The sequence below is a fragment of the Moschus berezovskii genome, chromosome 17, assembly GCF_049115385.1.
Source record: "Moschus berezovskii isolate FMDL1 chromosome 17, NW_MosBer_1.0, whole genome shotgun sequence".
Lineage (NCBI taxonomy): Eukaryota > Metazoa > Chordata > Mammalia > Artiodactyla > Moschidae > Moschus > Moschus berezovskii.
The window spans coordinates 79,719,025-79,791,113 of NC_142476.1; the positions used below are offsets into that span (position 1 = coordinate 79,719,025).

The window sequence follows — 72,089 nt, forward strand, 5'->3', positions numbered from 1 at the left end:
CATAGACCAAGGATGGAGAATGGTGCCTTAAAAATGGACACTGAATAAATACTTATCAAACAGATACATTATTGTATAGTTTAACAACGTATCTATAGAAAAAAGCCCTGCTGGAAAGTTGTGGAATGAATTAAGGAATGAATTACTAGTGAAATGATTTAGATCAAAGAGATAAGGAAGTGGGAGGCACTCCTTTTTGATATATTAAAGCAAAATTTGATAAAAAACTTAAGGACAAAACTTTTCCTAGTATTAAAAAATATTTTAAGCATTACATGGAAGATATTTGTTAAAGAAGAATATCTTTATCAACATGAGTTTTTTTTTACTTATTACATAACAATTTCTGCTGTAGTTTCATCAAACTTGAGAGTGTATTCTGCAGAGTATAGTTTATGTTGCATACACAAAATTCATTTTGCACAGACCTGATAAATACCTCAAAATGACAGAAAATTGAAAGGCAATCATCCGCCATTTAAAAATAACACTGAGGTTAGATTTTTCATCAAATAATGAGGGTAGCTGGGGTGGAATACCATGAAATACAGACCACATAGCATATATACAAATCACAATAGGGGTTACTGAAAACTTTGCAAAGAGATCATTCAGAGTAGCTGACCTGAAGCCACAAAGAGAGACTTTTGTGATTGATAGTTGTGATAGATGAAGTGGACAAATTCAGAAACTGTGGACAAAATAGGAAACAGTGGCTTCAAGTAGAAACTCCAAATCTGAAAGCATGGGGCAAATTCTCCTCATAGCATGCAGCAATGTTAATTGAACTTGTCTACACTGACAATCTATATGGAAGTCCACAAGTGAGCAGCACTAGGGATGTATGTAATGACAGCCACTGATGGCCTAGAGCATGAAAGAATAGATAACACTAAATAAGAAATGATTGTGTATTTAGATTTTCATAAAAATACTATTATTATATGCAGCAACATCACCCCTTAGGTATCAAGGCATCCTTCATGAAGTCAGTATACACTAGGTTGGAAATTGCCCACAGGGTCAGTGACGAGGAACAGGACTTGAGGCAAGAATAAGTTACAGTTGAGACAAGAGGGAGAAATAATATTATATCCAAAATGAAAATGAAGTGAAAACAATGCAACAACTTTCTTACAAACTAAACGATAGTTAAAAAGGCCCTGCTAGAGCTGTAAGATAAGATATAATGGCAGCCTGATCAGAAAGACTAAGAGAAACGCTTGGAAAAGTATCACAGTCCCTACTCTCCAGCAGAAGAGGTAAGGTATATAAATTCCACTACAGTTAGATAATAGACTATAATACAAATATTAAAAATGATATAAAACTATATTTATTGGCCTAAAAGAATGTCTCTGGTTCATTGTTAATAGAAAACATTTATAGAAATATATATTGTATACTTTCCTTTTTTAAATGATAGAGAAAAACATGGAGCATATTCCAATAGTAAAACCAGATAACTCAAAGTAGGAAAAATATGGATAATTTATTCACTGTTCATGTCCAAATTTTCTGTTTTGCTTTAGACTAAATATATTAATTATGTAATAAGAAGTAATCAACATACCAAGAATCACTAGTTTGTAATAAAATAACTCAAATGATCTATTCATATGATTTATGCACATGAAAAATACACATTGGGACACACCAGATAAGAGGGGCAATTCAAGATAAAGACTAATAACCTTCAATGCAGGCCATCAGGTACACTCTGATAGAAAAGAAATATCTGTGTGGCCAGTCTGAGCTATAAGAAAAAGGGATATTCATTTTGAAGCAAATCCTAGAAAGATATATTAGTATAATGACAAAAAGTAGACATTTTCATAAAGGCATTCAGCATTTAGTCATTTTTTAAAGTATTAAATCTCAAAATAAGTTTGATAGATCATAGTGTTTTAGTTCTTCCTACTACCAGTTCTGAGAATTTACTGACTGGGAGGTACATTTCATAGACATCCTGAAAATAAAAAAGGAGTATCTACTTAATCATTACTTGGAGGCAGAAGTGGTATATCCACCACTTTTTCAATATGTCTATTTACAGGGTACCTGGAATCTATACTATTATCAGAAGGAATAAGGCAACAAGCATATGAAACTTTATAGCCAGAACTGGTTCCCTGGGTGTGTGACTTATGTAGTCATACGGGGTCCAATGCTGAGAAAGTCCCCACACTTGGTTTAATGCTCTGATGTTTCCATCTTGAAATTCTTAATCATAACACAAAGCACTTAATTTTATTTTGTACTGGGCTCCACTAATTTTGTAGCTGATCTTGCTTACAGTATGCTATAAATTGGAATCTTCACTGTTCTGAGATAAGATGGAAAAAGTCACACCATCAATCCCAAAAGACTAAATCATTGGTGTCATATAGCACATGTTACAAACAGAGCCAAATATCTATTTGGGTATTGACTAAAGTGAGTAGGTTTGAAAGTGATTAGGAAGTTTAGTTTGAAAAAGACTAAGTTCAGTTGTCTAGGAAAGTAAATATTATTGCTTAAAATTTTTATACAGCCAAGTATCAAAGCTGTACACACATTTACGATTAACTTTGTTTTGAATTAGGTTTGTTTTGATTAACTCTGTTTTAATTTCTGCTATTAAAAACTCTTATAAAGGGTTTAAATAACAAAATCTGGAAATAAGTAGAATTTCTTGAATTGGATGGATATTTGAACATGACTTTCCCTGTCAGGATCTGTAACCATCAGAAGATGGCAATTAGAGACAGCCCTTGGATCCTGTGAGAGTGCTAAGAAACAAATACACTTGATTATTACATATAGGATTTATCCAAGTATCATTCTTGCTTTCTTCAGCACTTTCCATAGAAGTTTGTAAAGACAGGACATAAGCTGACAATGGTAGTCTTTAAAGAGATCTGCCTTTCTTTTTTTTAATGTGAGAAGAAGGTGAGAGGGAAGAAATTTTTGTTTTCCAAAAACAGCACAGCTTGGTGAATATGATACCTTCTCACAATCCATATAGAACTGAGAGTTTATGCAATTTTAAAATACCTCAGGAAATGTTCATGAATATCTTTTAATTCCAAGTCATTTAACTTGCATTTAAACATGCTAGACTAGCAAAAGCATATTGGCAATTTCATTGGTACAAATGAAATAGATCTGAATGGAGTGGGATTTGGGGAAAAGGAAGAAAATTAAAATTATTGCCTTTAGGAAAATAACACTTTTATAACATAAGAAAATTTTAATAACTTTAAGTTTATCTACCAAAAAATTTCTTTCTAAGAGTTCGAATTCAAGCAATTAGTTGAGCTGGAGGGACTGGTGTGGGAATTCTCACCCCTTTAGTGAGGAGCCTGTACAGGGTAGTTACATAACCTATCTCAGGCCACTGTTCATCTGCAAACTGGAGCTGACTGTAGTGCTTTTCTTTCAAATTTATTTGAAGATTAAATGTGAAAGTATATGCAAATGACTGGCATACCGTTGATGTACAAATGCAATGTCTCCTTTATCTCTATTTTTAATAATATCATAATACACACACACGCCATATGTATAAATGTTTGCCTGTCAGTTTTTTTTTTTTAATCTGTCTTTTCAATTGATGCAAAAGGGAACCAACAGTATGTGTCTCACTCCTTCAATTCTCCACTTTCTTCAGGATATCCTAAGCCTCTTAACTCCTCTAACCTTCCCCCATTATCTGACTTGTTCTGTTTCTCAGTCTGAAGCCTAGGTCAGTGTGCCCCATTATGTTCTGGAAGGGTGCATGTATGCATCCTCACTTGCGTCTGACTCTTTGTGACCCTATGGACTGTAGCTCGCCAGACTCCTCTGTCCATGAGACTTCTAGGCAAGAATACTGCAGTGGGTTGCCACTTCCTCTTCCAGGGGATCTCCCCGACCCTGGGATTGAACCTGCATCTCTTGTGTCTCCTGCATTGGCAGCTGGATTCTTTACCACTGAGCCAGCTAGGAAGCTCCCTCTGGAAGGGTACAAACAGCTTTAAAAATTCCAGGTGGGAGAGGAAGGAACAAAGATGATCTCTTCCCTTTGCAACCTTAGTATGTAACAACTATAAGGTAAACACATTTTACCGCAATCAAAATTGTCTATCATTTAGTGTTAACTTGGTATGTGTATATTCTACAAGACTCCCTGTTTTCCTTTTCCAACCATCCTAGGGGCTCCTCTCTGCTCTCCCAGATGGACTGAAGGTAACATGGTTGCATCCTGCTCTAAGAAAAAGATAATCCTGGGGTTCAGGAATTATAGAAAATCAATATACAGATAAAGGTGGATATATTGAACATATTTCATATAATCAGTTAGTAGATAGGTGAGATGTATCTTGAACACTTAATGAATAAAAGGACTTTTCTAAAGGGTAGGGATGGTTTTACTACAGGAAGATGAACAGAGCAGACCAAGCTCAGTAAATACTAATCTGAGTGAAAGTAGACACAGATTACACAGAAGTGAAATATTCATAGATTCCCAACTTCCCACTAAAAGTACGAATTACTTATATCAGACTAAAACCAGTAAAGCCTCTTACAAAAATAATTAAGAAACCTTGAATGAGTCAGAGAAAATGGAGTGGAATAGAGTCATAGGCTGTGCAGTAGTTATCATCTTTGAATCTAAGCACGTAGGTACTAAGGAATATATTACAGAAAAATTCCACTCCATATCAAGTTTTAACTTGTCCAACAATGACAAAGAAAAGACAAGCAGTTGTATTGTTTAAAATAATTACATGAACAATTTAAGGTAGCTTAGATGCTTATGTTTGTCATTAGGATAGCACAGTACAGATGATAAATCACATGCCTGGGAAACACTACAGCTTAGTGAGATTCCTTTTATTTTTTGTCCGCAACTCACTGCCACTGCAATCTGTGCTTGTATCCATGTGCTGTTTGTATAACAAAGGGCTTTACATTATTTTATATACATAAAGAAACTATACTTGAACTTGGCCTGTGCAATTAATTGCCCTGAGACTGCTGAAAGAAGAATCTTTATAAGGAAGTTTCTTTTCCTTCCCGTAAAAATGACATTAAGGACCGTACTAAGCTACCTGGGTCCTGACATTCTGGCAGTTCTCCATTCTACATGTCAGCAACGTGGAGTGTCTCTGGGTTGGCAGATTCAGCAGCTTCTTCGTCCATATCATGGGAATTTCGAAAATGTACATCTTTCCTGGACAAAGTATAACATTTAGTTGGCTCTCAACAATTAATCAGTGAAAATAGTACCTAGTTAGGATTTTTTAAACTGTGAGAAACAGCCAAAAAGTGAAGTATCTTTGGCTAAGTATCTCTATGTATCTCTCTGCAGATATACATATTAACAAATACTCCAAAAACAATACGTGTACATGTACTCCACATGCACATTTAAGTGGACTAACATTTTTTCTAGGAATTCAAGAGCTGCTATTTTAGACATTAAACTTAACGTAATCAAATATATATCCATTCTGATATAGCTAAATATATTGTGAAAGTCGTTTAGTCATGTCCTACTCTTTGCGACTCCATGGACTGTAGCCCGTGAAATTCTCCAGGCCAGAATACTGGAGCAGGTAGCTGTTCCCTTCTCCAGGGGATCTCCCCTACCCAGAGATTGAACCCAGGTCTCCCACATTACACGCAGATTCTTTACCAGCTCAGCCACCAGGGAAGCCCAAATGTTGGCCAGCTGATTGGGTGGGAGTTGAACCCAAGTCAAATGCTTGCAAGGCAGCTATGCTCACACTATACCATCAATGTGGTAAATTTAGCCTTATTCTACTGGATTTATGTGTGAAGTTGCCAGGAAAATTAACTCCATCTTACAAAATTATTCAATGTGGTTAATGTGCATGATTTTATTTTATTGGAGGCAAATTACCTTACATTAATATATTGGTTGGTTTTGCCATACATTGACATGAATCCTCCCCGGGTGTACATGTGTTCCCTTTCTTGAACCCCCCCTCCCACCTCCCTCTTCCCCATATCCTCCCTCCAGGTCATCACCATGCACCAGCCCCAAGCATCCTGTATCATGCGTTGAACCTGGACTGGTGATTCATTTCACATATGATAATATACATGCTACAATGCCATTCTCCCAAATCATCCCACCTTCACCCTCTCCCACAGAGTCCCAAAGACTGCTCTATACACCTATGTGAATGTTAAAAACTGCTGATGGGAAATACAGAGAGAGTGATCTCTGTCAAAGAATTTGCATTTAAAATCACAAAGCAATATTAGAACTTTCATGAAATAGTCACAATATAATATAAAAGGGATTATCAGTAGAAATTTGAAACAGTAAAGTAACTTGATCATACTCTGCAAATTATTCTTTTGTTTAACAATCACTGTGAATGCAATTATTCATTAGTTCTACAAAGTTGTTAACATAAGTCAATATTAAACTCTGTAACTGATGCTATACTACCCAGAAATAAGCAATTAAACCTCTATCACTCACTTCTTTGAGTATGCCCACTGAGTGGGGACAAATAGGAATATACCTAGCATGAATATTATACATCTCTTTGATCCTAAAACTTGTATCTAAAATAGCACATGGTTATGATCTAGTAATCCCACTTCTAGGTACAGAGCCAAAGAAAATGAAATCAGTATCTTGAAGTGATAGCGCCACTCTTATTTAATTAACATGTTGTAAATCTTACACAATATGTCAATTATATTTCAATAAAGCTGGAAAAAAATAAATTGGTATATGGTCATAATAAAACTTAAAAGGCAAATTGCTTGCATTCATCAGTTACTATGCATAACATTCTTTAATATGGTGGAGCATTTTTACATTCTGACCCAATACGTGACATCATGAGAGAGATTGATAGAATTCTGTAAATGTGTAAAAATACATAAATTTTACTCTATACTATTTAAAATACTGCAATTTACTTACTTTTTCACCAACTTAAAACATATTCAAATAATTTAATAGTTTTATAATTTAATTAGTTTGAATTAAATTATAATACAGAATCTAATTCTTTTTTTTTTTTCCGCTAAATCTCAAATCTCCACTCGTGGGCAAGACACATTTTAAACCATGTTCAACAAACAAGATACATTTATGTTATTTTCCAGTTTAGGATAATGTTTACAATCTAAGACAACAACCCAAAATGCAAATTGAAATACTTCACATTCTATGAAATCCATTTTAAAGAACTTAATAATAAAAGACAAATTGCCAGCATCACATGGTCTGTGAGATGCTCAATGATGCTCCTCTCCCTACTTAATCTTTATCTCAAGTCTCCTGTCAGCCTCTGCCTCACTCTTCTTACCAGGGGCCACAGAGGGCTGACGGCTCACCTGACTGTGTGCCCTCAGCTGGTCCCTCCTTCCTAACTTCTGAGTCTCCCCCTGAACTCACCTGCAGCTGCAGAAGACAGTTCTTGGTGTGCTGATACCATTCTACTCTAAACACTGCATCGCTCTCCTCTTCATGAGAGCTAAATCCAGCCCCACAAGAGCTTGCTGACTAAATGCTTCAAAATAAACCCTTCAGCTAATGGTGTATGTGCAGGGGTGAAAGTGGATAAATAAACACCCATCTCTCCATTTTCCCCTGGAATGATTCAGAAATATGTTCTACATGTCTTTTCAGAGGATCACCAATAGGATTGAGCCCTCAATTCCCAAAATGGAAACCCACTTATTAACACACACCTCATTTGCACTTCTTTCTGTTTCTTTTTCAGTACTTTTTCATTTGTGCTTCCTGGGATCATTTCTCAAGTAAAATACCTGTTCCCACGTCCTTCTTCCCAGGTATGCTTAAGATAAGTGGAAAGTACTGTGCTGGTCTGCAGGGCCTATGACCAATATAAAAACATTTGATTCCCTTTGAATAAACCAAGGCAGCGGCAGGGGGAGCGAGGGACATCCAGAGGTATAGATAGGCCCTGTGATTAAGCTTTCTTAAATAGAATTACTAGACGTTCACTGCATAATTTTATCCCACCCTTCTGTGTCTGCTTTCAAGCTATTTTCTACATGAAATGCCCTTCCCCAGCTCCTTCACTTGGACAATTTCTTAGTTTCAAGAAGCAGCTCAGATATTCTGCTTAAGAAACCCACAGTCAAGCTTATGCCATAGCAACTGGCATGGATCTCACACAGAATCTGAACATGTGACACGGAGCTGATCTGGGTAGCCCCTCCTCCCACCCTGCAGTGTGAGCTCTCAGAGAACAGGGCCCAGACTTCACTCCTCTTCCAGACTCCAGCGCAGTGCCCGGTGCATAATAATAAATATGTAAACACCTTTTTCAAAAACAGAAGATGTCAGGCAATGTTTTAAGTGCTTTATGCATATTAACCCATTTAATCCTCAAGACAACCTCTTGTAGTACGTGCTACTATTATCATCATTTATAAAATGAGCAAACTGAAGCAGAGTAAGGCAAAGCAACCTGAAGGTAACACAGCTCACAATGCGTGAGCCCAGGACGGATTGAAACTATACTATGTTCTTTTCAACTATCCATCATTGCTTCTTTAGAATTAAATATCAAATAGTCACATCTAACAACTAGAAAACACGATTTGTTGTTTTGTTAGAGACCTTGATATATAATCTAAACTAATCTATGCTCTTGTCTAAATCTAGCTTTCAAAGGAAGAACTTAAAAGTCTCTCTCAAACAGTAAATTTACAAAAGCAACAGCAATAAAATATTCCCATCACAGCATTCCTAAATATCATATGATTTCTAACTTACCAATGTAGATTTCCTTATGTGCCAGAAATTTACTTTAAAAATTTATTTAATACCTCATGGAAAAATAATATGTTCAGGCTAGGTATCACCAATTTTTATAGATTTATATTCTTAAGAAAAGATTCAATGGTTATTCATAAAACTTGAATGATAAATGATCAATTCTTAATACATTGTTTAGCTATGTAAATAAAACCAAAATACTTTGTGCAGGCTCCTACTTACACAGGCTGTTAACGAGAGTGGACTCAGTAAATTTCAGAGAACCAGCCTCAAGTGACTCTGCAAGTCATGTTTCACACTGTGTGCATCCTGTTTCCTGTCAACAGTGGCTATAATGGGCACATAAACTAAAATTTATGCCCCATTTAACGTGTAAATGTTCTGTGTCTTTAGCCCTTAGCAATGGAAATATGCCAATGTCTTTTACTGGCATATAATCCCTCCTCTCCATCAGATTTGAGAAAATTTTAACTATCATGGAATTATAAATTGTTAATGTCATTTCTGCATTGCTGGGTTCCTGATAATCTTAAATCTGGATCAAGAGTTATTTTAAGAGTAAATTTATACCACAGTCATCTGAACAGAAAAGCTTGCAGTAAACATCCAACATACATTCCATTAATAACAAGTTTAAATACATCATCTAAGTAAACCTGAGGAACTATTTAAAAATTTAGGAGTCCTTAACCAAATCTTAACTGAGAGATAAAGCTTCTAAAAACATTATCTAGTAAAATGAATGAGAAAAGGTGAAAAGATTTGTTAGCCAAACTATATAATTTTAAATTGACTTTTTCAATTTACTAAGCTAAATTTTCCACAATCTCATTTAAGCAATTATTTTAGGTACATGATCTATTTTCCACATTATTCTGTTTTAATAATTATCAATAAGCCAATAGGAAATTTTTTAATTTATTGTTTAAAGTTTTAATTATTTTTTCTAATAAATATTATAGTACATAGTATTTATGTATCTCATTAAATGTTTTCTTTTTATCTTTCTAAAAGTATTTTCAAATTATTGTTCCATAAAACACAGCGAGCTCTCTCAAGCACAGACAATCACTCAGTGAAACAATGTACTTCAGGTTTTCAGTTCAGTTCAGTTCAGTCGCTCAGTCGTGTCCGACTCTCTGCGACCCCATGAATCACAGCACTCCAGGCCTCCCTGTCCATCACCAACTCCCAGAGTTCACCCAAACCCATGTCCATCGAGTCGGTGATGCCATCCAGCCATCTCATTCTCTGTCGTCCCCATCTCCTCCCGCCCCCAACCTTTCCCAGCATTAGAGTCTTTTCCAGTGAGTCAACTCGTCGCATGAGGTGGCCAAAGTATTGGAGTTTCAGCTTTGGCACCAGTCCTTCCAGTGAACACCCAGGATTGATCTCCTTTAGAATGGACTGGTTGGAGGTAGAGAGTTTAATATTATTGCAAAGCCTACAAGATAGTCTTCACTTGTATGGAACTGGGGTTTATCATAAATAAGCATCCTGCTTCTTAAAGTCTTAAGTCAGAAGTTAAATTTGAATATGCATCTGGCTCAAGAGTTTTTAGAATTTGTTCTGAGAGACTGCAGGTTAAATTATCAAGTAGTATTTAATAAGCATATCTTAATTCTGTAAATTAAATGATTTTAAATTACATGTTTTATACTAGGCAACTACTAGAGATAGGGATGAAAAATCAATTTATTTGCACATTTCTATTTCAGAATTTCCAACACTTTTTCTTCGTAGATTCCAGGTTCTTCATTTTTTTTAACTGTCAAAAATGACAAAGTGAAGCAACTGTATTCTGCAGTACTCTAAAATAACTGAATTAAATTTTTTGCTGTTGATGAAGACTAAGAAGACAGATTTGAGAGGTTTTTGACTTTTAGTAAGCAGCTTGCCATCTGGGTTTAACCAGATTTCTGAATTGCAGAGTTATTATAAGGGGCCTGTGAACAGTGTATGGGGCTTCCCTGGTAGCTCAGACGGTAAAGAATCTGCCTGAAATGCAGATTCCGTGGGTCAGAAAGATCCCCTGGAGAAACGCACACCTACCCATTCCAGTATTCTTGCCTGGAGAAGTCCATGGACAGAGGAGCCTGGTGGGCTACAATGCATGGGGTCACAGTCAGACACAATTGAGTGACTAACACTTTGGGCTTCCCAGGTGGCGCTAGTGGTAAAGAACCAGTCTGCCAATGCCGGAGACATTTGAGACACAGGTTCAAAATACCTGGGTCGGGAAGATCCTCTGGAGAAGGGTGTAGCAACCTACTTCAGTATTCTTCCCTGGAGAATCCCGTGGATGGGGAGCCTGGTGGGCTAGAGTCCATAGGGTCACAAAGAGTCGGACACAAGTGAAGCAACTTAGCACACATGCATGAACAGTGTATATAAAATAAATACACAGAATATCATACACATATATGCTCCACTGTCAGTAAAATACGTGTGTCACCATAAATAATGTGCATACTTATCTTAAAACATTAGTAAAGCCATAATAGACTTTGTTATGGTATTTCTCAATCCACAACTGCTGAAAATATCACAACTGCCTTAGTGTAAAATTATACTGATATCACAAGAAAAAAAAAAAAAAAAACTTTGTGTTCAAAGTACTTGAAAAACACTGGAAGGTTTGCTACTAATGGGAAAAGTATTTATATTTCCAATTTCACAGTATTTATCATTCATTTGGACTGGGACTTAGAAAATACTATATCATTATTTTGAAAGAACCACCTTTGTACCAGAAGTGAGAAGGTGAAAGACATGAATGTATTGTGGAGTCCAAAGAATTTTCCTTTCCACATTTACATTTTCATTAGAGATATAAACTCTAAAATTTAGGTATCAGTTGGAGAGACCACAGAAGAAAACTATTTGAACAATTAAATATATGTGGACTCAAATAACATTTATCTTTAAAATTAAATATTGTCATCAAACCAAACTCTCAACTATCAGAATGATTGAATTTTACCCTTATTCTGTTTCCCAGTCTTTAGTTGTAATGAATATATGTGTGGTTAGCAGAATGACCTTTCAAAGATATCCAGGCCCTGTTCTCCAGAACTTGTGGATATATTATACAAAGCAAAGAGGAATTATAGCAGAAGGAATTAAAATTAAAAAGCAACTGACTTAAAATAGGGAGATTAATATGGATTATCCAGGTGGAACCAATGTAATCACAAGCTCCCTTAAACATGGAAGAGGGAAACAGAAGTATCAGTGTTAAAGTGATGCCAAAACAAGAGGGTGGTAGAGGATGAGATGGTTAGATAGCATCAACAACTCAACAGACATCAACATGAGCAAACTTCAGTGTGGGTAGTGAAGAACAGGAAAGCCTGCCATGCTGCAGTCCACAGAGTCACAAAGAGTCAGACACAACTTAGTGACAACAAAGTGATGCCATGGGAGAAAAACTCACCCAGACATTGCAGGCTTTGGAGGAGGTCATAAGCAGCTTCTCGAAGCTGGAAAAAGTAGGAAAATGAATTTACTCCTAGAGCTTCCAGAAAGGAACATGACCCTATTGACTAATTTTAGCCCAGTGAGACATATCTTGGACTTCCAACGTCCAGAACCATAAGATAATAAATTTGTGTTGTTTTAAGCCACTAAGTCTGTGGTAATTTGGTACAGAATCAACAGGAAACTGAGTTTGCTAAGGCATATGCACCTGGCAAATATGTAAATTTTCATGAACACAAGATTCAAGTGAAATAACAATGAATTAGGTTAACCCTTTCCCAATATAACTGCTGAAGCAAAATGACTTTTGTTGTGGAGCTAAACATGATATAATGGGAAGGGATTCCTGCTTTTCCTCAGAAAAGAACATTTGTGCCAATAGGAATGAGGCAGAAATCTCGACCAGCACATGAAGCTGACAAACAGTGGTGGGTTCAATCTAGGCCACTTAGGGACTACATGGTCTCTACTTTGCTCATCACTCTGTTGACTCTGCAGAGGTGGGCAGAGCAACTAATGAGACCACATGATTCATGGGCAAGTGTGAGTAACCCAAAGGAGATCTGGGGACTCTGTGGGTGAAGAAACTCCTGGGAGGGTGGAATAAAGTTAGAATGGAAATGAACAATTTATTCCAGAAAAGGCTGTGTAAGCTCTAAGCAACTATAATTCTGCTATTAAAAAGATCCAGCCATGGATATAGAAAACAAACTTATGGTTACCAGGGTATAAGCAGTGAAGGTATAAACTGGAAGACTGGGACTAATATATACACGTTGCTATATATAAAATAGATAACTTGTAAGATCGCGATGTATAGCACAGGGAACTCTATTCAATACTCCCTAATGGGCAAATGGAGAAAGAACCTAAAAAAAGAGTGGATATATATAGACGTACAACTCTTCCACTTTGCTGTACACCTGAAACAAATACAATATTGGAAATCAACTACGCTTCAATAATTTTTAAGATTAAAAAAAAATCCACAGACTCAAGGTTAGAAATGGCCAGTCATTTGATCTATATTTGAATTTATCTCTCAATGGATTAACCAACAAAGAAAAAACACAAAAGAACCCCCCTCTTTTGAAAAAAAGAAAGAACCAGCTCAGAGGGAGGTGAGTGGGTCACTCTGACAGAGCCTCTTAAGATGACAGGGTAACTTCAATCCCAGGTCCGACAGCCATTTTGTCAGGAGCCCAAGTCTGACAGTACAGTCCCAGTCAATTGGGCTCTAAAAGCTGGACTTCTACAATCAAACTTAAGAGACTGACAATAAACCAGGAGTCTAGTTGATGTGCTCAAAACCAGGGCACTTCCTCCCCGTGTCTTCCGTCAAGAACACATCTTTCTCAGCCTCAAGGCAAATAAGGTGCTTAAGAGCCCAAGTTTGCCTGATGCTTACAGAAAAAGTGCCAAAAGCATCAAGAGGGCCTGAGAGAATATTTCATACGGTCATAACAAAAGGCTGATGTACCATCCGTGTTCAAAAACCTAACTTTCCAGTGACCCAAACACTAAAGTCACTTGAAATACTATTTCTCAGTTTCTTGAACTTGGACAAAGTTGGAAAGAAAATGTTACATTTTGATATTTAAATCATGTTTATGAGCTTCACGTGAACCAGACTGAAACACATTATGAAAAAGTGATTTAAAATATAAGATACATAATTTACATGTTATACGGAGTTTTATTTCTGCCCTAAGGATAAAACCTAGTCACCGAGAATTTGAGGGTCTCCTGCTTTCATTAGGAACCCAATAAGCAATATCTTAACTAATTATTGACGCAGGGATTTTTCCACAAAGTAACACCTATGGCCAGTGATTTGTTATGTAGGTGATACTTAAATGTCTCTACTCAATAATGTTTGGGTAACAAAACACATACTAATACATCTCTGGTCAATAATGTGTTCAACTGGGTTTCTGAAGACAGTGTTTCTCTATCTCTCCCACCACCCTCCCCCATACAAAGGTAGGTATTTTGTTTATTATGAGTTGTCTTCAACTTTTCGACCAGGACTACCCATAACTCATTTAGCATTTATATTCTAGTATTTAACAAAATAAGTCAAGCAGACCACCTTTTTTGACCAATGCTCAGGAAATATGGGTGTGAATGCTGCCCGGTTCAACGAGCACAGTAAAACTATGACCAAAGAAAGCGTTCATTGAGGCTGTTTCTCAAAGGTCATTTCTTTCACACATTTCCTAAAAATGAGGAGATAGTTATCTGGAAGGAAACTCAGAGTCAGAGGTCGTTCACTGATAAACATCAGCTTGTTCAGACAAGACCACAGAGGAAATGTAAACACATCACCCAAACAGTGGCTGGCCCTACCTCCAGAAAAAGAGCACTTGTGTGGTGACTCGGGTCTGCAGCCTCGGCGCCCGGCGCTCCCACTCCTGACACAGAGCATCCACTGACACCGACGTCGACCCGGACGTACACTGACCCCACGTCAACCCAGACGCCGAACCCGACTCCTGGGCTCCGTGTCTCAGAGGGTGACCTACCGTACTCCACGAGGCGAGCCTGTGTGGCTTTTGGGTGGAATTACACTTCAACAATAGTGGGGACGCCTCTGTGTTCCAGAGTCGGTTTCTGTTTCTAATGGTGACTTGGAAGAAATACTGCTGGATGCCCAGCGTGAATCTGGACGGAGCAGCCCCAGGAGTTCTCGCTGTGACCACCCAACTCGCTCACAGACCGCCCCCACCATACCCACCCCCAAAGATAACACCGCAGCTTCCGAAATAGGCCCACAGAGTATTGACGAAAAAAAAAGCTTTCAGTCGGAGGAAGATTATAATGGAGAGAAGAAAAGGCACAGAAAGAATCTTGAAGAAAAAACTCATACCTGGTACGGGATTTGTCAAGTTGACCAGAAAACATCCCTTCCCCACTCTGCCCAGTTCCTTCTCAGACACCCGCAGCGCATGACCCCACTCAACAGGAGGCGTTTTCTCTGCAGTTTCTAGAAGTTTTTCTCCCGTCTTTTCTCTCTCTCTTGTGCTGGCAGTGGGGTGGGGGATCTCTATCTGAAGGCTCCTGACAACAGCTGCCAGCACCTTTTGATAAAAGAACCGGAATCCGGCTTTTTCAATTAGGGGGAATTTATACTGAGGTTTGCAAAACTGAAGAAGCTACCATCTTGGTCCTTGGGTGGCTGCACCATTTGTGTCTTTTTTTTTTTTTTGTAAATGCTGCATTCCTAATTCAGTAAAATAAAAGTAAGAAACACAAAGAAAGAGTGTTATGAGTGAATATGGACCATGCAGGGTTGGGAAGGAATTTCATTACAAAAACAGTAAAACACTCCAGGACTCAGCATGAAATGTTCATGAAAGTTAAAAACAAAATTATGTGGAAATTTCCAACAGAGATGCCTACAACTATAATATATACTTAATCATTACTGGCCGCCCTGATTTAGCCACTCATCTATAGAAAATGGAAACGATGTGAATTAGGAGAAATACAACGTTTGTGAGTTGATATTTTCAATAAAATAATAAATGTATTAAAAATCAAGATTTTAAGTCTCTGGATTTATTGTCAGTCCCATATATATTTCCATAATGTGAACACAAGCTTGTCTTGTTTACCCAGTTCTTCACTCTAAAAACCTTGCTAACAACCTATTCATTACCAATGCAGAACATGCCAAGATGGTGCAATGTGGTCCCTGCCCACCAAAAGCTTTTCTTCTGTATAGGAGAAAGTCTCATACAGGGAGACAATAGGATATTCTAATTGAAGTTTTTCCAATGTCCTTGTTTTGATCTCCTCCCTTGACTTCGGACTTCCCTAAGTATCCCTGTTCATAGAGTCTATATTTTATTTCTTTCTGTTATAATGCACTTTTATTCTACCCAAGCCGGGAGCTGTGTTGGTGTGGTGGTAAGTGGAGGAGGAGACATTCTATACTCTTCTAATTAAGTCTCAATCGTTTGATATGCCTGTGTCTTGGAGGTTGGACCTTCACAAGTGTTTTTCCAGTGTTCTTTGCATTCAGGCCCCTACACCTTTCCCTGGCTGCAGCATTACCAAATATACTTCCTTAAAGCCTTGTTCCTAGACACCTATGTTTTTCCACCCCTTAAGTGAGATAAGAAGGCTGAAGTGAGTTTTGTTCCTTCATCTGGATAAAGTTTAAGAATGGATTTGGCAAAATCTTTTCTACCAGAAATTAGGTCTTTGATATGGAAAAAGCACTGATCATGTTGGATAATGGTTAATGTTTTCTTCCCCCTGCCAAAGACAAGAGGGGGATTTTCTTGGACTTTCACCATAAAAACACAGTGGGGTTACTGGAAGGAAAGTCTATAAAATGTGGTGTCTCCCTAAGTTTGCAGTTCCCAGGAACTTTTTGCCGTCATGCTAGCCTCCACACAACTTCTGGGAATTCACCGAAATTAACGCTTGTGTTATTAGTTTTGACAAATGCACCAGGATTATATAAGAAGTTAATAGTGGCAGAAAATAAGGGAAGAATATATGGCAACTCCCTTATTATTTTTGTAACACTTCTATGAATCTATAATCCTTCCAAATTAAACAGCTTACTAAAAAAGTAAACTCCTGACCAAATTTTAAAACTTCAATATATTATTTGAGTCTTAGCAAAACTAGCAATTAAGCATTAGAAAAGAAGACTTTACAGGACAGCAGGTGGGGAAGGACATCATTGAACTGCACAATAATAAAGCAGAGAATTGTCCTGGGACTAGAGCCTGGAAGAGAGGCAGACTAATGGTAGCTTTTATTCACTTGAAGGTTAAAGCCTTTGTGGGAGAGGAAAAGGGACCTTGTAGGAGTCAAGTCACAACCAAAGAGAGGGATGCTATACATAGAACATGAGCAGAGCATTTTCCCAGCCCAAAGCTTTTAGCCACTTACAGATGAGCCTGGGGAAGGTCTGAGAGTTATAAAAACCAGATCTCAGTTTCAACTCTGCCAGTAATGTGCTGACAGTGAACAAGTCATGTTCACTCTCATTTTTCTCATTCTTGATTCTCTCAATTATGGGTTGCATTCATCCACAGCTTTGATTATATTAATTTATAAAGGCAAGTTCTTTAATCCTTTTGAATTTATTGAATTAAGCTTTATATTTGACAATGACATAAAATTAAAATACATTGCAATATGAAAGGGAAATAAAAATAACTTCAGTCAGCATATAAAACTCTAAATTCTCATTTTGGCAAGTCCTTGGATATAGTAGGAGGTAATTTAGCATACAATTATAATGTGTGTAGCTTTGACCATAGATATTGACAGTTATACCTTTAATTCCTGAAGTATTTATCATACTTGCAAGTATCATTCAGAAGCGGAGGAACTTGTTTCTTGCACTGCACCATGAATGTGCAGTCATCAAGGTCCAGATGATGGGAGAAACTGCATCCCAGTATTTTAATAGCTAAATTAAGGGAAGAAGAAGATTGGTGAGGGACATAGTAAAAGAGCCTTAAAACTCATATTAAACTTAAAAAGGGAAAAGACAAATATCAAAGTATGCTGGGTTATAAAACTAAAAAAAATGAAGTGATCAGTATGAAATTCAGGGTAATAGTTACTACTCATGGGGAGACAGAGAACTTGTAATCATGGTCAGACACATGGATGCAGCTTCCAGGTGGCTGGCAAAATATGATTTTTTCACCTGAGTAGTGGTTCCAAGAGTGTTAACATTTTAATAATTCTTTTCAATATACGTTTGCTTTGTGTCCTTTTCTCCCTTTTTTATTACAGTATGTAATAAAATCTCAATGTGTTGCTGGCAGAAAGCTGTGTGCTACATTTACAACAATGAATAAGAAAGTTTTCTTAGAATCAAGTAGAAAGAAAAAACAGGTGACAAAATGAGCAATGGAAAAAAAAAAATGAGCAATGGAATCTTGCAATTCTTATCATGAAATTATGTATTAGGTACAGAGAAGTCCAATGGATGGGGTGTTCAATTTTGCCCAGTTAAGTTGTCAGTGGTTTTGAAGGACCACTTATGTAGATACGTACTAATATTTGCTTTACATTTGTATGAGTCATGAGTTTACCTGTTAAAAATATCTTTTAATAAAATAACTGGCCCCTTCTTTCTAAATGGCTCCATCCTCTATTCCTTTCGAAAACTGTGGTTAATCTTTAAATATTAAGCTGAAATGTTGGATTTGCTGTCCTTCAAAACCACTGACAACTTAACTGGGCAAAATTGAACACCCCATCCATTGGACTTCTCTGTACCTAATACAATGGCAAGCCACTCCAGTACTCTTGCGTAGAAGATCCCATGGATGGAGAAGCCTGGTAGGCTGCAGTCCATGGGGTCACTACAAGTCAGACATGACTGAGCGACTTCACTTTCACTTTTCACTTTCACACATTGGAGAAGGAAATGGCAACACACTCCAGTGTCCTTGCCTGGAGAATCCCAGGGATGGGGGAGCCTGGTGGGCTGCCATCTATGGGGTCACACAGAGTCGGACACGACTGAAGTGACTTAGCAGCAGCAACATTTCATTTAACTCAGCAATTAGTGAAGGAATAAGGAAGATATTATTGGTGGCTCAAAAAAGAATTCAAGGCACACACATATTGGTTATCAGGAATGCTAAAATGATTTCCACACAGATACAAAATTCATCAATATCATAGGGCAGTAATGAAAGGCATCTCCACTGGGCTAACCTGCATTTATGTGAAACAGAAGCATGGGTGTTACTATCAGTGTTCAACAATTAATGGAACTGTCAAATACCTCAAAGATAATGAGAAGGGAAGATAATTCCAAAGGGGTAACTGGACAAGTTACTCAGTAATTCTTTTCCCCTTTTCAAAGTCTTTGAATATTTTTACTGACAGCAGAAAGACTAGGTTTTGGAAAATATCAGGATCCATTGTAAGAATGGCTAGAATGCTGTACAGCAGGGGGTTAAAAGAACAGAAGGTTGAAAGTGAGAAGAAAAGACTGAAAAGGTGGATAGGGTTCATATGAAGCTGAGTGAAGCCTTTTATTTTGTATGGAAGTGGGGGGCAAAGAACCCACCTGCTAATGCAGGAGATGCAAGAGATGGGGTTTGATGCCTGGGTGGGGAAGATCCCCTGGAACAGGAAATGGCAACCCATTCCAATATTCTTGCCTGGAAAATTCCATGGACAGAGGAGTCTGGTGGGCTATAGTCCATGGGGTTGCAAAGAGTCAGACTCAACTTAGTGACTAAACAGCAAGTATGTAAAGCTCTATTATGGGAACTCTTCAGGTTAAAAGGGAATAAGTAGAGACAATCCAGGATGGCCTCAGGGGTCATTTCCTCTTCTTCTTCTTCTAGCTCAGAAATAATTTAGCATAGCAGTTGTGAGTTAGCTCAGTGGAAGAGAAGTGAACTCTGGCATTTCCGCAACTAAGCTTTTCCCATTGACACACAGATGCCATCTATCCTCCTTTCCCTATACATATTTTGAGTGATTTAAGAGAGACTTCACTTTTAGAACACTTCTGTGAAATATCTAGTTTGTGTGTGTGTGTGTGTTTAGTCACTTGTTGTGTCCAACTCTTTGTGACCTCATGGACTATAGCCCACCAGGCTCCTCTGTCTTTGGGATTTCCTAGGCAGAAGTACTGGAGTAGGTTGCCATTTCCTTCTCCAGAGGATCTTCTAGACCCAGGAATCAAACGTGTCTCCTGTGGCTCCTGCACTGCAGGTGGAACCCCATGGCAGGCATCCTCTTATGTGGAATAACACAAATGTTGAAAATCCTGTGTGCTTTGCTGCGGTTCTGTGTTTACCCAATAAACCCAATGTAAGATTTTCACTGTGGATATGTTAGGAATGTTTGCAATTTTTCCCTTTTGCATTAGAGGCAGTCAAGGAATTTGTTTTCAGCTAATTTTGTTTTATGATTATAAGTAGCAGTAATAATATTTTGATTTTCAAATGAGGATAAAAAGATAGACTTGGGGAAGATCTAGTGTGAGCCAGTAGTCACACTGTGTTGCTGGGTTGAAAAATAACCCAGCTGCTCTGATTGAGAGTAGTTTGGGGAGAATTATGGAAAGGTAGACTTGATTAGTTCTGGGGAATGTAAGTTCTTTCAGAGTTCCCTTAACTCATGCTGTGATACAGTTTGCTCTTAAAATGGCTAGTAAAATACCAGTAGTATTTGATTTTGAGTACCTGATTGGTAGTGAAACATGGGTGTCTCCTTGATAACATCAAAAAGACTTTCAGGTAGAACTATCTGGGCAATTAGTCCTTTATTTGAGAAGACATATTCGGCTTTGTATTTTTCATTTGGTGTACGGTTGAATGAGATTGCATCCAAGTACTGCATTTCTGACTCTTTTGTTGACCATGATGGCTACTCCATTTCTTCTAAGGGATTCCTGCCCACAGTAGTAGATATAATGGTCTGCTGCTGCTGCTGCTGCTGCTGCTGCTGCTAAGTCACTTCAGTCGTGTCTGACTCTGTGTGACCCCATAGATGGAAGCCCACCAGGCTCCCCCGTCCCTGGGATTCTCCAGGCAAGAACACTGGAGTGGGTTGCCATTTCCTTCTCCAATTTGTGAAAGTGAAAAGTGAAAGTGAAGTCTCTCAGTCGTGTCCAACCCCTAGCGACCCCACGGACTGCAGCCTACCAGGCTCATCCATCCATGGGATTTTCTAGGCAAGAGTACTGGAGTGGCTTGCCATTGCCTTCTCCAGATATAATGGTCATCTGAGTTAAATTCACCCATTCCAGTCCATTTTAGTTCACTGATTCCTAGAATGTCTACGTTCACTCTTGCCATCTCCTGTTTGACCACTTCCAATTTGCCTTAATTCATGGACCTAACATTCCAGGTTCCTGTGCAAATTTGCTCTTTACAGTATCGGACCTTGCTTCTATTGCCAGCCACATCCACAACTGGGTATTGTTTCTGCTTTGGCTCCATCCCTTATTCTTTCTGGAGTAATTTCTCCACTGATCTCCAGTAGCATATTGGGCACCTACCGACCTGGGGAGTTCCTAATTCAGTATCCTATCATTTTGCCTTTTCATACTGTTCATGGGGTTCTCAAGGCAAGTACACTGAAGTGGTTTGCCATTCCCTTCTCCAGTGGACCACATTCTGTCAGACCTCTCCACCATGACCCGCCCATCTTGGGTGGCCTCACATGGCATGGCTTAGTTTCACTGAGTTAGACAAGGCTGTAGTCCATGTGATCAGATCGACTAGTTTTCTGTGATTGTGATTTCAGTGTGTCTGCCCTCAAATGCCCTCTCACAATACCTACCGTCTTATTTGGGTTTCTCTTACCTTGGACGAGAGGTATCTCCTCACCGCCGCCCCTCACGACCTTGAAGTGGAGCAGCTCCTGTCGGCCCTCCTGCTCCCGCATAACTGCCGCCACTTGGACGACAGAATGATCTCTGTTCATTTCCAAGGCAAACCATTCAATATTACAGTAATCCAGGCCTATGCCCCAACCAGTAACGCTGAAGAAGTTGACGTTGAACGGTTCTATGAAGACCTACAAGACCTTTTAGAACTAGCACCCTAAAAAGATGTCCTTTTCATTATAGGGGACTGGAATGCAAAAGTAGGAAGTCAAGAAACACCTGGAGTAACAGGCAAATTTGGCCTTGGAGCATGGAATGAAGCAGAGCAAAGGCTAACAGAGTTTTGCCAAGAGAACGCACTGGTCATAGCAAACACCCTCTTCCAACAACACAAGAGAAGACTCTACACAGGGACATCACCAGATGGTCAAACCGAAATCAGATTGATTACATTCTTTGCAGCCAAAGATGGAGAAGCTCTATACAGTTAACAAAAACAAGACCAGGAGCTGACTGTGGCTCAGATCATGAACTCCTTATTGCCAAATTCAGAATTAAAGTGAAGAAAGTAGGGCAAACCACTATACCATTCAGATATGACCTAAATCAAATCCCTTATGATTATACTGTGGAAGTAAGAAATAGATTTAAGGGACTAGATTTGATAGAGTGCCTGATGAACTCTGGACAGAGGTTCGTGACATTGTACAGGAGACAAGGACCAAGACCATCCCCATGGAAAAGAAATGCAGAAAAGCAAAAAGGCTGTCTGAGGAGGCCTTACAAATAGCTGTGAAAAGAAGAGAAGCAAAAAGCAAAGGAGAAAAGGAAGATATAAGGATCTGAATTCAGAGTTCCAAAGAATAGCAAGGAGAGATAAGAAAGCCTTCCTCAGTGATCAATGCAAAGAAATAGAGGAAAATAACAGAATAAGAAAGACAAGAGATCTCTTCAAGAAAATGAGAGATACCAAGGGACCATTTCATGCAAAGATGGGCTCGATAAAGGACAAAATGGTATGGACCTAACAGAAGCAGAAGATATTAAGAAGAGGTGGCAAGAATACACAGAAGAACTGTACAAAAAAGATCTTCATGACCAAGATAATCACGATGGTGTGATCACTCAACTAGAGCCAGACATCTTGGAATGTGAAGTCAAGTGGGCCTTAGAAAGCACCACTATGAACAAAGCTAGTGGAGGTGACAGAATGCCAGTTGAGCTGTTTCAAATCCTGAAAGATGATGCTGTGAAAGTGCTGCACTCAATATGCCAACAAATTTGGAAAATTCAGCAGTGGCCACAGAACTGGAAAAGGTCAGTCTTCATTCCAATCTCAAAGGCAATGTCAAAGAATGCTCAAACTACCACACAATTGCACTCATCTCACACGCTACTAAAGTCATGCTCAAAATTCTCCAAGCCAGGCTTTAGCAATACGTGAACCATGAACTTCCAGATGTTCAAGATGGTTTTAGAAAAGCTTGAAGAAGCAGAAATCAAATTGCCAACATCTGCTGGATCATGGAAAAAGCAAGAGAATTCCAGAAAAACATCTATTTCTGCTTCATTGACTATGCCAAAGCCTTTGACTGTGTGGATCAAAATCAACTGTGGAAAATTCTGAAAGAGATGGGATACCAGACCACCTGACCTACCTCTTGAGGAACCTATATGCAGGTCAGGAAGCAACAGTTAGAACTGGACATGGAACAACAGACTGGTTCCAAATAGGAAAAGGAGTACATCAAGGCTGTATATTGTCACCCTGTTTATTTAACTTATATGCAGAGTACATCATGAGGAATGCTGGGCTGGAAGAAGCACAAGCTGGAATCAAGATTGTTGGGAGAAATATCAATAACCTCAGATATGCAGATGACACCACCCTTATGGCAGAAAGTGAAGATGAACTCAAAAGCCTCTTGATGAAAGTGAAAGAGGAGAGTGAAAAAGTTAGCTTAAAGCTCAACATTCAGAAAACAAAGATCATGGCATCTGGTCTCATCACTTCATGGGAAATAGATGGGGAAACAGTGGAAACAGTGTCAGACTTTATTCTTTTGGGCTCCAAAATCACTGCAGACGGTGATTGCAGCCATGAAATTAAAAGAAGCTTACTTCTTGGAAAGCAAGTTATGACCAACCAAGACAGCATATTAAAAAGCAGAGACATTACTTTGCCAACCAAGGTTCATCTAGTCAAGGCTATGGTTTTTCCAATGGTCACGTATGGATGTGAGAGTTGGACTGTGAAGAAAGCTAATCGCCAAAGAATTGATGCTTTTGAACTGTGGTGCTGAAGAAGACTCTTGAGAGTCCCTTGGACTGCAAGGAGATCAGTCCTGTGTGTTCACTGGAAGGACTGATGCTAAAGCTGAAACTCCAATACATTGGCCACCTCATGCAACGAGTTGACTCACTGGAAAAGACTCTGATGCTGGGAGGGATTGGGGGTAGGAGGAGAAGGGGACGACAGAGAATGAGATGGCTGGATGGCATCACCGACTCGATGGAGGTGAGTTTGAGTGAACTCCGGGAGTTGGTGATGGATAGGGAGGCCTGGCGTGCTGTTATTCATGGGGTTGCAAAGAGGTGGAAATGACTGAGCGACTGAACTGAACGGTTGAATGAAAGAGACAGTCCTACCCACACCTCCACCCGCTTATTTCACATCCTTTCTTTTCCTTAGAGTTTAGCTCTCATGCCTGCAGGTTGGCAGCTGATTCCAGAGACTGGGTCAAACTCAGATTTGATCTCTACTTTAAGTAGAATATGTCACAACTATTGGAAGCACAGGATGTCTGCTTGTCTCCTTCTGAGATTGTAGCAACCATTGTAATTTAACACCTTATCTAATAATTTGTTGATGTTTTAAAAAACTTATATTTTAATGGTATTATTTCACTTTTACTTGTTTGTTAGAATTTTTAATAAAGAAATACTTCCTTTCACTGACTGTCTGATTACCCCTGGTAGAGTTAATAAGAAATGTAGGATAACTGCTTAACCTCTCCCATTATTAACCAGTTTTCAATTTCATGGGTTAATTTCTACAATCCTCTGAAAGTAGACAATTCTTTTAAAATATCATTATGCACCCATAGATATAAATAAGTTTGATCTATTTCATCCATTCTAGTTATTAATATTATTGAAATTGAAATGGTGTCATTTTGATTAGTAGAAGACTAGCAAAGTTGGCCCTTGAATAATTTTGACTGATACCACTAACCTTTGACAGCTAACTTTCTAGTTGATAATAACAAGATTTGCCAGTTTCAGCTTGTACATTTCCTGTCTCAGACCTCAGCAATGTTTCCACTAAACCTAGATTGCTTTTAGTGAGAAGTGACATTTCAAGACCACAATCTGATCTCTTTACTAAAGCATTAGTCATTGTATCTAGGGCATTACAGTGTAAAGAGGTAGGAAATATTTATAAGTAGGAAAAATATATATCCCAACTCCATGCAATGTAAAAGACTAGAAAGAATAACGAACCGAGTGTCAACTTCTTAAACTTATATGGATAAAATCAGACTTCAAGACTAATGAGATTTTAATTAAACTCTTCCTTATTGCATCTGTGTGTCCCTTATTCTGCACTAAAAATTCTTCTTCTCAAGGACACAAAGAATGGCAAATAAAAACATCAACTAATTATTCATTTTTAAAAGCAGTCTCAGAATGATAATACCAATATTACCATCATCATAATTATTGAAATTAGATAAGCAAAAGCTAAGTTTTCTTAGCTTTAGTTTCTAACAGTACAAGAAAACTAATTTCATGTGAAAATAAGCAAAGAAATGTATGAAGTTCCTTGCAAAGTTATACTAAGAAAAGATGAGAACAAGGACCATAATCATATAAATGCACATATTCACAAGAGATAGGTCTGAAACTGAGCCTCATTTTAGTGGGTCTCAATTTCTCCTTATGCCAAGGAAAAGAAGGCAATGATTCTAAATATCAACTTTCTATATTTAAGTTATAAAACAATAATATTAGGCCGGAAAATAAATGAGAGTATAACAGTTAGTAAAGGGTAATTGAAACTAGTATTTATGAAGAATCTGTTTATTGAGAGACTAAAGAAAACAAAGAAAAACTGTAAGTAATTCCATGAGCAATAGTAGCAATAATGGAATTCAGTAATGTAACAAGATATATGGGCTGCGCTGGTGAATCAGTGGTAAAGAATCTGCCTGCCAATGCAGAAGACGTGGGTTTGAATCCCGGGTCGGGAAGATCCCCTGGAGAAGGATATGGCAACCCACTCCAGTATTCTTGCCTGGGAAATCTCATGGACAGAGGAGCCTGGGGGGCTACAGTCCATGGGTTCCCAAAGAGTCAGACACAGCTTAGCAACTAAACAACAAGAAACAGACATACGTTTATCACAAAGATGGCCTTAATCATGATAGATTAACTGATGTCTTACCATAAACAACTTGAAAACTGGAAAAATATATAATACAACTGATTTCAGACACTGACAATAGGCAACATAGATATGTGATTTTTAACAGAAAACAGATGAAGTGGACCATACAACTTCAACTGCCTCCTTTAAAGACTTCAGTGCAGGGAAGAAATGTAAGTCTCATTTAGAGACCAAGTTTACAGGGGTACTCTTTAAATAGAGCAAAAAGTACTATTCCGAGTTGAGGAAATAGTGATCTACATTTCAGTGAGAGAAAGAGAGGCGAAATTTGCAAGACAAAGTACTAAAAAGATCTCAAGAAGTTTGTAGAAGTGTACCTTTGAGCCTTGCTGAACACCAAGCAGCTTATATGCAGGATAAAACACTATGGGTATTGACAAAGAATACCAATCATAAGATACAAGTTAATTTTCAGAGCTCACACAGGGCTAAGGGACATTCAAGTACTTAACATCCATAGAAAAGCTATAATGAACACCCTGAGAATTCATTTGAAATTTAAGAATCCTTGTATCTTAGTAATTAAGGCTATTCTAGGCTCACCATAACAAAGTTTAAATAAAAGTCTTCAAGGACAAACTTGATACTGAGGTAACTGCCAGACCAACACCAACTCTAACATCATTAAATAAAGACTAACAAAGTCCTGATACTTATCATAAAATTCAAAATGTTCAGCATCAATAAATAATTATTCAACATCTGAAAGAGTGGGAAAATGTGCTTTAGGAGAAAAATCAGTATAAAATCAGACCACAGAGACAAATTTTCAGAAAAGGACTTCAATACAGGTATATTTTAAATATGTTCAAGTACTTAGAAGAAAAAGAACATAATGAAGAGAAAAATGCAAACAAAAATGTAAAAAAATCAAATTCCTTGAACTGAGATTTTAAACATTACTGAATAAATCTAACAACACAGAAGGGCATTGAGAAAGAAACGATTGGTGAAAATTTCTATCAAGACCTAGCAACGAAAAAATATCTGAGGAACAGAAAGAAATGAGGCTGAAAAAACTGAAGAGTTCCAAAGTGACCAGGTGGACAATGTCAAGGGGTCAAGCACAGCTGCAATTAGGGTTTCTGAAAGTGGAAGAGAGAGAAAAAGAAGAATCAATGCCTAAAAGTTTCCAGTTTTGATGAAAAGTATAAACCCATACATCCAAGAAGCTAAATACATCCCAAATAGAATGAATGAACACCTTTCACATCTTAATCAAAATTTTAAAACTCAGAGATTTAAAAAAAAATCTGGAAATTAGAGAGAAAAAAGAAAAAGAGAAAAGAAAGTAAAAGAGAAAAAAGAGAGTAACAAATGTGATAGAAATTACTATCAACTTCTCATCAGGGATAATGGATCAGTTCAGTTCAGTTCAGTCACTCAGTCGTGTCTGACTCTTTTGCGACCCCATGAATCACAGCACGCCAGGCCTCCCTATCCATCACCAACTCCCGGAGTTCACCCAAACTCATGTCCATTGAGTCGGTGATGCCATCCAGCCATCTCATTCTCTGTCGTCCCCGTCTCCTCCCACCCCCAATCCTTCCTAGCATCAGACTCTTTTCCAGTGAGTCAACTCGTCGCAGGAAGTAGCCAAAGTATTGCAGTTTCAGCTTTAGCATCAGTCCTTCCAATGAACACCCAGGATTGATCTCCTTTAGAATGGATTGGTTGGATCTCCTTGCAGTCCAAGGGACTCTCAAGAGTCTTCTTCAGCACCACAGTTCAAAAGCATCAATTCTTCCGCGATCAGCTTTCTTCACAGTCCAACTCTCACATCCATACATGACCACGGGAAAAACCATAGCCTTGACTAGACGGACCTTGGTTGGCAAAGTAATGTCTCTGCTTTTTAATATGCATACCAGGGGACAAAAATGCAACATCTTAAAAGTGCTGAAATTTAACAAAATTAAAAAGAAAATCAACAGTTAACCTAGGAACCTACCTTTTGAAAATACTCTTCAAGCTAAAGGATAACTTCACCCCAAAGAATGATTATCAGCTTATCAGGTCATCATGTAGCATCCCCCCTTCTTTTCTTCTGCTTCCACCTGTCTGTATGCACCCAGGGGAAGTCCATACATCTCCCAATTCTCTTCAGATCTTTGGACAGGACTTTGATGTAATTAACTTGTGTCTGTTTTTTACAATCTCTATCTAAATAGTTCTATCAGCCCATGAAGAGCACATCTGACACACAACTTCAGCAGATCTTATGAAAATAGTAAATTCCTGTCTCTCACTCCTCTGGATATAGTAATTCAAATACAGTCTTAGGGACTCGAAGATATCCTTGCTCATCTGCCCTTGACCTCATTCACCTAGAGAATAGAAGACTTCATGATGACAATATACCTGCATTATCAATATCTGTTTCCAGCTAGACTTGCCATATAAAATTCCCTCGTGTATATTATTTTTAACACTCAATTTGCAGTCAACATGAACTTAAAAATATGCTCAAAGTAAAAGTTTTAGAATCAGGAATGTATATATAAATATATACTGAAAACTCTTTAATTTCAATTCTGCAAATGTTTTCAGTTCCTAGTTGGTATCCCTAAGAGGGATCCCTGAGAATCCCTAAGAATAATCCCTAATAATAACTATTTTCTTAAAATCAATCACTCAAAAGACTGGAAATAAATTTTCTTTAAGATTTTTAACTTTTTTTAATATATAGAATTTTAGAGGAATTAAAGCATTCACAACTGGAGATCAAAGATTTGGAAAGACTAAAACACAAGCTACTGGGGATCAAAGGCTCTGATAATTCCAGATCTCCTCTTCTACTAACCTCTGGGACTTTATAAGAATAAATCACTTACTATATTGCATCCCTGGTTTTTGTGTTTTTTTTTTAATGTGAGTTATGGTCTACATTAGCATTTCTTAGGTATTTGTGATTCGTGAAACCAAAGAAAATGGAGGCTGAGCAAACATACAATTGCCATTTCTTTTTTAGTAAGAACATAAACAATCGTACACAGTGCCATCTCTAGTTAAAATATTTCATTAAAGACATTTTAACAATAAAAAAGGGCAAATCCAAAATAAGTGCTTCACATTAAAAATATATATAGTTGAAAAAAATGGCATATTATCTTTTTTTCCCATTTTCATCATGGACTGGTAAAAATTTTATAAATGTCTAAAATCATTCCATGGACCTTTGTTTAAAAATCATTGAAATAAATGCTTCTTAACTGCCCTCTTCTAATATGAAACTCTATGATTTATATTCTTATTTTGATACGTTAAGTAAATGTGATTAATATTACATGACATGTCATTAAATGTAATTTACCTAATTCAATGTAATTAAATAAGGAAAAATACTTTTTTAAGAACAAGGGAAATATCTCCTAATGATTAGTGTAGGACTTTGCCCTGATACATTTTAACGCATACTACACACGTTAAAGCCCTTTTCAAAAAGTTCCTGTGGGAAATGACAGTGTCATTTTAGTCTATTAAAGCATCATCTGATTGCACAAACTAGAAAGAGAAGTGCCACTGTGGTAATACTAGTCTTTATCTTGGAGGCCAAGAGGGCTTTTGCAAATTTGTAGTATCATTTCCCTAAACAACTCTGGACTGAATTGTACTTTAGTTCCTCAGTTCTATATTTTTGCAGAGGCAGAAACATAAGCTCTTGTTTTTTTTAAACTGTTGCTGATAGAATCGAGATAACTTTTTACTCCACCATGTATAACGAGGGAGTAGCATTAACAAGTGAAAGATGTAATAAATTAGACTTCTCTTCATTTTAGAGAGAGAAGATGGAAACATCATTGGTTTTCTTTTCTCAATTAAGTATGTGCGAACCAAAAGAAAAGACTATTTTCAAGTTAATACACGGTTCAGGAAAAGAAGAAACAAGCAAAGAAGCCAAAATCAGGTAAAATCATAATTTTAAAAATCAGCATTTTACTTTTAAAAACATGATTGACAGTGAATATTTGTTAGCACTTGTTTTTAAAATATCTGGTTGAAAATAAATTGACTGTACTGTTACAACTGAAAAAAAGTATTTATTAGGAGTAAACAATTGTTAAATCTAAAGTGTTCTTTTTTTTAAGTCCAACAATTTTAACCACACAGAAGAACCAGTAATAATACTTATTGAAATATAATCTCAAATATTTTATAGTCACGGCGGGGGTCAGAAATAAGTATACTTCACATATGCTATCTTAATTCCTCCACAAACATAGCATTTAAATTAAACTCTCAAGAAGACCACTGTAAGTTTGTCAGGAGTGGAGGTGGGTGAGAAAGGGTGTTCGTGTGATTACCAGTCACAAATCTGTTTGACAGTCAGAAAGAGAGATTTTTAATTGTCATCCAAATTGTCCTGAAGCTAATGCCTTTTCATTACAGAGCTAAAGAAAAAAGAAATAGGCTAAGTCTTCTGGTGCAGAAACCTGTGTTTTACGATGATACTCCCTCCAGTAGATCTGGGCAATTGGCCAAAGAAACAAGGTGAATAACTTGTAATTATTTGTGGGGACATTTTGCTGATTCTATCATTAAAGATTTAAGAAAGAGGAAATTAGGGATTTCTATTTTATTGGAAATTATATAGTAATATAAGGAAGGTTAGAGATCTCATTTCAAAAAAAACTAGAAATATTTCATAAAATTAAACTATTTTAATAGCTTGAATTAAATAATCTCGTAAAAACTTAAAGATGCTCTTTTAAAATTATATGCCTGTCAATTTTAAATGATATATTTTACTCCTTATAAACTGATGAAATACTCATTAAGAGTGTGCACAATGTCATTGAAAAGTGCTATCCATCTCTTTCTTCAGCAGTTCGGAAAAAACGCCCTGCGTATAATATAAAGTAAAACACAGTAAGGAATGTCTTGTCATTTTTAGCCATTTCTTTAGTTCAAAAAGAAAATGGAATAAGCTTATATACTAGGATAATACAAATTCTTCCAAACAGAAAATATGACCAATAAAAGATACAAGACAAATATTTTCAACTCTCATCATTTCTAAAATATTTACTGCATGAAAAACATTTCATATTTCTTACACCTTTAAAGCTTCATTAGTCAAACTTCCTGTATCTTTTTTTTTTTTTAATTGCTGCATATTGTGGTAAAAGTTTCAAGGAAATTGCAGTTAAAAAAAAAGTTTGACTAAAAGATATGTCAGTTTAGGTTCTTCTATTTGCTGAATTAAGAATGATAACTGACCTGGTTTCTCTTTGTTTTTAACTGAAGACATGATTAGTTTTTCTTTTAGAAAATAAAATAATTCAAGAGAGGATAATGTTATTTTAACACCTCATCTGATAGGCAAAGTCAAAATGAAGTTTGACTAATACTTTTGATCTTTCATATAATAATCAAAGGAGAAATCCTGTGAAATATGACTGAAAAGAGCAGTATGATAACATATGTTGCAGCAGATATATAAATAGACTTCCTGCATGTTCCAGTATAAAACATTTTGTTTCTCAAACAGAGTCTCCCCTGAAGAAGCAATAAAATGGGGTGAATCATTTGACAAACTGCTTTCCCATAAAGGTTAGTGCTATTTTTCCCAAATACTTTATTCGTTAATGGAAAAGTATGTGAAATTTGTATGTATCGGTACAAAAACAGGCTGTCATAAAAATTTAGCCTGATCGAAAATTTACAGCAATCTGAGTTTCTGATCCACAAAAATAACTAAATAATAGACTAGTTGACAAATAAACAGTATTTTTTGTTTAAAAATAAAAAGTATTTTCAAATATTTTTATGCTATTAAAAACTACTTTTTGTGGATGAAATATTTCTTGGTGCTGGATGGATAGTTTCATCTAGTTTCATCCACTGGATGAATAAAAATTTTCAGTGTTTATAATTTGTGAATGAGAAACTTGGTTTTATTAAATGCCATATTATCTATGTTATTTTTATTGTTAAGTGATCAAAAAATATAAAGTAGTTCTCTTGATGGACATTTTAGAAACCTTCATGAGAAGAGATGTTGTTTAACTTTATAAATATCACTGGTTGAATCAGTCATCAGAATTTTGCAGAGGAGCTGAGGTTCTGGTGGGCATTGAAGGTGGAGCTTTGTAGATGAGATGGAAAGTAAGGATATATCCTGAGTTTCTTCAAGCAAGGGTTAAGAACAGGCTGCCAGAATTGCTACTTTTTAAGTCAACTTTTATAAGGCATCAGGTGAGTCAGCAATTTTTTTTTTGCCTTTATTCAGATTTCTTTCAGGTAGGAAAATTGACAGGTTGAGCTGAGTAGGCAATGAAGTAAAAAACCCACAGGGTTCATTGTTTCCCCACACTAAATCAAGCAGAGTCTGCTTAAAAAGCAACACTTTATCACTGCCAAATAGTCACAGGTTTCGTCCAGTCCACAACTTTTATTTGTATATCCAAGTCCTCTTTCTTACCTCATTCTTTGAATGAGCTCCGGCTGACTACTGTTGACAGCACTGTCAGTGGTTTCCACATCCGCGGTGTCTGCTGGAAGCAGGCGCTCCTGTTGCTGGGTCAGCTGGGAGCTCAGTACTTGGAATTCAGCCTCAAGTACTACGCACTGTTCGCTGAAACCAACTTGTCGAGTCCGTCTTCATGTCCTGCAGTATTCTCATCCCTAAGTGTTCACCCTCTATAAGGTTTTGGTGACTAGTTCACGTTCTCCTGAGTTTCCTGACAGAGAATCCTATTTCTGCAGACAATCCCCGAAGACTCTCCCACTTCGAGTGAAAATAGATTCTGCCTCTGAATTGTTATATTGACTCAGAGAAAGAAAAATATAGGTAGAGAAATCAAGGCTTGAGTTTAGGCCAGAATGTCATCAGTGAAGATGGAGAGCCGTGGTAAGAAAGGAAGTTTATGCTGAAAAAAGTTAATGTGTTACTCCACCCTCATTTCACTGTAATGCTCTATCACTCCCTATTTGGAGAGAAATGTGAACAGTTTTCTTCAACTACCCACTGTTCTTCATTTCCAGTATCCAGTCACGTCTTGTCTTTTGTTAAAATTCTTGCCAAATGTATGTCCAGCCTCTCTCCCATTCTCATCTCCACAGCGACTGAGTTCAGGTATTTATCTAATTGCAGCCTGTGTGAAACTTTCCTCTGTAATTCATGCCTCCCAAAACTTATTTCTTTTTTTAATCTCCTATTATTTCCAACACTTGGGCACTACTCAGCCCTTGAGCCTCTTCATTAGTCAGGGAAGGAAAAAAAAAAAAAGAAATGGAATTCACTTTTTTTTTTTTTCTAATTTGAATGTTTATTATAAGGAAACATGGCCTTTCATATGTGGATCTCCAAACCCAGCACATCACCTGGTAAATATTAAGTGTGTGAGTTATAGAACGAGATCTGTTGCTGGGAAAAATGTTAGTCCCAGGCTCCTTTAGAGTTCTGAGTTCTGGTTCTCTTAGTGGGCTTCCCTTGTGGTTCAGCTGGTAAAGAATCTGCCTGCAATGCAGGAGACCTGGATTTGATCCCTGGGTTGGGAAGATCCCCTGGAGAAGGGAAAGGCTACCCACTCCAGTATTCTGGCCTGGAGAATTCCATGGAGTGTCCATAGTCCATGGGGTCACAAACAGTCAGACATGACTGAGTGACTTTCACTTCACTTCACTTCTCTTCTGTAACACAATGGTTGTATAACCTTAGTTAAGCTTCCCAATCACTTTTACATACAGCTTCCTCAACTCTAAATGGAGATAGCAATGTCTTTAGTGCTAATATGAATAAATTTCTCTCAGGATTAAATGATACGTAAAAAGCCAATAGCTGTTTGACACTATTCAAATGTAAATGGTTTCTGTTATTATAAAAAATAATTATCTTTTTCTGTAATAATCTTTTTCTGTTTTGCAACGTACTCCAAGCTGTATCAGCATCACTTACAGGGTTAAATTTCAGTGGGAGGAACTATTATTGCTCATGATCAATGTGATAATTAAATTATATTGGACTTGCAAAAAATTATGTTAATGGTATTCTTTTTATCAATCCCCCAAATCCAGTTTTTCTAAATTGCAAATCTTATTGTAATATTAAACTATAAAACTTAAAATAGTCACCTAAAAAATCTCATGGTTGCAATGGTTAAATTCAGCTCATTTCTATTCACTTAACTATAGGCCAGAAAGGAAAAAAAAAAGGGAAATTTCCTATACTCATACGTACACACACACACACACGTCAAAACTTTGCTCTATCAGATTTTATAGGATTTCCCTTTAGTTAAATGTGTAATTTTCTCAAATTCTGTATGGAATTTGAGAAATGGAAATGGATTAAATTAGTCAAATAGGGAGTGAAGTGATAAGTCAAAACAAAATACATGAAAATTTTGAATATTTGACAAAAACGCCTGATCCTAAAACCAAAATAGAATAATTATTGGCATTTTAAGGAATGGAGCCATAGAGTAGATGGTTCTTATGTAAGATTTTAGGGGATTAATAAAAAATTCATTAGCTGGACAAAGAGAGAAAGAGATCATCCAAGCAGAAAGCCAACACAGGCACGGGGCATTAAACAGTTTTATTTAGTGAACTAGAGAGAACATAATTCTTTATTGAGAAATACAATTTGAAAAAGGGTGGCTGAGGATGACAGATAATAGACAGACAAGACTAAACAGAAAGAACATTGTTTTTGCTATGCTCCACAGAAACCAAAGAATCCATGCAATATTTTGATAATTCCACTATTACATTCAAATTTCATTCCTAAAATGTAACTAAACTCTCTTAAAATTGATAAAAAGCACAAAACATAAAATCCAAGGAAATATAATCAAAGTAGGAACTTTAGTTAATAATAGTGAATCAGTATTTGTTTATTAATTGTAACAAATGTACCTTACCAATATAAGATGTTAATAATAGGAGGGAATTGCAGGTGTGGTGTGAGGCAGCTCTGTCTGAGCTTCCTAACTTTTCTGTAAATGTTACCCTAAAAGCAAATGATCTTCTAAAAAAATGGACTCAAACATGTTATATAGTAAATTTAACACAACACAGTCCATAAATAATTTTACTTCTGTTCCTCATGTGTTTCTATGCAGATATTAGGATAATTTTTCCCTGCCTTCCCTGTTGATTGACAGATTTTTCTGAAATGGCAAAATAAATCATAAAAATCTGTAATTTAAGGCTATTCATATATATATATATATATATATCAATAATATAGTTTAAGAAAAACAAACAGAATCAATCAAAAACCAGTATCAGACTATCTGTTGTTCATAATCATCAGTTTCAAATTTAGTCATTAGTCTTCTTACTTATTGACCTTATGAAAATAAATGTTACCAAAATGAACTTAGCAAATCAATAAATTCAAATAAAATTATATACATATATATTACACTTACCCATGTAAGTATTTTTATGCATATGTGTATATGGTTTTGCTTAAGACAGTATTGAAAGTAAAACATTGCTGCTGCATAACATCATGTGCAAAACAATTGGCAAAATGACAATTTTTTAAAACAATTGTTAAAAATGCCTATAGAACTCACAATGTTTCATGTAGGCTTTAGAAAATCATTAAATGGAAATTATGTAGATGTGTGCAAGATTTCAACAGGCAGAGGGAAAAGGTTATTTTTGAGTAGAGAAAAAGGCAGGAAAAAGGCCAGAGAAATAAGCGATTTGAATGTAACCTAGGAGAGCAAGCAGGTCTCTTTCACTGAGGCAGAGTAGTGAACAGACACATTAGAAAATCAAGTTGTGAACAAATTTCAGAAGAGTTTGCTAGTTAAAAAGGCTTACTCTGATGGACAGAAGGTAGAATTCTATGCATATTTTAAGGACTACATACAAGGCTGTTACAAATGTCAAAGTTAACCTCAAGGTAAGGGCTATTTTGGAAAGAAAACGGCTGAACTTGATGATTGACTGAATGTGTATAGATGTTGTAAGGTGAGATGGTGAAGAAACAGGTGAACAAAAAGGATGAGCCAAAGACCCCTAAATTTTGTTCTATATCAATAGGAACATAACAGTGCCCTTTATCTATCAGAAACAGAGCGGGGAAAAGATTTGGAGAAGGTAACAGGTTAGAGTTTGAACTTTAATTGCTGATAAACTTTATCAGAAGTTTTGCAGGATTTTATAGACATACATCTAGAATATGGAAGAGTGATTGATTATAGAAAGATTTTCTAACCATCTCATATACTTGATACTTAATAATTGAAATAGAAGTTTATTTCCTGTGAAGGGAGTCTCTATCAATTTAAAAAGAAAAAAACCTGCCTGTTTATTTCCTTTTTTCCAGACATTACAAATAATACCAATTTTTTTAGCCTTTTAATTAACAAGTATTGAATTGGACTTTTTGCACCCTAAATTGTGAAAGCTTCGTTTTGAGAATAATTCATAACAAGATACGATAAAAGTAGAATATGTAAATCATTTCACCCCCTTGATTTAAAAATATGAGCTGATTATACTGTGGAAAATACGTATCACTGACTTTGAGTAAAGGCTACAAGGAAATGCTCACTTCTCTTTTGGGCAAGGAAATGAGCACTTCTTACACTTTTCACCTTGTGGTTTTTCAAGTTGCCCTTCCCAATTTTCAGTTACTGGTGTTCTGCAAGATAAGAGATTCCAGGTTTCTGAAAAGTTAAATTTCTGAATCAAACTGACCTATAACAAACAAGCAGTTACTTGATCTCACCAAAAGCAAAAGGTAAAGTCCAGTCTAAATTATAAATGGACCACACAAATACATCAATATTGCAAAAATAACCACAACATTCTGTGGCAGGTCAAAAGCCAAATATCAAAGAAGCAAGGTAACCCAGTACTTAACATATTTCACTGTACTTGGGTTTTCAGCTTCAGTTTCTTGACTTTTTGTTTCATTTGGTTTCTTGGCATCAGAAAAATACTCCAACAGATGCCAGAGTTTCAATTTAGAAGCATGCAATTACAAGCATTTTGTTTGTATGACACACTGAGCCAGCTTCTTCTAGGGTGAATTCTAATCCCAGGTTCTATCAAGCACTTTTGGCAGATGCATCACCACTGCTTCTTTCTGAAGAACTCTTTAGTAAGTTATTGCTTCTGTGTGAGAAATGGTTCCATTGTGACCTGACTTCATGCAGCTGCTCTAAGTGCCTAAAGAAACAGGAAATAACCAGTGTGCTGGGATAATCCTGCACAACATGGCGTATAATTGTTTTAAAAGTCACTTACTTAAAGTTTTAAATAAATGAACTTTCTTCTCATTCATCATTGTTTCTCTATTTAGTATTTATTCTTCCCTATTATGTTCGTATTATGCCAACAAAATCCATTCACTCTTGATTAACTCGCCACAAGCACTTGTAGCACACAGCGCTTTTCCTAATGTTAATTCTGTGACTTCATTTCCAATGTCTGTATCAAGCTCAAGACTAAGCATAGTAACTAACAAAAGGCTCTAGATGGTATTTCAAAGCACAGTGGCTGTGCAGAGCTGACACTCATTCGTGCTCTGTGGATTCCTGAAGGACGATATTTAAGTAGCACTTATGTTATTTCTGGAAAGCTTCTAAAAACAATCTTAAGCAATTTGGTTCCCCAGGTGGTGCAGTGTTAAAGAATTTGCCTGTTAATGCAGGAGACATGGGTTAGATCCCTGGGTGGGGAATATCCCCTGGAGAAGGAAATGGCAACACACTCTAATATTCTTGCTGGGAAGATCCCTTGGGCAGAGGAGCCTGGTAGTCTACAGTCCATGGGTTGCAAAGAGTCAGACATGGCTGAGCACACACACACACAAACACACACACACCAGAGTTAGTCACACACACACCAGAGTTAGTCACACACACACACACACCAGAGTTAGTCACCCCTGCAATTTTCCTTCCTCAGTCATTGGTCTATACATGTCTGTTTTGCCTGTTAATCTTCATATTCCTCAACAGTCAAGACTTTGTTGTTTTATGCACTTGAGTGATAAATGTTCTGCAAGTGTAATCCAAATAAACCTAGGTTCAAACCTTTGTATCATCTTTCTCTACCTATTCAGGGCAACTTAACTCTTTGAACTTCAGTTTCTTCATCTGTATAAATGGATAGAACAGGACTTACTCTTAACTCAAAATGGATTAAAGAGCTAAATGTAAGACCAGAAAGTATAAAACTCTTAGAGGAAAACATAGGCAGAACATTCAATGGCATAAATCAAAGCAAGATCCTCTATGACACATCTCCTAGAGTAATGTAAATAAAAACAAAAGTAAACAAATGGGACCTGATTAAACTTACAGCTTTTGCACAGTAAAGGAAACTATAAGCAAGGTGAAAAGACAACCCTCAGAATGAGAGAAAATAATAGCAAATGAAACAACTGACAAAGGATTAATTTCTAAAATATACAAGCAGTGCATACAACTCAATACCAGAAAAACAAACAACCTAATCAAAAAGTGGGAAAAAGACGTAAACAGACATTTCCCCAAAGAAGACATACAGATGGCTAACAAACACACGAAAAGATGCTCAACATCACTCTTTATTAGAGAAATACAAATCAAAACCACAATGAGATATCACCTCACACCGGTCAGAATGGCCATCATCAAAAAGTCTACAAACAATAAATGCTGGAGAGGGTATGGAGAAAATGAACACTTTTGCACTGTAGGTGGGAATGGAAATTGATACAGCCACTATGGAAGACGGTATGAAGATTCCTTAAAAAACTAGGAATAAAACCACCATGTGATCCAGCAATCCCACTCCTAGGCATGTACCCTGAGGAAACCAAAATTGAAAAAGACACATGTATCCCATTTTCATTGCAGAACTATTTACAATATCTAGAACATGGAAGCAACCTAGATGTCCATTGACAGATGAATGGATAAAGAAGTTGTGGTACATTTACACAATGGAATATTAATCAGCCATAAAAAGGAATGCCTTTGAGTCAGTTCCAATAAGATGGATGAACCTAGAGCCTATTATACAGAACGAAGTAAGTCAGAAAGAGAAAGATAAATATCATATTCTAGTGCATACATGCAGAATCTAGAAAAATGGTTCTGAAGAATTTATTTACAGGGCAGCAATGGAGAAACAGACATAGAGAATAGATTTATGGACATGGGGAGAGGGGAGGAGAGGGTGAGATGTATGGAAGAGTAACATGGAAACTTACATTACCATATGTAAAATAGATAGCCAACGGGAATTTGCTATATGGCTCAGGAGCTCTGTATCAACCTAGAGGGGTGGAATGGGGAGGGAGATGGGAGGGAGGTTCAAAAGGGAGGAGATATATGTATATCTATGGCTGATTCATTTTGAGGTTTGACAGAAAACAACAAAATTATGTAAAGCAATTATCCTTCAACAAAAAAATAAATCAATTTTAAAAAATTAAATGGAACTTCCCTAATCAAAGGCACACAGCAATGCACCAACAACTTAGACTCAAAACTTCATTGCCTTTTCAGTGTATATTACAGTTTTCAGATTCATACTAGGTGTTTCACAAATAATTAAGAGATAGATGAAGGAAGTTATTTTTAATAAGTAACACTTTCAATTGTCTGGCATATGGATGATCCCCTTTAGGTGTCAATATATAAAGCAGTTTATTATACTTGAGATTTATTAATAGGAAAAGTAATAGCCGTTTCCTCCTAAAATTGTCACAGTCATTTATCAACTGGCTTTAAGAATAATCTAGTATTTAAAAACTGATTAGTCCATGTTTCCATGTGACATATGGATAGAATAAAATGCAAAAAAATCCTTTCCCTTCACTGGGGTCAAAGTAACTTTATTTATAAACCCAATAAAACATATTCTTAGTTGCCTCTTTCCAATCTAGATCTGACCTGGAACAGACCATTCTGTTGTAAGGCATTTTATTTGCTAACTTTGCTTTAATTTCCATTTAAATAGTAACAGAGGAGTGGTTAGGAACAAAAGGGGAAGAGGCAGTATCTGCACCAGGAACACAGAGCATGATCACACAGTGACACGCTTTGCGAAATTGGAATGCACTCTTCCACATAACCACTTTTGCTTTCTTAGAGTTACCTGAACACGTTCTCACAATCATTTTGCTGTCTTTCCTGATAACTAGTCAAGGGATTCTCCTCAGAAATCTATTTTATAGCAGCTACCAAGCAAATAAGAAATTTCAGAATTCTATTAAAAATACAAAGAATGTAGATAATTATGAGAGATAAATTAAGAGAGTACACATATATTTAGTATTCAATCCACGAAAAAGTGGATGTTAATTGGAGGACAAAAGGGCAAGCATTTTAGAAATTTGAAAGAGGAAGGAAGTATGGGTGGCAAGCAGTGGTTTTTGGTTACCTTAAAAATTCATCAAGGGGAATTCTCAATATATTTTTTTAAACTTCTGGCCAGAAGTTGGGGCATGACTAAGTAATTGTCTAAAGTTTGGGTCGAGCCAATTGGTCCACAGATGGTTGTGTATGTTTTGGTTTTGCTTTCACACACCTAATGTTGCCAACATTCTGTTGCAGTTTTTATTTAGGGGTTGAAAGGCCTGTTGTGCCTTAGTCTCTCTAGGATCATTAGAGAAGAAGGGGGAAAAGGGACAGAAAGTAAAACCAGAGATTGTGAAACAAAACTATCTTTCTAGTCACGGAAATAGAACAGAAAGAAGTTTTCAAGCTGTTGCCGACCAGTAGCCAAACGATGCTTATTCAGCCTGTTTTCTAAAGTCATCAGCCTGGGGCTCCAGCTTTACCCGAAGTCTTGAAAGTTTGCTGCTGTGACGGTAGTTTTCAAAAATTAAAGGAATGTAATCTTCCACAATAATAATGACTCAAACTGCTTTTTCAGACATTCAGGTACTGAACTCCAGAGAGAGAAAGGAGTTGTGGAAAGGAAAATCAAATCAGAACACACTGAGGAACCACAGTCCCTATAAGTGCTAATGGGTCACCAAACCAGGGTAGAACCCACACGTCGGAACCCCTGTGTTCACTTTGACAGCTAATTTGGCTTAAAAATAATAAAAACAGAGGTAAATCATTAACTTTACTCTGAAATATACACATTTTTAGGTATCTGGGGAAAATCTATCAAAATGCTTCAAGGAATCATTATCCACTTACATGTCCCTGCTACATTCTGAGCAAATCACACTACTCAGCAAGAGAAATAAATCTTGAAAATCAAACACTAACTGTGCCAGAGAAGTAAGAAAAAGAGTAGTTCAATATCACCGGCATTGATCGTTCTTCCTTCTTTTCAGCGACTAGAATTTGTTGACTTATCCAGGAAGCGCTTAGCACTAAGGCCTCCTAAGACAGTTGGGCTTGACTAGGAATTATCTTACTAGCATCTAATCACTGTGGACAAGCTCTGGGTTGTATGTCAGTCCTGGGATGCCTTCTCAAATTCTTGTGGAGACTGACCTTTGCCTGTCTTCCTAGTTTTTTCAATAAAGTTTAGCCACTAACATCTGGTGCTCAGGATCAATTTACTGAGGGAAAGAAATGGCAGACACTCCCTTTATCCCAGTGCAAACACCAGTGGAAGGAGCCATGGAGTAAAAGAGGCCCACATGGCTCCTCCATTATGGTGGTGGTTGGAGAGATCCCATACCTAAGAGGGAATGTCTGTAGGCTGTGTCACTTCTGGCTACTGATGTCTCACGTTAAGTTTCTGGATCTCTGCTTTCAACATTAAAAAAGTGGTTCATGCCAAAGAGGACAAGTTCCAGATTTAGGAGAAATACATGGTGATATATAACACACGATTTGAAGACTACACTCATTTCCTGTGGCTGCTGTAACAAATTATGGCAACTTTAGGGACTTAAAACAACACAAATATATTATCTTGTAGTTTTGTAGGTCAGAAGTGTAGCATGAACCTCACTAGAAAAAAATCAAGGTGTCAGCACACTTTTGTTATTTTCCGAAGGTCTAGGTGAGAATCCCTTTCCTACTCACCTGGGTTCCCGACAGAACTCAGTTCTTTGAAATTTTGGACCAATGTCTCCTTAATCCTGCTCTGAATTAGGGTCATCTTCATCTTCTGGGAGCCACCGCATTCTTTGGCTTGGGAACATCTTCCATCTTCAAGGGCAGTAGCAGAGCTCCTTACATTGCTCCCTGGTGCACTTCTCTGCCCTCCTCTTCCACTTTTAAGGATTGAGTGATTAGATTGGGTCTGCCAGGATAATTCATGATAATTCCCCCCCTCTCAATGTCCTTAATCTCAATCAATTAGCAAAGCATTTTCTCCACAGTAAGGTAACATATTCACAGGTTCTAAGAATTAGGCTATGGACTTCTTTGGAGGACGTCGCTCTACCTCTGACAGAAAATGTAGCCTTCTTGAGAAAGTTACACTTCTACAAGACGTTTGTTTGAAAAGTGAGATCTGGGACAATTGTATTTATATGAATATCAGTTTCCTCAGCTATGTAAATGAACGTAGGATATATTCCAGACATCTGTTGTAAATACTAAATGTAGCGATGCATATAAACAGCACTCAGCCCTCAAAACCTCTAAACATGTTATAAATGCAAACCTTTTTAGCTATTGCCATAATTCTACCATATACATTTTTCTTGCTTCACTCTGTATGGAATTTATTATATTACAAATAATCACAGACCATGAAGAATACTTCTAGAGACCAGTGAATAGAAGAAATGAATATAAATTGAGAATGAATTGAGTCGACAAAGAAAGCTATCATTTACTTCATAATTTTTTAGCCTTAATGCTAGAATACAAGCTTCTCCCTCTTTAAATTGCTGAATTTGACTATAATATTTTGTTCAGAATCTTTAAAGACTATGATCATTGGTCTATAATTTTCTTTTCCTTTCTTAATTTTTATTTCTGGGGTGGTATTCATGTTATAACTTTTAGGTTTTGATATTAAAAGTTATTTTCTCCTCTTAAAATAAGAAGGAAATTATTCATCACTCCACTGATTTCTGGAAGTTATGTAAGATTATAATATTTTTTTTCTTATATTTGTGATGAAATTCACCAAATCTGGGCCCCAAATTTTTTTTGAGTGGGAGGGGAAAGATCTTTATTATAAAGATCTATTTATTAATTAGAGCTGAAGATTTTCCACTTCAGTATCAGTTTGGATAGGTGTTTTTTTTTTTAGTAATATTCCCATTTTAAATTACATTTATTGACATAAAGTCATTCATAATATTTACTATCTTTGTAAAATCTCTAAGATTCTGTGAAAATACCTCTCATTTGCTTCCTACTATTAAACAGCCTCACTTGGCATTCTGTTTTGAAAGAACTAACTTTCAGCTTGGGAAATTTTCTCTGTGCTTTGTTTTCTTTTATATAGACTTCTGCTATGTTTTTATGAATTTTTCCTTCTACTTATGGAGGTCTTAACTTGCTCCTGGTTTTCAAGCTTCTTAAAGTAGTACTTGGACCATGTTTTATTAGTAAAGTACAGCATTTCATGCAGTAAATTTCCCTATAAATACAGTTTAAACTGTATTCCACAAATTTTGATGTGCTGTATTTTTTATAATAATTCAATAGTTTCTGATCTCTCTTGTGATTTCTTCTTTGACCTATTAAATTATTTACATGTATCATTTTATTTCCAAATATTTGGGGACTTTGATAGCTATCTTACTAGTTGATTTTGATTAAAACCCTTATGGGCAAAGGACATACTTCGTAAGATATCAATTTTCTGAAGTTTATTTAAATTCAGTTTACATCCTAGCTTGTTTTCCATCTTGGATAATCTTCCTTGTATATTTGAAAAATGTGTTTGATAGAATGTTGTATAGTTGTCAATTAGGTCAATTCAGTTGATAATGTTCAGGTTTTATATATTCTCATTGACATTCTACTTGTTCTATAAATTTATGAGTAGATAGAATTAAAATCTACAACTCTAATTGTGAATTTTTCCCCTCCTTTCCTACTATCCTTAGATTAAATAAATTCTAACTACTTATCTTCTGGGGCTACTGATCTTTTCAGGCAGTCTTTAATCTGTTGTCACACCCATCCAATAAATTTTTTCCTTCAAATATTTTCCATTTTAGTTCTATAATTTCCGTTTGATTGTTTTCTATATAAGTTTAATTTCTCTGCTGCATTTTTGCATCTATCCACTCATTGTGTCTTTTTCACACTTTACATTCTTCAACATATTAATAATAGCTTTTATAACATTGCTAAAGCTGAAACTGCAATACTTTGGCCACCCCATGTGACGAGTTGACTCACTGGAAAAGACTCTGATGCTGGGAAAGGTTGGGGGCGGGAGGAGAAGGGGACGACCGAGAATGAGATGGCTGGATGGCATCACTGACTCTGTGGACATGAGTTTGAGTGAACTCCGGGAGTTGGTGATGGACAGGGAGGCCTGGCGTGCTGGGATTCATGGGGTCGCGGAGAGTCAGACACGACTGAGCGACTGAACTGAACTGAACTGACTGAAGTCCAATTTCCAACATTTCAGATGCCTTGTGGTCAATTTCTCTTGACTACTTTTGTTATTGATAATAGGTCACATTAGATATTTCTTGCATTCCTAATAAATATTTATTGCATATGAGCAAGGAGGAAGGTATAGGAATCTAGATTATGCTGTCTTAGATTATGCTGTTAGGTTATTTTTCTGATTAAATCACTGGTGGATCCCCTTGACTATTTCTGATCAGTTTGATCTTTAGAACCAATCTCTTTCCAATGTATATTAGTTTGAGGACAAAGACTTTGCCTTTAGGCACAGTATTTAGACAAAATCATGACCTTTCTGGGGTATCTCCACTATGGCTGGGTCAGAACTCTAGCCTCCCATACCTACACAAATTCCTGATCTCCATTCACCTCTCAGCCTCAAGCAGCTACACTCTTCTGGGCGTCACAGAGTTGACCCTGCCCATGTACAGTTTGACCCTCAGCCAAGAATCGGCAGAGAACCTGAATGTAGACGTCCAGGGACCCTTTGCATATTTCTTTTTTTCTTACTACCCTGACCCATAAATTCCAAACTTATTATGATCCCCAAACTCATGTCTACCTCCTCAACAAGATTTTTGACTTTGTTTAACTCCATTGGCATCCATTCCAGCCTTATATGTACTCAGGTAAAAAGGGAGAGCAAACCTAGGGGTCACTTCATATGTTTCTCTTCTCACACTGCTCCCAGGCCTTGTTGCCAGTTACACTCTGTGAAAATAACTGTCTTGATATTTTGTCTAGTTTTATGGCTCAGTTCAGTTCAGTTCAGTCACTCAGTTGTGTCCGACTCTTTGCGACCCCATGGACTGCAGCATGCCAGGCCTCCCTGTCCATCACCAAATCCCAGAGTTTACTCAAACTCATGTCCATTGAGTTGGTGATGCCATCCATTAGTTTTATGGTTATATGCTGTCAAAAGGCAAATTTGACTCTTGTTACTCTGTTATGGCCCTCTTCTTTTTTATAGTTTGAATGCAATCTCTATTTAAGGTGAGACTCTAGTTTAAAAATCAAAGCAAGGATTTTGTCTACTGGGTACTGAAACAGGAGGGAAGGGGGCAGTGCACAACTTTTGAAAGAAGGACATAGCCTGAGGACACAACAAAAACCAATAAGAATGAAATGGATCCAAGATGGCAGACAAGTCAACTTCAACTAGACCTTGATCCTCAATCAGCAAGCTAAATGACACACCCAGAGGCATCAAGACAGTTCCAAGTCACCATCAAAAGACCAAAAATTGGGCAGTGACCCAACTCCTGAAAATCTTCACCCCTTCCCCAAAAGAGTTGGAATAACCCACCCGCTCATTCTGTTTAGTTCAGTTCAGCCACTCAATCATGTCCAATTCTTTGAGACCCCATGGACTGCAGCATGCCAGGCTTCCCTGTCCATCACCAACTCCCTGAGCTTGCTCAAATTCATATCTAGCAAGTTGGTGTTGCCATCCAACCATCGCATCCTCTGTTGTCCCCTTCTCCTCCTGCCTTCGATCTTTATCAGTATCAGGGTCTTTTCTAATGAGTCAGTTCTTCGCATCCCACTCATTATCCTATGTAATTAGCCAGCCCATAAAAGCTAACCATGCCACATTTCACAGGCTCACTCACCCTCTGTGATGGCCCATGCTGTCTGTGGGAGTGTGTTTCTGAACAAATCCACTTCTTACCTGTCACTGTGATAAGACAACAAGAACCTGAGTTTCATTCCTGTGGGTTTTGGCTGGGTTTGAGTCCCAGTCATGTGAGTTAGAGTCCCAAGCAGTTTTTTGGTCCAGTTCAAATCCTGGCACGTGCGTTCAAGTCCCAATATGATGAAACATTTTCAGCACTACTGGATCTCCAAAACCTAGATCAGTGTCCAGGAAATACTTAGCACTCAATAAATATTTTTTTCTCAATAAATTAATGAGTTGCTTGGTGGGAAATCTGGGATGAAAACAAATTTATTTGATAAAATAGTTGACAAAAAAAATTGGGAATATGCTTGAATAACCCACTGCTACTGCTAAGTCGCTCAGTCATGACCAACTCTATGCAACCCCATAGACGGCAGCCTACCAGGCTCCTCCATCCATGGGATTTTCCAAGCAAGAGTACTGGAGTGGGTTGCCATTGCCTTCTCTGAATAACCCACAGTGATATCCAAAATGGAGCTGTGTACGTCCATGAAGGCTTGTCAACTTACCTGAAGCCACACAGGCTGGCATTTTCCACAAAAATCTAACCTTGCAGATTTGAATATCAGCATGTCAAGAAGGACCCAACACTCAGTAGAGGCTCATTTTGGCAAAACTCATGAGGCTGAGGTCCAACTTAATAATATAGACTCAGAAATAAAACTGTCACTGGTAGCCACTTCTCTTCTGTGCACTCAAGAAAGGAGCCAAACTATAATAAGATTTTTGCTTGACAAGCTTGAAATTAGAACATTAATTAAATGTTTAAAGGCATCACGCTAAAATAAGGATTGACTTTTTAAATGGACTAGTATATTATTAATTTCATATCTTTGGTGTCCATATTTATAATTGGACAAGATTCTTTATGTTTTTTTGTTTATTGCTGTTTAATGTTTCCTGGCTGTGACAGTTTCTTTTAAAAGTATTCTATTTCATTAAATAAACAAAAACATACCTTAGAACTTTTGTATTTTTAATGAAATTTTGTACTTTACCTTTGTATTCAATTATTGCTTATTTCTTTTAGTAAGTAAAAATTGAGTGTTTTTTTCATGCTGGGGAGTTTTTTTGGCAAATAAGACAAGGATCTTCCTCTCACAAATCTCATAATATAGAATGAGAAACAAAAATAAGCAAGCAACTGCAGCACAATATTTGTTACCCAGTGTACTAGGAAGTCATATATGAAGGATACCCAACTTACCCTTGAGAAACTGGTGAAATCTTTCCAGATTTAATTTCAATGGCTGATACAGACTAACCTGATGAAATCTGATTGATAAAATTGGAGTAGGAAGAGAAAATGTTTCTGATAGAAGGTAAAGACATGTGGCAACATGGTGGCACATGAGTGGAACTCTAAGTTATTTCACTATGCTTGGAGCTTCAAGTGTGAAAAAGATAGTGGAAAGAGATTAAGGCATTGCTGGGAAATTTTAAACAGTGAAGAAACATATTTAGACTTGTACTCTAGAATGATATTACTGACTAGAACGTGGATAATAAACTAGGAAAGTGGAGGGTTGGGAGTGAAGGAAGCAAGAGAAGACTGGAGATAGAATCATCAATTATTAACAGAAGATAGTTAAAATTAGCTATGTAAAAGATGATTCTGATCTGAACAAAGGTAACTCCAGATTGCATTAAAATGAAAAGACAGGTGGACTCTCCTGGTGGTCCAATGGCTGAGAGCCTGTGCTACCAATGCAGGGGGCCTGGGTTTATTCCCTGCTCAGGGAACTATATCCCACATACAGCAACTAAGAGTTCTCTCATGCAACTAAAGCTTTCACATGTCACAACTAAGACCCAGCACAGCCAAATAAAATAAATAATTAAATATTTAAAAAGAGAGATGCACAATATATGAAGGAGATAATGTTGACAATATATGATTATCAATTGGGTTGAGAAGAAAAAAATGGGGATCTGTGAGGATATCAGGGTTGTGGGTTATGATGTTGAGTCGATGGTGTCATTAAACAGAAACATTCTGGGAAGCTTTGGGGTGAAGATAATGAATTTAGCTGTGATGTGATTAGTTTGGTGGGAAATTCAGTGTTGGTGTTTACCAGGTAATATAAGCTTTGAGCTCAGGAAAGAGATCTAAGCTAGAGATGATTTCTGAAAGTCATAGGAATTTTCATTGTCTTGAAGTGTTGAAGTAATTGTCCTGGAAATAGAATTAGAAGGAAGAATGAAGAAGGATAAATTGAGAAGTATTCAGAAAAGCAATTGTTGTTCAGTCGCTAAGTCATGTCCAACTCTGCAACCCCATGGACTGCAACACGCCAGGCTTCCCTGTCCTTCACTCTCTCCCAGAGTTTGCTCAAACTCATGTCTATTGAGTTGAGGATGCCATCCAACCATCTCATTCTCTGTCATCCTCTTCTCCTCCTGCCCTCAGTCTTTCCCAGCCTCAGGGTCTTTTCCAAAGGGTCAGCTCTTCGCATCAGGTGGCTAAGGTATTGGAGCTTCAGCTTCAGCATCAGTCCTTCTGGTGAATATTCAGGGTTGATTTCCTTTAGGATCATGACTCATGTAGCTCATGACTGGTTTGATCTCCTTGCTGTCCAAAGGACTTTGAAGAAAAGCAATAGTCAGAGGAAAAAGAAGAAACTCAAAAGTGTGAGTGACATAGAAAAATTATAAACATATCTTTGTCTACTGACATAGATAGATGTAATATATGGATTAGAAAGAAACTTTTCCACTGAATATAACAGTAAGTCATTCTGGTAAAAATTATTTAAGTCAAGTGTTGAGTAGAAACCACACTTTAGTGTCTAGGGAAGTAAATGAGTGGAGGAGATTAAGAGACCAACTGTATAAAGCTTACTCAAAAGACTTTGTATTTGCAAGCAGAAAGATATAGATCAGTAGCTGGAGAAACAGCGGGGGTTAAAAGAAAAATTTCTTTTAATGATTTCATATGATAAGATTAAAATTCTTATTTTGAGCTAATTAAAATTAAATTTAAATCAAAAAAACTTTACTGTTTTCCAAGATTATTTGTAACACCTTATCTTGCCTGTAGGTGCCAGCAATATACATAAAATAGAGGAAGGTAAGAGGGAAAGGAGTTTCAGGGGAAATGTTATAAGAGGAAGATACAGGAGAATAGACTAAGAAAAGGGAAATAGAAATGGAAAGAGGGGACAAAAGGAAAAGACTGTAAAGAATCCCTGAGAACATCACATTTAACCAGGGAACAAACAATGTTCAGCCAGAGCAGACAATTACATTAAAGTGATTGGATGGCATAAATTAGGAGGTATGCTATCCTAGAATCCTAGGAAGAAGAATATTTCAAAAAGGAGGATATTGTTATTATCAAATGCTGCCAACTGAGAAATCCAGATAGAACTCATGCCTCGTGCAATTTCCTTTTGTAATAACTCACCTGTAAGAGCAGAAAGAGAAATAAGCCACAACCACATGAGAGTTGGATCACTAAAAAGTCTGAGCACTGAAGAATTGCTGCTTTCAAATTGTGGTGCTGGAGAAGACACTTGAGAGTCCCTTGGACAGCAAGGAGATCAAATCAGTCAATCCTAAAGAAAATCAACCCTGAATATTCACTGGAAGGACTGATGCGGAAGCTCCAATACTTTGGCTACCTGAAGTGAAGAGCTGACTCATTGGAAAAGACATTGATGCTAGGAAAGATTGAAGGTAGGAAGAGAAGGGGGCGACAGAGGGTGAGACAGTTGGATGGCATCATCGATTCAACAGACACAAGTTTGAGCAAACTCAGGGAGATAGTGAAGGACAGGGAAGCCTGGCGAGTGGTAGTCCATGGGGTTGCAAAGAGACAGACATGACTTAATGATTGAACGAGTGGAGAACTAATCTAAAGAAAGATCGCTAAGAATCACTTGTATCCAACTCAAATGTGAATTTCACTGAGAGAATTTATCTGAAAAATCTAAAAGGAACATTTTTACCTTTTATTAATGCTCCTACAATGAATGCCCTCATCTCTGTTTCAATACCATATGATTGAACAGCTTCACTTCTCCTATCCCAGAGAAGTAAAATCTTTTATGTCTATATTAAAAGATGTATACATATATGTTTACAACAACCTTATTGATAATAGCCCCATAAAACCTTCAGTGAAAAGTGGAAGTGACTCAGTTGTGTCTGACTTTTTGTGTCACTCAGTTGTGTCTGACTTTTTGTGACCCCATAGACTGTATAGCCTGCCAAGCTCCTTTGTCCATGGAATTCTCCAGGCAAGAATACTGGAGTGGATAGCCATTCCATTCTCCAGGGGATCTTTCCAACCCAGGGATGTAACCCAGGTCTCCTGCACTGCAGGCAGATTCTTTACTATTTGAGCCACCAGGAAAGCCTTCAGTGGTTCAATGGTAATGGTTAAACAAATCTACATCATGGAATACAACACAGCTATGAAAAGGAGGACATTATTGATATATTGATGCATCTCTAGAGAGTCACGGTAGATGAAAAAAGCCATGCCAAGCAATATATACTACATGATTCCACTCATATCATATTCTTGAATTGACCAAATCATTACAATGGAGAACAGATTATTGATTCCTAAAGTTTAAGGAGGGGTTGGATATGGGGAAAATGTGACTATAACAGTAAAGAAGCAACATGAGATATCCTTGGATTCATGGAAATATTCTGTATCTTAACTATATCAGTATCATTATATTTGTTATATTTTACTACAGTTTTATAAAATGTTATATTGGTGGAAACTGGATAAAGGGTACATGGGCTCTTTTATTTCCTATGACTACAGGTAAATGTTTAATTTTCTCAAAGAAGTTAAATGTAAAAAATACCTGTAAGTCAAAAAGACTAGACTATTATAAATAATTGAAAGAGAACTAGTTTTAAACTCAGGTTGTCTTAATGTTGAATTCTGAGTCTGCCACAGTTTTAGCTATGAAATTTTACTTAATTTAGTTTTACAAATATTTTAATCATCAAGATCATCAATACCTTCATCACAATCACCATCAAAACTCATACTTACTATGTGCCAGTTTCTTTTTTAACCACACTTTGTACCTTTTGTCACATTTAATTCTCTAAACAGCTTGCTCAGGTAGATGCTATCATTGTCTTCATTTTAATACTGAGAAACCAAGGTACAGAAAGTAAAAGCAATTCATGCAATACCCATAAGATAAGAAAGTCTCTCAGTCATGTCCAACTCTTTGCAACCCCATGGACTGTAGTCCATGGGATTCTCCAGGCCAGAACACTGGAGTGGGTAGCCTTTTCCTTCTCCAGGAGATATTCCCAACCCAGGGATTGAACCCAGGTCTCCCGCATTGCAGGTTGATTCTTTACCAGCTGAGCCACAAGGCAACATCACACAGTCACTAGTTGAACAAGAACTTGAACCCTAGCAGTCTTCCATAAGACTTGATACTTGCCCCTAACATTCATGGGACTCAGGACAAAAGTGAAAATGGAAGTCCAATACTATATTTCTATATTCTTAACTGTTACAGACCAGGCTAATAAACCTTTAAAAGAAGATATTCTATCCTTCTGTTTTGATACTTGGCAGATTAAGTTTGATTTTAAGATTCTCATACTCTTCCCAGTTCTACCAAATAGCATGGCCTGCCTTCTTCCATTTCCCACCCATGGTTTGGTGCAACACTGTGAGATTCCTAATAATTACATTTGGGTGAACATCCCAGCATGCAAATTCAAGTCATGTCCACATTCAAACCTTGGAGTGTGCACTCCACTGGATCAGGTGCCTTGGGTGGATGAACTTAGCAAAGAGCTCTATGTAAATCCTGGAAACACAAAGTCTTTTTACAGATAATTCTAAGGCCCTGAATTTAAGAAGCATAGTCAAGAAGTTATGATGGTCTCAAGTTGGAATGACTCCTTGGCTGTGTAGGATAATCCTACCACACAGCCCAGGGAGAGGTATGGCTGAGAGAGTCAGCATGTGTGCGTGCTCAGTCATGTCTGACTCTTTGCAAACCCATGGGCCATAGCCCACCAAACTCCTCTGACCATGGGATCCCCAGGCAAGAATACTGCAGTGGATGGTCATTTCCTTCTCCAGGGAATTTTCCCTATCCAGGGATTCAACCCATGTCTCCTACATTGGCAGGTCAATTCTTTACCACTGAGCCACCAGGGAAGCCCAAAGGTCCCTTTTCTCATGTCTAAGTATGATACCTGTCTTATTTCAACAGAAATGGTACTTCTTTTTCATAGTTGTAAAGAAATCAGCTAGTTGATACATGGTCTATCATTTGAAAAGGCTCTGATGGTGGGAAAGATTGAGGGCAGGAGGAAAAGGGAGCGACAGAGGATGAGATGATTGGATGCCATCATTGACTCAATGGACATGAGTTTGAGCAAACCCTGGGAGATAGTGAAGGACAAGGAAGACTGGCATGCTGCAGAACATGGGGTCGCAGAGTCAGTCATGACTAAACAACTGAACAACAACTCTCATATATACTGTGTAAGATGTGTGCTGTGTAATGAAGAAAGTGAAAGTGTTAGTCACTTAGTCTTGTCCTGCTCTTTGTGACCCCGTAGATCCTACAGGTTTCTCTATCCATGGAATTCTCCAGGCAAGAATATTGGAGTGGGTAGCCATTCCCTTCTCCAGGGGATCTTCCTGACCCAGGGATCAAGCCCAGGTCTTCTGCATTACAGACAGATTCTTTGAGCCACAAGGGAAGACCAAGATGTGTGCTACTGCCCTGAATTAGAGAGAAGACACCACACCTCTTCTGCTAACATTCGTGGTTAAACTTTAATATAAAGTAATATATTTTCTCAGAATTAATATTTTATAGTTAAAATATGTCACGTCTTTTCTTGGTAGATGGACTGGAGACTTTTACCAGATTCCTTAAAACTGAATTCAGTGAGGAAAACATTGAATTTTGGATAGCCTGTGAAGATTTCAAGAAAAGCAAAGACCCTCAACAAATAATTCGTAAAGCAAAAGCAATATATGAGAAATTCATACAGAATGATGCTCCACAAGAGGTAAAGATGATTGTAAAAATGTACATTTGCTTGAAAACGTTTTGAGAGAATATGACTTCATTAGATCAGCACTGCTGTACATTCTACCAGAAAGGTCAGAATTTTGTTGAAACAAAAATGGTATCTTTACAAGCCAACCTCATTTTATTGCCCTTCACATTTAAAGCATTTTGCAGATACTGTGTTAAATTAAAAGTTTGTGACAGCCCTGCCTTGAGCAAATCTATCAGTGTCATTTTTCCAACAGTATTGTCTCACCTCCTGTCTCTGTGTCACATTTTGATAATTTTTGCAGTATTTCTTGCTTTTGCATCATTGTTATGCTTATTGTGGTGATCTGTGATAAGTGTTCTTTGATATTACTATGACTTGCTGAAGGCTCAGATGATGGTTAGCCTTTTTTAACAATAAAATATTTTTAATTAAGGTATGTAGATTGTATTTTCAGTCATAATTCTACTGTACGTTTAGACTATCATGTAAACATAACTATTTTATGCACTGGGAAACCAAAAAATCGTGTGACTTGTTTACTGAGATATTCTCTTTATTGAGGTAATCTGGAAAGGAACCTGAAAAGTCTCTGATATATGCTCGTATATAGGTTTCTATATACAAACAGAATGCATTATAGGATAATTAAAAAAATAAAAATAAAGGTATTGCCATGGAAGGAAAGGTATAATTGAAATTACTCCTTGAGATATTTTTATTCTAGACTAAGAGTGAATACAATTAATTGCAACATTAAAATTCATTCGTTTATCATATTAATCACAGCACAAGTAACCTCTTGTAGAAACTAAACATTTTTACATGAGTTAAAGGTAAGAGAAATCAAGAAGCTCGTACCATATACCATTTTAATGTTGGCTCACCTACATGTACAAAGTTTAAGCTGCCCCATAATTCATCCCTATACCTTAAGATAGATGAAAAGAAAGTTTCATAATAGAAAGATAAGCTAAACCTAATGTGGTAATGAATTCAAGTGAAAAAGCAATTGTGATTTTTTTTTCTTTTTTGAATGCAAGCTCAGTATGAGGTAACTGTATGAAAGAATTACTAAAATGGCTAATAAACTAGCAAGTATTACTTGATTATCCTTGAATATGAATTAGAGTTTCTATATTTCTAGTATGTGTTCTAAATAGAGTCTTTTCACTGAAGGATAGAACTTGTAGTCTGTCACTGCTAAGATTTCTGTTTGACTATAAATTGGTATTGTCCACGAAGTAGCATTGCTTGTGTAGACATCATTTTGCATTAAATGACACTTATTTTCCTAGTTTCAGTGTGTTTCAATCTGTTTTGTGTTTCAATGTATTAACCTGTTTTCCCCAAGGCCAGACTTATACACAGGTAAACAAAAGCAGGGCTTCCCAGGTTGGCGCAGTGGTAAAGAATCTGCCTGCCAGTGCAGGAGATGCAAAACACTCAAGTTTGATCCCTGGGTTGGGAAAATCCCTGGAGGAGGAAGTGGCAACCCCCTCTAATATTCATGCCTGGGAAATCCCATAGGCAGAGGAGCCTGGCGGGCTACAGTCCATGAGGTCTTAAAAGAACTGGCCGGGTTGAGTGACTGAGTACACACACATGCAAACAAAGGCAGCTGGTTATGTGGTGTTACCCATCAAGGAAAAGGAAGAAACCTACCTGAAAACTAAAACTTTACCACCAATTATGTCATCAGTGCTTTGATAAAAAACCTTAAACATTTTATGTCTTTAAAAGATAGGCATTTTCAACATACGTATACTTATAGGTGTATAATAAAATGAAAAAAGCTTTGAAATATAGCAAAAGCTGCTGCTGCTGCTAAGTCGCTTCAGTCGTGTCCGACTCTGTGCGACCCCACAGACGGAAGCCCACCAGGCTCCCCCGTCCCTGGGATTCTCCAGGCAAGAACAGTGGAGTGGGTTGCCATTTCCTTCTCCAATAGCAAAAGCCTCACATTGAAATCCCAAATATGTCCCAAACACACTGTTAACGTTCACGCAAAATAATTTAATTCCTATAAAGTTTGGTTTCCATTTTGAAAATGAGTTGAATCTAATGATCTCTAGGTTATGTACCAGTTCAATGGTCCATGATGCTGCATTAGCAGAGATGGAAAGAACAGGCTCACAGAAAGAGAAGAGCCAGTGAAATGACAGCCCAGAATGAATCACTGGATCCCTAGGCCTACAACAGGAAACTCACCTGGCATCCAAGCGCAGTTTGCCCCCTCTGACCCGGAATCAGTCCTGTACTTTTGTTTCTCAAGGTGTTTACTTAAAGAGACTGACTATAATTACTGTTTTGTGGTTATTATTATCCAGGTTAACCTTGATTTTCACACCAAAGAAATCATCTCCAAGAGCATCACCCAGCCCGCCCTCCACATTTTTGATGTTGCCCAAAGCAGAGTATATCAGCTCATGGAACAAGACAGTTACATGCGTTTTCTGAAATCTGACATCTATTTAGACTTGACAGAAGGAAGATCACAGAGACCAACAAGTCTTAGAAGACGATCACGTTCATTTACCTACAATGAATTTCAGGATGTAAAGTCAGATGTTGCCATTTGGTTATAAAGAAAATTATTTTTGCTCATTTTATCCATAAGCTTGTTCATTTGCTTCTAAGATATAGCATGTTTCTGTTAACAAGTGGGTACGTCTTTTAAAATAAGTGCGTCATTTGAAATGATTTTAAAAATGCAAATAAAAACCGTTATTTGTCTAACAATATATACTGTATCAATGGCAAGCCACTCCAGTACTCTTGCCTAGAAAATCGCATGGACAGAGGAGCCTGGTGGGCTACAGTCCATGGGGTCGCTACTAGTCGGACACGATTGAGCGACTTCACTTTCACTTTTCACTTTCACACATTGGAGAAGGAAATGGCGACCCACTCCAGTGTTCTTGCCTGGAGAATCCCAGGGATGGCAGAGCCTGGTCGGCTGCCGTCTATGGGGTCGCACAGAGTCGGACACGACTGAAGCGACTTAGCAGCAGTAGCAGCATATAATATATCTGCCAAAATATTCTTTAAAAACTTCCATTCGACTTCATTTCATTCATAGTCAGAAAGCTCCTTAATTAAAAGGCAGTAAGGAAATAAAAACAGTGTTGTACAAGATTGTAAAGTTAAGTAAAAGTTAAGCTTTTGCAAAATTGTCAACACATTGGCCAATTATCTAGTTTGAAATTTTTTATAGATGCAGACTATACAATGCTCAGATAGACATGTATTTGGACAACACTTTCTATAATGATGAAGCTTCTCTATGGCTTGATTATAGAAAATATAGCAGCAATCCAGTTCTCATAATGGGAGAGGGTGACCATTTGTTCTTGGGTTACTAACCCTGGCTCTTGAATAGCAATCTATCACCTCTAGTTATAAACCAGCACCAGAAACTTTTGGGAGGACACATTCATCTCTACAGAACTTCCAGATCATACGTAACCTAGGTTGATCACTGATAATGTGATCCACTTTTGGGCTCCTTCCAAAGTGAGCATAGACTTACCCAGTCTCACAGAGCCACCACTGCTGGTCACGGAAACATGACCAGACAATGCAATAGCTCCAGGGAGGAGCATCTTCTCATCTGTGAGGGGAACTTGCCACTAAAACAGTGGGTAGTCCATCATTTCAATAATGACCAGAAGAGTTCTATCCCCTGAGTGAGCCTTCATTTTTGGAATGAGAAGAAATAAAAAAGCAAGGAGTCCAAGGCCCTGGGAACTCAGGCATCTGCCACATTGGCTTATATTCAGAAAGTGTTCTTCCACTGATCGTGTTCTTGTTCCAAATCTCATCTCACTGAATAATTTAATACTATATTATTCAAATAAGATGATGCTAATAGTTATATATTTTCTTCCTATAAATGTGTGTTGTGTGGTCTGTAAATGTTGGTATTTAAAATGCCATACATTTGGTTTTGGCAAATGTTATTTTAGTTGAACTATAAAATATAAATCTGTATATCACCTATAGAAATAAATATTTTTTAATTTCTTCATTTGTCCAGTTAATGTTTATTTGGTCACTAAATTCTCTCACTGATTATTGATTATCCGTCCTGTCATCAAATTAGGCAAAGGCATATTTTCTTATTTTAGAATGACATTGGAGTAGAAATTATTAATTGAGGTGTTTTGTCACTGATCTTAATGCTAATATCAACTCCCAGTATTGTGAATATGAAAACAAGGTATTATGCATTTCAAAGATCAACTAAGAAAATTATTTTTCTATTTTTTCTTTGGTTAATTGATATTTTCTTTGTTTGCAGCAGTCTCTTTTCAAAGAGTTTGATTGCTTTATGCGTAGAGTTAAGACTGTATACAAGCTTTCTGATCTCATAAAAAAAAAACCATGGATTGATGTTAACAGCATTGCTCAAGGAGTACAAATAGCTAATATGTAGCTTTTTTCATTTGTAATGCTCTTCAGAAGCATCTGATATCAAATAAATTATGAAATACTCCATGAGACCCTTCAAAATCATACCAGGGATTTTTAATGAAGCCAAGCCCTGACTTCAAGGAGAGTGTGTCTGTGGAGGGATGAATAGCCAAATAAAGGAAACAAAATAAGCAGTTGTAGAAGTCAAGTAAAAAAAACATGCAGACAGTACTGAAAGTTGGCTGAAGGAATTGAAGAAATATATAATGAAAGCCCAAGAATCTTAATATCTGAGCTCCCCAATCAGACGCCTGATCCTCAGACATTCATTTAACTTCTAAGTATCTTTATTTCACACATCTCTTCAAGATAAGGACTCAGGATTTCTAATTTTCTTTATGGTCCTCACATTTATGGATTCTATTCATTTATTGACCTGATATTCCTCAAAGCACCTCTTGGTTGACACACAAATTAAATTTCTGAGGCACATAACTGCAGTCAGTGAAGGAAAACTTCAGACTAAAAGTTAACATGGGATATTGGTCTAAGAATAGGAAACAATTTTGTTTAAAAAAAATTAGAAGTATAGTGAAAAGAAAAAAAAATCACAGGAAATATAATTTAAATTTTTATTTTACGTATGGCCAGTAAAAAAAAAAAGGGGGTCAAAGAAGCAATTTGACTTCAAAGAGAGACTTGGGTTGAATTAGATGTCTTGAGGTGTCATGAAGCACAGAGCCAAAAGTCAAACCAGACTGTCACATTTTGTACATAATAGAAGATCAATAAACAGCCTTGGAATCTATTTCAGCAAAAGGTAAAATCTTTACAATGTGGAATATTTTTCTTTAAATCCTGGCTCTGCCATTTTTCAAGAGCAACATGTTGGCAAAGTTACTTAAATATTCTGAACTTCAATTTCTCATCTGTAATATTTGAATAAAACATTTACAGTGTTCTTAAGATGATTAAATGTTAAAATACTTGTAAAGTACCAAGTATAGATTAATTTATTTTAGTGCATGGGCAGGATTATGAAAAGCATTCCCTGTATTTAAGTACCACCTTTTAATTATAATATAAAATTTCTAGTAATGTCTAGATTACAAATCAAAGAAATATCCTTTGAGAAAAATGAGATTTCCTGAATAAAATATAGGGACAGCTATTGCTCTCACAAAATCTTTTTTAATTTTGTACTGCAAATAACTAAATAATGACTTTTAGCTAAATGAAAAATATTGGAATATTAAATACAAATTTTTGTTTTAAAAGAAAAAGCTGAAAACAAAGCTTGACTATTTGGTTATGTGCAGTATAGTCAATCTTTATGAGCAAAAAAGGGGACAGTTTATTGAAGATACACAAGCCCTGAAATTCTCACAGACTCAACTATAGACTCAACTATAGTTCTCCATGCAAGAATACTGGAGTGAGTTGCAATTTCCTTCTCCAGGGATCTTCCCAACCCAGGGATCGAATTCACGTCTCTTATGTCTCCTGCATTGGCTAGCGAGTTCTTTACCACTAGCACCATCTGGGAAGCATAATTAAAAGCAACATTTAAAAAAATCATATCACTTGAGAAACAAGAGAGAGAAATTAGCAGCATGAGTGATAAAGTATTGCATTTAATAAAATTAAAAACTAGTCCTCAAATGTGATTTTAAAAATATAATCATTCTTTATATTCTAAATGTGGACTTTGCTTTCTAATTAAATTTTCTATAGTAAAAATGTGACTTTTAGAATTTATAACCAAAGGAACTAATTTATCATAGATTTAGTAAGACAGCTTTCACATAGTCTATTTAAACTTTCATCTCTGATATCTTTACCTATTGGCTGAAAATAAATAATAATTGTGTGGAATATGAAGATTAAAACAGTATCAAATTTGGAGCTACCAAAATTGTGATTAATAGACTCCACTTACCAGATCAAAGAAGTACATACAAACATTTGAAAAGATTGTCATCAATATGTGACATTCCCAAATTATTTTCTGAACATTAATACATGCAGAGGAATAAGAATATTTAAATATGAACTGAAATGAGGTCAAATCTGTATTAATGATACCAATGACACCCATTTAGGAATCTATAGCTTAGAATACCTCATGCCTAATTTATCCTTATTTAATTATACAGAGCCCCTGCAGTTTAATAAACATTTACTAGAGCTTCACCTTAATTCTAGTCACTGTACTAGATGGTATGAATGCAAAGATGAGTAACACAGTATAAAGTTTATCACTGAAGATATTACACCCCATAGGTGTTCCTGTGTAGGCAAACACATAAACCAATCATTTCAATATAACACGCAAAATGTTCATGTAATCTTGCCTTCAGTTCAGTTCAGTTCAGTCGCTCAGTCGTGTCCGACTCTTAGCGACCCCATGAACCACAGCACGCCAGGCCTCCCTGTCCATCACCAACTCCCGGAGTTCACTCAAACTCATGTCCATCGAGTCGGTGATGCCATCCAGCCATCTCATTCTCTGTCGTCCCCGTCTCCTCCTACCCCCAATCGCTCCCAGCATCAGAGTCTTTTCCAGTGAGTCAACTCGTCGCGTGAGGTGGCCAAAGTATTAGAGTTTCAGCTTTAGCATAAGTCCTTCCAATGAACACCCAGGATTGATCTCCCTTAGAATGGACTGGTTGGATCTCCTTGCAGTCCAAGGGACTCTCAAGAGTCTTCTCCAACACCACAGTTCAAAAGCATCAATTCTTCGGCGATCAGCTTTCTTCACAGTCCAACTCTCACATCCATACATGACCATGGGAAAAACCATAGCCTTGACTAGACGGGCCTTGGTTGGCAAAGTAATGTCTCTGCTCTTTAATATGCTATCTAGGCTGGTCATAACTTTCCTTCCAAGGAGCAAGTTACTTGTCTTTTAATTTCATGGCTGCAATCAGCATCTGCAGTGATTTTGGAGCCCAAAAAATTAAGTCTGACATGGTTTCCACTGTTTCCCTATCTATTTCCCAAGAAGTGATGGGACCAGATGCCATGATCTTAGTTTTCTCAATGTTGAGCTTCAAGCCAACCTTTTCACTCTCCTCTTTCACTTTCATCAAGAGGCCTTTGAGTTCCTCTTCACTTTCTGCCATAAGGGTGGTGTCATCTGCATATCTGAGGTTATTGATATTTCTCCTGGCAATCTTGATTCCAGCTTGTGCTTCTTCCAGCCCAGCGTTCCTCATGATGTACTCTGCATAAAAGTTAAATAAGCAGGGTGACAATATACAACCTTGACGTACTCCTTTTCCTATTTGGAACCAGTCTGTTGTTCCATGGCCAGTTCTAACTGTTGCTTCCTGACCTGCATACAGGTTTCTCAAGAGGCAGGTCAGGTGGTCTGGTATTCCCATCTCTTTCAGAATTTTCCACAGTTTATAGTGATTCACACAGTCAAAGGCCTTGGCATAGTCAATGAAGCAGAAATAGATGTTTTTCTGGAACTCTCTTGCTTTCTCCATGATCCAGCGGATGTTGGCAATTTGATCTCTGGTGCCTCTGCCTTTTCTAAAACCTGCTTGAACATCTGGGAGTTCACGGTTCACATATTGCTGAAGACTAGCTTGGAGAATTTTGAGCATGACTTTACTAGCATGTGCGATGAGTGCAATTGTGCGGTAGTTTGAGCGTTCTTTGGCATTGCCTTTCTTTGGGATCCTATCTCAAAAAACTAGCAAGACAGTTTCACAATGATGTAGTAAAACACCAGAGTCACATCTCTGTGTCTCCACTCTATGTCTGAGTATACTTTATAGTCTGAGGTTAGGTACTGAAATGCTGTCTCCATTGAAACCTACTTTAAAATACCAGTCTCTGGAAACCGGAGCTGATCTCCTGGCATAGATAAATGGGCATCATTCACATCATAATGTGATTCATTATAAGCTCCCTTTAAGTATGAGTTCCCAGAAATGTATTTAGGCTATATTCATAGAAAATTACTTTACACAGAGTTTTTGGAAACAAATTTTTGGTAGAAAAGTGAAAAGCAGAGTCTTAAAAGACACAGACAAATGAATATCACTCCTGAAACAGAAACAGGATAACTCAAATTATGAAGTAAATTCACTGAAAAGTCATGGTGCAATCCATAAAACTTCATTTATCTATATTATTCATAATGTGTGCTTAGTGGCTCAGTCATATCCGACTCTTTGTGACTTCGTAGACTGTAGTCTGCCAGGGGGATTTTGCAGGCAAGAATACTGGAGTCAGCTGCCATGCCCTATCCAGGGGATCTTCCCAACCCAGGGATCGTACCCAGGACTCCCATACTGTAGGCAGATTCTTTACCATCTGAACCACCAGGGAAACCTAGGAATATTGGGGTGGGTAGCCTATCCCTTTTCCAGGAAGATTTTCTGACCCAGAAATTGAATTGGGCCCTCCTGCATTGCAGGCAGAATCTTTATCAGCTGAGCTACCAGGGAAGCCTATATTATTCATAAACATATCATTGTAAAATATACTATACACATTCTCTAAAAGATCATAGGATCCTGAAAGAAACAATAACTATGCAACTTGGTCCATTAATTTATTTTTTGCTAACCAGTTTCAGATATATTTTCTTTTATTCTCTTTGGTTGTCCTTTTTTCTAGGTGGCTATCTTGCCAAGAATTTTTAAAATAAGTTTTCAGGGTAATTAGACAGAAAAAGTGATAGATGGGTGGATAGAAAATATCTAAATATATATAGATATATACATATATGCTGCTGCTGCTGAGTCGCTTCAGTCGTGTCCGACTCTGTGTGACCCCATAGTCGGCAGCCACGAGGCTCCGCCGTCCCTGGGACTCTCCAGGCAAGAACACTGGAGGGGGTTGCCATTTTCTTCTCCCATACATATATAGTTTGATTAAAAATGATGTTATATTATTCACTTGGACATCACCAGATGGTCAATACTGAAATCAGGCTGATTATATTCTTTGCAGCCAACTATAGAGAAGCTTTATACAGTCAGCAAAAGCAAGACCAGGAGCTGAGTGTGGCTGAGATCATGAACCTCTTACTGCAAAATCCAGACATAAATTGAAGAAAGTAGGGAAAACCATTAGGCCATTCAGGTATGACCTTAATCAAATCCCTTATGATTATACAGTGAAAGTGACAAATAGATTCAAGGGATTAGATCTGATAGACAGTCTGAAGAACTACAGATGGAGGTTCGTGACATTGTAGGAGGCACTGATCAAAACCATCCCCAAGAAAAGGAAATGCAAAAAGGCAAAATGTTTGTCTAAGGAGGCCTTACAAATAGCTGAGAAAAGAAGAGAAGCTCAAGACAAAGGAGGAAAGGAAAGATACATCCATGTGAAAGCAGAGTTCCAAAGAATAGCAAGGAGAGAAAGCCTTCCTCAGTGATCAATGCCAAGAAATAGAGAAAAACAATAGAATGGGAAAGACAAGAAATCTCTTGAAGAAAATTAGAGATACCAAGGGAATATTTCATGCAAAGATGAGCACAATAAAGGACAGAAACAGTATGGACCTAAAAGAAGCAGAAGATATTAAAAAGAGATGGCAAGACTACATGGAGGAACTATACATAAAAGATCTTAATGACCCAGATAATCATAATGGCATAATCACTCACCTAGAGCCAGACATCTTGGAGTGTGAAGTCAAGTGGGCCTTAGGAAGCATCACTATGAACAAAGCTAGTGGAGGTGATGGAATTTCAGCTGAACTATTTCAAATGTTCAGATAATATAGATGATAATGCTGTTAAAGTGCTGCACTCAATATGCCAGCAAATTTGTACAAGAGCTGACTCATTAGAAAAGACTCTTGACGCTGGGGAAGATTGAAAGCAAGAGGAGAAGGGAGCAAGAGGTTGAGATGGTTGGATGACATCACTGACTAATGGACATGAGTTTGAGCAAGCTCCGGGAGATAGTGACAGGAAAGTCTGGCATGCAGCAGTCCATGGGGTCACAGAGTCAGACACGGCAGAGTCGGAACAACAACAATACTAAATGAGCTGATCTCTGAAATTTATTTTTAAATAGAGCTACCCTAATTTTTATATATCTGAGTGATTAATTTTCATAAGATCTAATTAGAGCTATTGGCTCATTCCTTTATTTTAAAAGGTCTGTTGTTTCTTTTTACTACTTTATATATGCTACATAGATTTTCTTCCAAGACTCAAATACATCTATAGAATAAATGTGGGAGTGACTATTACTGGTTAATAGTATAAAAAGCAAAAACCTAAATTGTAAATTTTGATCACAAAGCTTAAGTTTTCTCTTTCATGTCATAAGACTGAGTGTTTAGCAAAAATATAAATGAGGTGTCTGCTTAAATCTCTTCAAAACATGATTCAGACCAGACTTCACATTAAGAAGCAGAAAAAAAAAAAAGGCTCAGATACCAAATGCAAAATCACAATCAGACATCTGAAAGTTTTTGATGAATATATCCTTTTAAAGTTGCTCATCACGTTATGTAAAGTAAAAGAATGTTTAAAATCATAGAAAAACAATGAATTACCTAGAAGGAAAATTAGGCTTTGACATAAAAGTGAAGGAAGTTTGGAGGTTCTGGGAGAACCAGATAATTAATCTCTATGAAAATATTCTCAAATAGGAAAGACTCGCACATATATTAATGTTATCTATAACTTAATCATAGACTTTATTAAACAGTTATTGAATACATTTATGCTTTTTGTTTTATAAACCCTGAAGTCAACAGCTTGACTATCTTACTACTTTATATGTAATTATTGTAATTATTCCTTCTTCAACTTTTTTAAAATTAAAATTCCTAAAAATCCATTGAGTTTCATGGGCTTTTATAGATTGGCTATTTTATCTCTTACACTCTAACTTCCTAAACTAAGTAATTAGTTGCTGAGATTATTGTGAAATCTATAAACGCTCTTTATAGGTCTGCTCCCTGTAAACCTGGCTTAAAAACCAAATTACTGGGTGCAAAAATAAAACATCAATGCTTCTATTTTTGATTCCATGCATGACATTACATTCAAAAACACTTCAGTATGAAAATTGAATCAGGATGTTTATATAAAGGAAGTAAAGTCCATGTAATATGATTTCAGAGTTTCGAGAATAAGATGCAATGTGAATTTAAAATAAATGGTGCATGAGAAGCCCAAACTTTTTCTCCTTTTTTAGCGTACAAGACTTGAGTGCCACCAGATATCATAAGGTACTTTTGTGAATTTTAGGAGGCAAATGAGACTTTGTGAACAGAAAATATACAACTTACAGTTTTATTTCCCTCAGAAATCATAACAGATTTAAAAATCACTCTAAAAGCACTCTCAGGTAAAACAGAAAATAGTTTATTATTTGTAACTACTACATGCAAAAACACATCTTTCGTTTCAGATATTTCAGGTATTTTTTGTTTCTTAAACTATGAATATGTACTATTTTAGAAGTACAAATTGAGGATTTTAAGAAATTTACAGAATCAAAATGTCTTTGTCTTTATATGTGTTTCATCAATTTCAAGCAGCCTGAGGTAAAAAATCAAATATGCTAGGATATGGTATGAAAAGCATCCTAAAATTCTGGGAATATTCACAGCTAATTGTTGCAGGCACTTTTTTCTTTTCTGCTGTATTCCAATATTTTGAGTTATTTCATTTTCATCCTGAGAAAAACAAAACATCTTATTTTTTTTACCAATTGTCTAGATTTTTATTTCATTATATAGTAGGATTGATGACTTGGCATGCTAAAAGCTTCTCTTAAACTTCAACAGCACAAAGGAAGAAATATTTTCTGAAAATGATTTTCCTAAGCAGATTCACTTTACAATTTAATTTCCATCAATGAGGTAAAGGTCAGTGTGAGCCTATAAGAAAGCTAATTTGCATGAGGTATGTATGAGGAATATGAAAATAATATAATGTGAAATATTTATAATTCAAGCTTTTAAGACAACCTCAGGGCTAAAAGCATAATTATTAGAGGAAACAGCTCAACAATTACAACAAACTTTTTTTTTTGATGATGTCAACTAACATACTCTCATCCTAAGAGACATAAAGACACAATCCTGTAGAATAACAAATTCTTAGAATTTGCCTCCATATGTTCTTTGGCTTTAGAAAATGTTTATCAATGCTATCAGTCAACTCTTAACACAATTCTCTGTGTAATTCTACTAATCAAGTAATTCTAAGCTGGCTTTGTTTATCCTGATTACCTCTCTGCATCTCACCAAACTTACACTAGTATTTTTTTAATCATGGCAACCAACACATGCCTCTTTATAGCTATGTTCTGTGTTTATTTATCTGAACAGGATTGTTACTCAAATTGCACTCTGATTCAAGAGCATGGCAGACAGCTATTGATCTGTTGCTTCTTTATCTCAAAATCAAATGACTATTAAAGTGTCATAGAATTATTATCTCAGGGTCACTCAACTGATCGCTACTCTATTCCCTTTAAATTAAAATAACTAATAATCTTCTATGTTTCTTGATAAAGAAGTGTGATTTTCTTGAACTCTATTGAGCATGTGAGTTTATTAAAATTTTATAACAGATCTTACAAAATATTAATTCAGAAACATTATCCTATTTCTCCACTGACCTGAGTTTCTTGTTGCTCAGCCACTCGGTCGTGTCCACCTCTGTGATCCCATGGACTGCAGCACGCCAGGCTTCCCTGTCCTTCACTGTCTCCCACAGTTTGCTCAAATTCATGTCCACTGAGTCAGTGATGCCATCCAACCATTTCATCCTCTGTCGCCCTGTTTTCCTCCTGCCTCAATCTTTCCCAGCATCAAGGTCTTTTCCAATGAGTCATCTTTTTTCATCAGGTGGCCAAAGTACTGGAGCTTCAGCATCAGTCCTTCCAGTGAATATTCAGGGTCGATTTCCTTTAGGATTGACTGGTTTGATCTCTTAGCAGTCCAAGGGACTCTCAAGAGTCTTTTGCAGCACCAAAAAGTTTGAAAGCATGTAGTAATTAGCCTCCAATTTAAAAACATAAATTAATTTTTGAAAAAAGAAAACATGAAATTGAAAGCACACTGCATGGCCTATCCTGCTCCCAGATTCCTTCCTGGAACATTTGGGCATAAAACCTCTGACAATTCCTCTATGCCTCCTGCAGCTTCCTCTCTCATCTCACGACCACCCAGCCCTGCGAGAGCAACCCTGACATGGAGTCTGGATTCCTGGTACTTTGTTGGACTTCACAACCTCTGCCCAGATGAATCAAGTGTTTGAGGAGATAATCAGTCCTTGGGGGATGGGGGCCTGGGGATAAGAGATGGAGAAAAGACTCAGTACTGGGACTACTTGAGGAATTAGCCCCTGAGAACTGAAGAGGCCACTCCCAGGTTTCTACTGGAAGAAACAAAACCAAACTTTGAGAGAAACAAAGCACCTTGTTGTATGATTTTTATTTAACTTCTTTACCAAAAGGTCAAAGTCAGGTTATGTCATTAAATGAAACCTGGGTTACATGCTTTTCATCTACTATTTTCTTTCTCAAACACAATAGAGAGATTTTACCCTGTTGTTTGCTTCTATTTTAAGATTTTGTCCTTTCTTTACCCTGGGTTTTCTTAGTCGATATACTGAAAAGTTGGACAGCACTACAATGAACACTGCTAAACAGAAGTTACTGTGACTTAGAAGTTCTTTCCTGATTTGATTTTATACTTCTCCAAGATGGGTACCCTTCCAGAAAGGTTCTAACATAAAGCAGTAACAATGCTTGTCTAGTAAATATATGTATTCATGTCCTCTTTGGTTTTCTATACTATTTTTTCCAGTAATCCTAAAGGGTAATCAAATTACTAATGACATTTTGGGGGGCACGTTAGCACAGCTTGAAGGCATCTTAGTTTCCCAACCAGGGATCGAAACCACCTCCCCTGTAGTGGAAGCAGAGTCCTAACCACTGGACCACCAGGGACGTCCCACTGAATACATTTATTGAGGGTATGATATGTGTTAAGCACAGTGTTCTATCCTTGCCACTTAACAGTGCTTTGATTCTGACAAACAACATAACCTCTTCGTGACTGTTTTCCAACTGTAAATGAGGAGATAGTAATTTCCCTCCCTTACAGTTTCTGGAGGATGGAATGAGCTAATCTACTGAAAGAATTCAGACAGATGTCTGACACATAATAAGCACTCAATACATGTAGCTCTTGTTCCATGGAACAAGTCGATTTGCAAATAGCTGAGTTATAGGAGAAGGCAATGGCAAGCCACTCCAGTACTATTGCCTAGAAAATCCCATGGATGGAGGAGCCTGGTAGGCTGCAGTTCGTGGGGTCGCTAAGGGTCGGACATGACTGAGCGACTTCACTTTCACTTTTCACTTTCACACATTGGAGGAGGAAATGGCAACCCACTCCAGTGTTCTTGCCTGGAGAATCCCAGGGACGGGGGAGCCTGGTGGGCTTCCATCTATGGGGTCACACAGAGTCGGACACGATTGAAGTGACTTAGCAGTAGCAGCAGCAGGTAGAACTGCCATCTTTCCTTACTCCCATTCTTAAAATGTGATCACAGTAAAGAAAGGGTAACAATATTTAAATGATGATTTCCTTGATTTTTGCCTTCGTGTGTGTGTGGGGTGTGTGTGTGTGTTTGTGTGTGCATGGGTACATGCCCCTATTTATTGTGGAAGGCAGAATTCTAAGATGGCCCCATGACTCTCGCTCCCTGGTGTACAGGTCTTCTAAAACCGTGTACCCTTGAATGTGAGTATAACTTGCATATATAATGTGTACTGACTCCCTGGGTTGAGTTCTGTTGCTGTTGTTCAGTTGCTAAGTTGTGTCTGAGTCTTTTGCCACCCCATAGATTGTAGCCCACCAGGCTCCTCTGTCCATGGGATTTCCCAGGCAAGAATACTGGAGTGGGTTGCCATTTCTCTCTTCAAGGAATTTTTCTGACCCAGGGATTGAACCCATATCTCCTGCTTGGCAGGCAGATTCTTCACCACTGAGCCACCAGGGAAGCTGGATTGGGTTATACTATACAACAAACTATGATGGAATAGTCACTCCTGTAGTTACACAACCCAGGCCAATACCATCATTTCAGTCATGTGACTCTGCGCAAAGAACTCAGGTGAGTCCTACCCAGAGTCCATACCTACTGCTAAGTTTATGGTAGTTTGTTATACAGCAACAAAAACAGAGATACATTTTCTTTAAACCTCTAAACGCTTTACGTGAACATCTTTCATGGCATTTATATAGTCCTTGTCTGATACTAATTCAGCTATTAAATATTTACTGAACAACTATTATATATCATGAACATATAAGAACTGCTGGGGATACATAAACTGATAAATTAGACATGATCGACTACTTATTTTTAAAATGTTATGCCCCAAATTGACTAAATACATCAGATGATTTTACATCAGTGCAAAGTTCAATGGTACATTGATCTGACTGTACACTTTGCAGCAGACAAAGGAAGCAATAGATTTTTGGGGGCTATTTATTCAATGTTAGGTCATTTATTCCCACAGAGAAAATTCTTTTTGCAATGACATTTTTAGAGAGGAGATCTGTTTCATTTTTCACGAAGTTACTGTGAAAGAGTAACAAAGATATTTAAAAAGCACCTTAAGCCTCTTGAAGGAAGCATGTTTTACAAATGTTAAACAAGATTACTATTAACAAAAGGGTGATTTACAGAATCACCCTTATCCAAGTATATTGCCCTGCTGCTGCTGCTGCTGCTAAGTCACTTCAGTCGTGTCCGACTCTGTGTGACCCCATAGACAGAAGCCCACCAGGCTCCCCCGTCCCTGGGATTCTCCAGGCAAGAACACTGGAGTGGGTTGCCATTTCCTTCTCCAATGTGTGAAAGTGGAAAGTGAAAAGTGAAAGTGAAGTCGCTCAGTCGTGTCCGACCCTTAGCGACCCCACGGACTGCAGCCTACCAGGCTCCTCCATCCATGGGATTTTCTAGGCAATAGTACTGGAGTGGCTTGCCATTGCCTTCAGTGTTCTATTTATTTAAGAACAGACAATTTTTAGTTTCTTCATCAGATCGAGTATCTTCCTCCATCTTTTAAAAACTATTAGGCAATGATTATCCTAGAAATGGATATTAAAAGGGGGATGGGAGGGAGTTTCAAAAGCGAGGAGATATATGTATACCTATGGCTGATTCATGTTGAGGTTTGACAGAAAACAGCAAAATTCTGTAAAGCAATTTCCCTTCAATAAAAATTTATTTAAAAAAGACATTCTCACAAGCATCTTTTTAACCTTAATTTCAACAGGCATCAGACTCATAATTGATTGTGGTTTTGTCATTTCAATTAGCATAGTAAATTAAAATACAATCTTATATTTGACCTTAGAATTTGTCATTTCAATTAGCATAGTAAATTAAAATACAATCTTATATTTGACCTTAGAATCTTCACACTTAGAATTCCCAAGACAGATGTTAATTTGTACTGTTGTCTAATCACTTTATTATTGTTTTACCAACAATTTCTGTAAATCTCCAAAACAGACAATTCATTTATTGAAATTATAATTTCCAGTTGCCAGCTGCCATATACTTAGTGACTCCAGGATGCAAAAACCTCAGTCAGGTTGCAACTAGAGACAGAAAAACCACTACAAATAAAGAACAGGCACACACCTTTTCAAAAAAGTCCAATGGAACCTGACTATGATTTGACTTGAAAAAGAATATTGGGAAAACACGCTTTTCATATCACACATATATATACCCATCTGTCTTTAGCTTGAAGGAAAAAAGTAAAATGTCAATTAGAAGCTACTTATTGGTGCTATGGAGTGAATCTAAACCAGAAAGCAGTTGACATTTCTAGAAACATCTACTGTAATTGTCACTTGGCGGTTGCTGCATAGTAAAAAACAGTTTTATAAGTAGCTTTCATGACGCTAAGTATCTGATCTTTTGAACAATTTCTTAATGTACACTAAAATAATTAACTTTTAAAATAATTCTGTGATCTCTGGAAACAAATTTAAAACACAAACGTGAATTTAGGAAGCAAACATCTTTGATGTAAAGGCTTGCTTTTTTTCTGGTCTTTATGAACATTTTCTTTCTTTACCCTGAGATGAAATTTTATCTCATCTATTATAAGACACACATTCAAGAAGGATGAGTAGGAGGTTAAGAGGTGGCCAAAGAGTAGAGGAATTCTTCTAAGGTTAATTCTGCCAAATCCAGGACCCTATAAAAAAGTGTTTACGAGACTCCCTGTATAGTAATCCTAGTAGTAATATACTAGCCACCATCACTCTGCCTGTTTACCTATCTTTTCTTCCACGAAATTCAAGTTTCTTAAGGATATGAACCACTTGGCAAAAAGGAAACATAACTAGTGTTGGAGTCGCTCATCCCCATGTTTTATGCTAGCCTTTCAGTTTCTATCTGTGTAATCACATTATTTGTCAAAAATTAACACTGGCTAAGCCAACTTCCTTTTTCTGTCTGAATAAGCAGGCGAGGGCTGCTCCGGAGGCTGAATAGCACATCTGTGGGCTAGACTCCTTTCATCTTTTTGTTTGATTTCCTTCTCGTTTGCCTTTGTCCCCAAGGTTGCAACAAGCTGAAGCCTCTGATGTCTGCCTGCCCAACAGAAAGAAGAGGATGCAGGAAGCATGCAAAGAGCTTCCTCCCAAGGGACTAACTCCTCGTTTCTGGAAGGACACCCTCCCCAAGGACTTCTGTCTAATCACATTGGCTCTGCTCCCTGGCCACAATGTGGGGGTACTGTAATTTCAATTTTATAATTTTAAGATGAATTATAAATGATACGATGTATATAAAAATCTGTCATGTGCCTGACTCAGACTGATACAAAGGGAATATCAACTGCATGAATGAGTACACAGAATACTTTTATTTAGGAAAAAAAAATATTTACTGAAGTAGCGAGTTTTTTTCATGTAATAAAGGTAGGGGTGTCATGATAGAGTATGTTGGTCTGTATTTTATTTATAAGCTGAGTGTTTAGACCTAAAATGAGATTATTTTTTTCAGTTGTACACTTCATTGAGTAGCTTCTTTAATGTAACATATGCATATTTCTATTTACTATAAAAATATACTTTAACTTCCCTGGTGGCTCAGGTGGTAAAGAGTCTGCTTGCGATAATGCGGGAGACACGGGTTCGATCCCTGGGTCGGGAAGATCCCCTGGAGAAGGAAATGGCAACCCACTCCAGTATTCTTGCCTGGAAAATCCCATGGACAGAGAAGCCTGGCAGGCTATAGTCCATGGAGTGGCAGAGTCGGACACGACTGAGCAACTAATACTTTCTTTCACTTTCGATACTTTAACTATGTCAGCAGAACGATGTATATGTTTCACTGAGTGATTGGTAACTGAGTTAAAATGAACCACATCCAGATTGGGGGTATGTCTCATGATGTCTATATTGAGAAGCTTGCACATTTGTT

The 72,089-nt window shown here is 37.2% G+C and overlaps 1 protein-coding gene, 1 long non-coding RNA gene and 1 pseudogene across 2 annotated transcripts; 2 read left to right on the forward strand and 1 right to left on the reverse strand.

Annotated features, from left to right (window-relative positions):
* Positions 1 to 4,997: 4,997 nt before the first annotated feature.
* Positions 4,998 to 32,851, reverse strand: LOC148775196 (uncharacterized). The gene is made up of 4 exons (XR_016039651.1): positions 32,456 to 32,851; positions 17,546 to 17,681; positions 12,201 to 12,246; positions 4,998 to 5,197 (listed from the first exon to the last, which is right to left on the reverse strand). It is a non-coding gene; the product is annotated as an uncharacterized LOC148775196 (long non-coding RNA).
* LOC129550997 (BCL2/adenovirus E1B 19 kDa protein-interacting protein 3 pseudogene) lies at positions 12,629 to 15,331 on the forward strand (annotated as a pseudogene).
* On the forward strand, positions 29,601 to 57,234 carry RGS18 (regulator of G protein signaling 18). The gene is made up of 5 exons (XM_055419915.2): positions 29,601 to 29,938; positions 30,421 to 30,522; positions 31,523 to 31,584; positions 53,051 to 53,217; positions 55,539 to 57,234. Exons 1-5 carry the CDS (start codon positions 29,820 to 29,822, stop codon positions 55,794 to 55,796), a joined length of 708 nt encoding a protein of 235 aa, XP_055275890.2. The 5' UTR covers positions 29,601 to 29,819; the 3' UTR covers positions 55,797 to 57,234.
* The last annotated feature ends 14,855 nt before the right edge of the window (positions 57,235 to 72,089 follow it).

Bases quoted from the DNA above. Each gene is read 5' to 3' on its own strand.
- RGS18 (XM_055419915.2), top strand. From the start codon at position 29,820: ATGGAAACATCATTGGTTTTCTTTTCTCAATTAAGTATGTGCGAACCA. The intron at 29,939-30,420 runs GTAAAATCATAA...TTTTCATTACAG, and splicing joins AGCAAAGAAGCCAAAATCAG to AGCTAAAGAAAAAAGAAATA. The intron at 30,523-31,522 runs GTGAATAACTTG...TTTCTCAAACAG, and splicing joins CAATTGGCCAAAGAAACAAG to AGTCTCCCCTGAAGAAGCAA.